This window comes from Lissotriton helveticus, chromosome 1_1, assembly GCF_964261635.1.
Source record: "Lissotriton helveticus chromosome 1_1, aLisHel1.1, whole genome shotgun sequence".
Taxonomy (NCBI): Eukaryota; Metazoa; Chordata; class Amphibia; order Caudata; family Salamandridae; genus Lissotriton; species Lissotriton helveticus.
This window is the reverse complement of record NC_136057.1, coordinates 593,520,531-593,592,619: the sequence shown is the minus strand read 5'-3', so window position 1 is coordinate 593,592,619 and position 72,089 is coordinate 593,520,531.

The following is a 72,089-nucleotide window of genomic DNA, read 5'->3' as shown; positions in this document are numbered from 1 at the left end:
GGTGGGCTACTTTTGAACTTTTAAAGTTGAATTTGTCGCCTTCAGCAGCAAACCCCAAAATGATGGTGCTCACCCTGGTCAAGTGATCCTGTAAATTATCATCCGTCATATAAATATCATCTACATAGGACAATGCTTCTTCATGCAAATTCTGAAGTAATTCTGTTACCCTAGCACGAACAACCCGGAGCTATTCTTATCCCCTTGGGGGAGTTGACAAAATTGAGGCTAGGAACCTAGCACTGAGAATGCTGTTAAATACCTGCTTTCAGGTGCTATATTTTGGCAGAAGAATCCATTTGAGATCCCTAGTGTTGTTTTGAACTTATTACACACAATGTTATTCGTTAATGCAGCACTGTATGAATTCTGTACTGCAAATGTTTTAGTGCATGTGTTCAGATGTTTATAGTCGAAAACTAGACAATATGAATTGTCAGGTTTCATTACGGGAAACAAAGGCTTATTTATTGCATAGGTGCAAGGTTCTATTACACCCTGGTATTCAAGTTGATCTAAGATCTCCCTGACCTGTTTTTTGGCTTCCTATTTTATCAGGTACTGTCTCTGTGGAGTTGGAGTAGTTTTTACTGGGATTATATGGTGTGGTGACTCAGCACCCCACCCAACATGGTTGCGATAAAGTGCTGGAGCAAGGGCTACCGCCCACTCCCGCGCGTATGTGTGTTTTAAGTAAATTGTAACTTGGTTGGAAAAAGCTGGTAAACTTACTGTTTCTCCCTTTGGGCAATCCATAAGAATTTCAGGCGGCCAATCTTTTTCAGCTAAAAGGATGTCATAGCTGTAAGTCAAGTTCTCCCAAAAGAGACCTTTAACTTTTCTGGGTTTGTCCTCTCCATTGGGAGTGTAATTCCATGTAACCTATGTGGGACACTCACCCTCGTATCAGGTGTTTTCACTGTGATGTGCTCATTCAACTGCACTGTCACCAGAAGTTCCATCAGGTTCTGGTGAGCTAGTCCTACTTCTGCCACACTGTCTAGCATCGTCAGAGCCCATTCCCCATTCAGAAGTTCAGTACTCAGAATTATGGGCATGTCTATCTTTGAGACCTTCTTCTCTTTAAATTGAGGTTGATATTGTTGCTTTTCTTCTTTTTTGGAAGGATAGCTTCAAGCGTGCTGTGTTTCTCTGGACTTTGTACACTCTTCTATTCTGTGTTCTGACCGTCCTTCTCTCTCAGAATTTCTTAGTGAAGGAACGAGAGGAACGTGTATTAGTATCCTGATACTTGTCAGGTTTGTTAATGTTATCCCTATTTCTAAGGTTGTATGGTCTTTCGGAGAGCTCCTGTTGAGGAGAGCTCCCGTTGAGGAGACACACTTTTAGATAGGGAGCTACTTTCTCTAATTTTCTTGTTTTATTATTATTATTATCCCTTTTCTTCTTGAAAGAATCAGGTGCTTGCATGGAGTTATCCTTTTCAGGACCACTCATGAGTTGAGGTTTTGTTGCTCTAGCTCACCAAACTATCTCTACCTAATTCAGCATAGGTGACTGTGATTATTTTAGGTAATTCACGTTCCTGTTGCAAAGGAGTGAAATTCCTCAGGAGTTGAGTATTGCCACTGCTGCTGCCTCCCCTTTTAAATTTTCTAATATTGTGGCTGATACCTGAGCAAAATTACCTAATAATGTCATCCCTAAGGTCCAGAGCAGGTTGAGCCCCATGCTCAGTCTGTATCTGTCCTAATTCGTCTGATATTACTGCTAATGATGGGATACCATGAGTTCTGATATATATGGCAGCGAAGACTGTACCCCCAAGTGGTACAATCCTCTATCTGGGGAGCTATCCCCATTGGCAAGCAGATTGTTAGCATTCTGTGTTTTTCTTGAGGGCTTGTGTGTGGAAATACTACCTTTAGCTGTGTTATGTTTTGAGTTATCCAGAATGGCATTTGCTCACATGTGGTGGGCATACAACCCATAACTGCGTATAGCCTTTGAACTGTAATTTTAGTTACAAAAGAATGAATTTGTACTGTTTGTTCAGCTCTTGTTGACTGAAGTCTGAGTGTTCGCATCACGAACTGTGTCAAGTTTCTGTAAAGATTTATTATTTCTTTATGAAGTAGATGTAAGTCTGCTACTGGCATTGTGTCAATCTCTGGATGCGGTGTGTAAGCTGCAAGGCCTGTCCAAGTGGCTCCATCTCTTCTGAGTGGACCTACTCTTGCTCAGTCTTTTGTATGGGAAAGGGCGCCTTTAAACCAGTGTATGTGCTCCTGGTAGGTGAGCAGAAATTCAAAACCCTAGTACGGACAGTATTCATCTGGTGTTTCATCTTCAGTGTAAGAATGAAATGTATTTGATTGTGGAAATTTAACTCTTGAATAGATTATCTCTGTTTTATATGGTTCATGAGCCTCGATCATGAAGGTTACTATCCCACCCCTGGCTGTGAATCTGGAATCTGTTAGCTTTTGAGTAAGGGCATACCTAACATTTTCTAAAATGTTTATTTTCCCTGTTTCTACCCATACTAAAATACGTTGTGCTGGCACAGCGTCGTCTTCTGTCATTGTGGAAAATGTAGAAAAAATTCAAGGAAGAGTTCCAAGGAAACTGAGATAAGGTTTTATGCACATTAGGAACTGTTTGTCCTTTAAGCTTGATAAACCTACAGCCAATAAATAGGAATTTTGCCTATTCAGCTGTGGCGGATCATTCCCTTCGCACTCCAGATGGTCTCTGGGTAAATGTGAGTAGGGGTCTCTGAGAAAAGCACAACTGAGCTACTCAGATTTGACTGTTAAATAAGTACCAAACCAACATTCGCGGCGCCATGTCGTGTAGTTCCCACAAATCTATGACAGATCTGTGCATTCAGACAACATATACTGTAGGATTGTAAGACTGATTCTTGACACCCTACCGAATATGATAGCCTGTACACCAGCTAGCTCTCAGTGCCGCTACAAACCCCTTTTACCAAGAAGAGAATGATTCTTGGCAACTTTCGAACATGTCAACTCTGTCCCATCAGGGACAGAGGAAACAGGGTACTTTTCGCTCAGTCACGAGGGCTCACTTTGTCCCACAGAGATACACAGAAAAATCGGTAGTGTAAAATAGCTATGCTGAAACAATCATTAGACAGTAACAGATATAAATGATAATAAGCACAAACAGAGTAAAAGGATGGTAGATTTCTACCATTGTGCTAAAACAATGAATACAGGCAAGTACATGAAATACATGGCAGCAAAATACGTACTCCTGCGAAGCATCCCTAACTAGATGTACATGAATGTATAAAGCCAAGAAATCCTCTAGGATAAAATCACTGATGCATTACCTCCCATTTAGTAAGGTACCAATGCATCAACTCCCCTGCATGGCAGTAAGGAACCGACGCATCACCTCCCCTGGAGTAAGGAACCAACACATTTACTTACCTGTGCATAAGGAATCGACGCATCACCTTCCCTGTGGCTGTTCTTGCTTTTGATTTTGACGCATCCAAGGTACTTAGTGTTGAAAGTGTTGCATCTGCAAATTGCTTTGAACAGAACTGTTTCTATCTTTTGAAGGTCATATTTTGTTATAACTTTGTAGATTACTTATTTCTCTAAACTGGTGTGGTGTCCATTTGAAGTGTTTTCACTGTATTACTGTATATGTGCACAAATGCTTTACATACTGCCTCTGAGATAAGCCTGTCTGCTTGTGCCAAGCTACCAAGGGGGTGAGCAGGGGATATTTTAGAAGTGTATCCCCTTACCCTGACTAGGAAGAAGGGCCCCTACTTGGACAACAGTACAAACCATTGCCAACTAGAGACCCCCATTTTTAACAGGTGCATTTTCTTGCTTCACTATTCTGTGTGCCTCTGCCTGCTTGTGGAATCAACGTCTGGTTCAGACTGACAGGGGCTGTTTGTGTATCACTCCAGACACTCACCCAAAGGGAGCTGTGGTGTGCCCTGCACATCCTGATGGGTCTTCCTGGGCTACAGTGGTGGGAGGAGTTGTCACTTACACCTGAATAGGGCTATGTCTTCCTTTCACAATGCTGTCTCCACCCCATAAAGTGTGGCTGGACCAGGGAGAACAGAACTGGTCTTAGTGAGTAAGAAATGCTTTCTTTGAAACCTGCACAGTAGTAAAAGTAGTGGGGCCCTGACCCCAAAACCTTTGAACACTTCTGGATTGAGAGGATGCTTCCAAGAAGAAAAGCTGAGGAGTTGCCAAGAGGAGTACTGCCCCTTTGCTGTGTGTCGCTTTGCTTGGTTGGCCTGCTGTTGCTGTTTCTGTCTGGGGGCAGTGGAAAGAACTGGACTTTTAGTTTGCTTTGGTATCCTGCTTAACAAGATTAGCCAAGGGCTTGATGTACAGCTTTCCTCCTGTTAAGAAGTCTCAGGGACACAAATACTTCACTGGCAGCATCCCTGAACTGCACTGTTTGGAGTTCTGGCCTGGCTTGTGGTTGCAACTCCAGTTCTGGGCCCTTGGTGTTTTTTTTGCTGCTCCTGTTGTTAAAAATCCAGGCATCGCCCTTCCAGTGGCATTCTTCCTGCTGCAAGCTGCCAGGCGATTGAAAAACACATGCATCACCACAGTGCAGCTAAAAATATCGGCGCACTGCCTGTCAGTGGCCGAAGAAACTGCTGATGTCGAGTTCCGAAGCCGAAGAAACTGCCGATGTCGAGTTCCGAGTCTCTGAAGTCTGAAACTCGCACTCCGACACAGGCCCTGCCATGCTCCGATAAAATTCGACGTATCATCTATCTGTGGCTGCAGAAATCAACACAGTGCCTGGATTGCCGCTGCATTGACCCGTAGTGCCTGGATTTTCTCACACATCACACCAGTGCGCCAAATCTACATTGAGGCTGGACTTTAAGTAAGAAACTGATGCATCACCTCCCCTGACAGCAAGAAACTGTTGCATCGCCTCCTCTGTAGTAAGGAACCGATGCATCACCTCCCGTGCATGGAAGTAAGGAACCAACGCATCACCTCCCCTGGAGCAAGGAACTGATGCATCACCTTTCCTGTGAGTAAGGAACCAATGCATCACCTACCCTGCACCTGTTTTCGTCCTGTAATTTTGAAGCATCCAGGGTACTTTGTGCTAAAGGTGATGCACCCATAGTTTTCTAATGACAGAACTGTTTTTACTTTTAGAAAGTCATAGTTTTATTTCTGTATGTTGGATTTTTGTCACTTTATTCTTGTTTTGATTAGATAAATATTTGCTATTTTTCTAAAATAATGTGGAGTCTTATGTGGTGTTTTCACTGTGTTACTGCAATGGTGCAGAAATGCTTTACACATTGCCTCTGTAGTTAAGCCTGGCTGCACTGTGCCAAGCTACCAGAGAGTGAGCACAGGCAAACTTAGGTGTGTAGTTTACTCATCCTGACTAAAAGGATCGGTCCCTACTTGGACAGGGTGTACAGCACTACCAAACAGAGATCCCCATTTCTAACAAGCCCATACACTGTTAGTGTACTCTATATGTTTTAGTAGTAGTCAATCAATCAATCAGGATTTGCAGAGTGTGCTGCATTCCCTGTGTGGGTCTTGAGGTGCCTGTTTTCCAATTGTTTGACCATCAAGGTGATAAGGTCCTTCAGTCAGTGCTGTCAACTCACCTCTTCACCGCTTTTACCCTTGCCCTGCTCTCCTCTTTTCCTCCTCTCTGGAGAAGCCAATTTAAAGGTAGCATATATGTCTGGTTTTGAAATTCCATCCACTGTATTAAGCAAGGTGACCCTTTTGTGTTTGGAGTAACATTTAAACAATCACCTTGGATAAGAACATGAGCAAAGCTGCATACATTGGCCAAAGAGATTGGCTTCTTTTCCATTCCTGAAATCTGGTTTCTTGTTCTGATCAAGAATCAGAAGGCCAGCAATAGCATCTGACTGAAAGATTATCTTACCCCATTACACAAATGTAGAGTAAAAATTCCCCTGTAACTTCATTGTCATAAATTTGCAGCACACCTGAAGGTAAAAAATACACAAGCAAATAGAGAGGCAACAATACAATTATTTTCATAGTGCTTCAATGCACTAGAAAGAAAGGATGTCCTTTGGTGATGTAAAAAAAGTGACTCTTTAATACATCCTTAATATGTCCTTCATTTGAGATGATCAGATATAACAGCCAACAGCCAACGCGTTTCACCCAGATAGGGCTCCCCCAGGGCTGCAAACACAACATGAGTGTAATCAAGATAAACATTCATACAAGTAGTGTATATCAGTATTAAATTAACACATGTCATCAGTACCATTTTAAAACATGCTCTAATCAAGAGTACATCTCGCTGAACGTTCTTGGAATTAATTTAAAAACAAAAACAAGAAGAATATTTGATTTAAGAGAAAACACAATGAATCAAAAAGAGAAGAGAACACCCAGTGTGAAAGATAATGATACAATGTGAAAATAAAGGATCATTAATAAAAGGAAAAGGAAGAAAGAGAAAAAGAAAAAAGAATTCAAAAAGTGTTCCAAATACTTTGACAAATATGCCAAGTATAATTGCAAAGACGTCTATTCCATTTAGGAAAACTCCTATAACAAAGGTTACTCCTCGCAGCCAAAAAACAGGAAAAATGTCTACAGTATGTGCAGAGTATATAGAAAAATACCCCATGCTGTCCAGGACAGAGTCACCTGGCCAGTCACCCAAAAGGATAGGTAACGTAAATCCAATCCTCACCGTGTATTCGAGACCACCGGCGATGCATTGCTTTCTATTGCAACAGAACAAGGATATAGGCTAAAAGAATAAAGCAACAATAATACTTATATTAGTTATCTAGATAACCCAATCTGTAGCTGCATCACCAAACATAGAGAAAAACTTAAAGTAAATTTTAAGACCACAAATACCTTCTTGTAGGGATATCCCATCCTCCAGAAAAGGGGTTGGGTAAAATATAGCACTGTTTACAACAGTCGACGTAAGGTTTCTGTAATGGAATATCAATCAACACTCAAATAGTGACTGTGATAAGAGAAACACACCTGGGCATTTAGACGACAGTTATTTGTTGAGACCAACTTTTTACCTTGTTAGTCTCCACGTAAAGTCAATGCCGACGTTTTGCTACTGCTGCTAGTGTACGCTATGATATACGACACTGAAAAAAGCTGTAATCAATTCAAATAATTTTTAAAAAGAATTAGATCTTGGTACGCCTGTATCTAATCATTATTTCCACAACATTATTCAAAGTATATAAAGACCACATACCTCATAGTCAGCATCTGGCCTCTATATTACAATTAGATTATTTAATATATATTCAGTAGGGTACACAAGTCCCATGAGGCCGTAAATAGGAGAAAGGGGGGTTGACACCGAGTCGTGTAATCAAGAAACCTCAAGAACGTCAACAACAGATCTAATAGAGTGCCGAAATATCTGACTTGTATCGTTTACTATTAAGGCAACATATTTCAAATGTAGTAGTAGATGACAATTAAGGTGGCAAGAGTATAGGCAAAACCCATAAAATCATCTTCGGGTATGTTTATTTTAAGACACCACATTAAACTAGCGTCTACTGGTAACATAATACATACTGCATTATAGTAGGAACATCGAGATGCTCCAAATATATGAGTAACGATATACTTAAATACCAAATCCATGTACTTGTAACCCTGACAATTCACCTACCATGTTGCGATAATTATGTCAAAACAGCCACTTTCAACGCATAAAGAATGCATATCGATCGAACTTGCGGTGTTAACTACCATAAGTGTATACCTTGCGTTTCTGTATATATATGCCAACATGTCCCGTTCCCATAAATTATCATGCGCATCTAAAACAATAACTAATTGCCAGTAAAAGGTCCAGACGAAATACATATGTCTGTGTACTTAGGAGGAAAGTTACTTAGAAATGCCCCCGTGGGACGTCAAGTCTCTTGACCTGCCAACAGTCCAGTTTAAAGTTCGCACGGCGAGACCAACGTAGGTCATGTCGTGTTTTATAACCAATAAAGACGTGGGATTCGACATAATCTCACCACATGTCTTTTTTCAACATCCAGACGTCACTGCGTGTCTTGTCATTTTTTTTGAAAGCCGTATTTGAATCCTGTTTGCTTTATTTAGTAGGCTACTCTAACACACAGCAATGTGCCTAAATAGACATGCATCTCAAAATTAGATGTTTTAAAACTATAGTTATCATTCTCAGCCAAAACGCACTTGTATTATAATGCGCACAGTGGCCGAGTATACAAATTTAAAAGTGTGAAAACAAAACGAGCAAAAGTCACAATATGTAACAAAGAAGAGGAGAAAAAATATATTAAGGAAAGTCAGTACCTCATAGCATCCTCGAACTCCCTAACCGGATGGAGTGGGAGTAACTGATATAACGTCTCACACCACCATCCTAGGCTGACAGACATCTAATAGCAGCACGTCACATATATGTAGACAACAACAGCTTGATACATGGCAGCTAAGACAACAAGTGTTTCAGGAAAAAGGAAAAACGTCGATGACTTCATTGACTTGCCAAATGAGTCAAGCATCAAGTTAAAAGTAGGTTAAGAGATTAGCGTGTCTATTAATATACGGAGTAAGTTAGACCAAGTACACAAAAAGGGGGGCCCCAAACAACACCATCAGTGTAAAGATTACATTGTAGTAATGAAACGCCTAAATGAACAGTCATAGCAAGTTCAAAATTAGATAAAGTTTGACCCATAATCAAATAATTGTCAATATAGTATGCAGCCTATACATTTTGCATTCTAAGATTAATAGATTGTCCTCATTTTTAATAAAATGAGTGTTGCACATACACTTATCAATTATTTTCACAAACGTCATTACATCTGGATACACCAAATTCTTACATCAACTTCAAAGCATCAAGAGAGAGAAAAAGACTTCAATAATTTCAGGAAAAATGTCCAATAACAGAGATACATGTATACTGAAGGAGGAAAATTCACTCCATCCTAATGTGTATCATATCCTCTGTTTTTTCATAAGTCACAATTTGCCACTACCCAAAGTTACAGATTTCAATGAACACAAATCCCCAAAATGACAGAAAAGCACATACTGAAAAGGAAAATAGTATTACACGATTATCACAATAATCAGAAGAGTTCCAGTTTTATATTACAAACATTTGTATAGGATTCCCCTCTCACCGCAAAAATTTGGGGAGGGTGACGGAAGGAAAGGGGGGTAAAGGAGTGGGAAATAATGGGCAGAGCGGGAAATACAGCAAAGGGATAAAAGGGCAAGACAATTAGTCACATTGTTTTACAAAAGGGACATATTCGCTGCCAACTGCCTAAATGGGGATTCACTAGGGGGTCAAGCACATTACAGGAAATAATGCATCTCATTGTCAGAATTCAGTCCACTTGTAGTGGCCCTTAATTTACAGATCCAAATAGCTTTCTGTTGACGTAGACGGAGCTCTCTATTCCCACTTTGTCTACCAGGAGGAACATGATCAATTGCATAGAATTTGAAATTGATCTTAGGTAATTCAGATTCACACATATGTGCCCCAAGATCATTAGTGCTATCATTTCTAGAGCAAGCCCTTCGATGTTCCTGAATGCGTACTCTTAACTACCGTACTGTACTCCCTTCATACATCTTAGTACATGTACATACATTCACATAAATCACATACGTTGATTGACAATTCAAAAAATATTTAACTTCATGTAAATAACCACAGTTGTATGTGAAACGTGAGCTTTTATTCAGGCCCAAATGACAGACATTGCAGTTAACAAATACAAAAAACCCTTTAGGGCGTTTAAGCCATGTCTCAGGATTTCTTGTTCTGGTAGCCGTGTAGCTAGGGCAGAGTGGTTCCCTCAGTGTCCCAGATCTTTTGTAAATGATGGAGGGCTTGGCACCAAGAAGGTATCCCACTCCTGGTGTCCCCATCCATACTTTCCAATGTCTCTGCAAGATTTTATACATTTCTTGATTTAGCTGTGAAAAAGTCATAATAAAGGTCAAACGATCACTATGCTGGGATATCTGTCGCTTTTTTGATTTAAGTGTATCCCCTCGACTTACATTCCTGACCTTATCAAAAGTACAATTAAGCACTTGATCCTTATAACCCCTTTTCTTAAATCGTTGTAACGATTCTATGGCATGTCCTTCAAAATGCGTGTCATCACTGCAATTGCGGCGAACACGAATCAACTCACCCAAGGGAATTGCATACTTTGTACTCATAGAGTGAGCACTATCAAAATGGAGTGTACTATTGACCGCAGTTTCCATCCTGTACAAGGAACACCTGCCCCTCCTCTCTACCTCCTTTTTTTTAGAGGAGGTACTCAATACCGCATTGGGAACAAACAAAAGAAACCCATAAACAAACAAGAAGGGGTGGGCACAGGAAAAATAAACAAAAAATCGGGTGTACTCACCAGAAATCAGAAGTAGAAATTAAACAACTAGATAATACCTTAAGAGCTGGATCTGTATTTTATTCTTCGAGTATTGATAATCTTGTGATTAATTTGTCTGATCGAGTGTTAAGTGTTCCTGAAATGTCTTTGTTCAATAAAGGACTAGGTTCCTGTACATTCTATAAAGGTGTGTTTTCTGACATACAAACAGACCTTTTTTAATTTTCCAGTAAAGCCAAAATCAAATGTCATTTCCATTTTAACCAATCACACGGAGTGTTACCCATGAAAGATAACAGGGATTCCATGAGTGTATCTGTTGACCATTTAAAACAAGTTTCCTTACTGCTCTCACTTGATGATAGTATGGAAGTACCGTTAGAAGGGCTAGCCCAAGAACTAGATGTCCATCAATATCTGACTCTGGATTCTCAGTTACGCCCTAGAAGTAAGTTCATACCCCAGGGACCACATGTTACCAGTATTGATGTGTTCCATAAATTGGTAACAGAAGACCAGTACAGACTGGAGGATAGTACTATCCAGGGCAATAGGACTAGAAGACCAGAAAATCTGACCAGTGCTGAACGCAAAGCCTTGTTTAGTCTCAAAAATGATCCCTCCCTCGTCATCCGTGAGGCTGACAAGGGAGGAAATGTGGTCATTATGAACAGGTCAGACTATGACCAGGAGGCTTTTAGACAATTGAACAATGAACAATGTTACAGAAAAGTTAGTGGTAATCCAGTTCCTGGTGCCATGTTGAATATAAATATTTGCCTAGCACATTGGAAAGAGGTAGGACTCTTGTCTGAGTCTGAATTTTAATATCTAAAAATCGTGTCTCCCAGATCAGCACGCTTATTTCTCCTACCCAAGGTCCATAAAAAAGAAAATTTCCTCCTGGCGGCCCAATAATATCGGGCAATGGCTCTCTGACTGAACACCTTTCAGAGTTTGTGGATCTTTTTCTTAAACCATTTGTGTTCCATTTTCTTTCATTTATTGAAGATACCAAGGATTTCTTGAACAAAATTGAAGATGTACAGTGGGATGACTCCATGTGGTTGGTAACCATGGATGTCGAATCTTTATATATCTGTATTAAGAAGGATTTTGGGAGGATGGCAATTTACTTTTTTCTTTCAACTAGAAATGCCACTTTACTTGAACATAATGGCATCCTTTTGGAAATGGTTGATATGATTTTATGTAACATTTTTTTCCTGTTCAATCACATGTGCTTCCATCTACAACAAGGTACAGCAATGGGCTCAAAATTTGCACCATCCTATGCAAATGTATTCATGGGATGGCTCGAAAGAGTCTATGTGTGGTCCCATAATGCGAGAAAGTGGACAGAAGGTGTCCATTTTTGGGGACTTTACATAGACGACGTTTTTATGGTCTGGACTGAGTCTGAAGACAACCCGGCACACTTCTTCAAATACCTCAATGAGAATTCTTTCAAAATACGGTTTACCATCAAGAGGTCCAAGATTAGTGTTCAATTTCTTGATGTGGAAGTATATGCAGAACAGGGAAAATTACAGACTTCCTTGTACAGGAAGGAAACTGCGGTCAATAGTACACTCCATTTTGATAGTGCTCACTCTGTGAGTACAAAGAATGCAATTCCCTTGGGTGAGTTGATTCGTGTTCGCCACAATTGTATTGATGACACGCATTTTGAAAGGCATGCCATAGAATCGTTACAACGATTTAAGAACAGGGGTTATAAGGATCAAGTACTTAATTGTGCTTTTGATAAGGTCAGGAATGTAAGTCGATGGAATACACTTAAATCAAAAAGGCGACAGATATTCCAGTATAGTGATCGTTTGACCTTTATTACGACTTTTTCACAGCTAAATCAGGAAATGTATAAAAAATTTCAGAGACATTGGAAAGTATTGATGGGGACACCAGGAGTGGGATCACTTCTTGTTGCCAAGCCTTCCATCATGTACAAAAGATCTGGGACACTGAGAGAAGAACTCTGCCCTAGCTACACGGCTATCAGAACAAGAAATCCTGAGACATGGCTTAAACGCCCTAGAGGGTTTTTTGTATGTGGTAACTGCAATGTCTGTCATTTCGGCCTGAATAAAATCTCACGGTTCACATAAAACAGTGGTTATTTACATGAATTTAAATACTTTTTGAATTGTCAATCAACGAATGTGATTCATGTGATTGTATGTACATGTACTCAGATCTATGTAGGGAGTACAGTACAACAGTTAAGAGTACGCATTCAGGTACATCGAAGGGCTTGCTCTAGAAATTATAGCACTAATGCTATTGGGGCACATATTTGTGAATCTGAAATACCTCAGATCAATTTCAAATTCCATGCGATCGATCATGTTCCTCCTGATAGACGAGGTGGGAATCAAGAGCTCTGTCTACGTCAACTGGAAGCTATTTGGATTTGTAAATTAATGGCCACTACATGTGGACTGAATTCTGACAATGAGATGCATTATTTCCTGTAATGTGCTTGACCCCCTAGTGAATCCCCATTTAGGCAGTTGGCAGCGAATATGTCCCTTTTGAAAAAGAATGTGACTAATTGTCTTGCCCTTTCATCCCTTTGCTGTATTTCCCGCTCTGCCCATTTTTTCCCACTCCTCTACCCCACTTTCCTTCCGTCACCCTCCCCAAATTTTTGCGGTGAGAGGGGAATCCTATACAAATGTTTGTAATATAAAACTGGGACTCTTCTGATTATTGTGATAATCGGGTAATACTATTTTCCCTTTCAGTATGTGTTTTTGTGTCATTTTTGTGATGTGTGTTCATTGAAATTTGTAACTTTGGGTAATGGCAAATTGTGACTTATGAACAAACAGAGGATATGATACACGTTAAGATGGAGTGATTTTTTCTCCTTCAGTATACATGTCTCTCTGTTATTAGACATTTTTCCTGAAATTATTGAAGTCTTTTTCTCTCTCATGATGCTTTGAAATTGATGTAAGAATTCGGTGTATCCAGATGTAATGACATTTGTGAAAATAATTGATAAGTGTATGTGCAACACTCATTTTATTAAAAATGAGGACAATGTATTAATCTTAGAAAACAAAATGTATAGGCGACATACTATATTGACAATTTGATTATGGTTAGAACTGTATCTAATTTTGAACTTGCTATGACTGTTCATTTAGGCGTTTCATTACTACAACTTAACCTTTACACTGATGGTGTTGTTTGGGCCCCCCTTTTTGTGTACTTGGTCTAACTCATTCCGAGTAATAATAGACACGCTAATCCCTTAACCTACTTTTAACTTGATGCTTGACTAATTTGGCTAGTCAATGAAATCAGTGACGTTTTTCCTTTTTCCTGAAACACTTGTTGTCTTAGTTGCTATGTATCGAGGCGTTGTTGTCTACATATATGTGACGTGCTGCTATTAGATGTCTGTCAGCCAAGGGTGGTGTGTGAGACGTTATATCGGTTACTCCCACTCCATATGGTTAGGGAGTTCGAGGACGCTATGAGATGCTGACTTCCCTTAACATATTTTTTCTCCTCTTCTTTGTTACATATTGTGACCTTTGCTCGTTTTGTTTCCACAATTTAAAATCTGTATACTCGGCCAGTACGCGCATTATAACACAAGTGAGTTTTGGCTGAGAAGGATGACTATAGTTTTAAGACATCTAATTTTGAGATGCATGTCTATTTAGGCACAATGCTGTGTGTAAGAGTAGCCTACTAAATAAAGCACACAGGATTCAAGTCAGTCAGTCAAAAACACTTCATTCGATGAATTAAAATCATAAAAGTACACAAAGACACACAATACAAAACACTACATTACGTAAAAAGAATCTAATTTTTTAAAGCGATATAGTTTATAAATGGGTGAAAGAATTTCATATAGTAATAAAAACAGCGAGAATACAGACAACAATTAATCATTAGGATATGTAAAATCAGGCAACATTAATAAGCAACGAACATCTCCTGCGTTTATAGCATATAGCAGCGACTAAAAAACTAGGAATGTAGAAAATATCCCTAGCGGAGTTAAGCATTTGCAAATACAAAAGGCTGGTTTAACTTGTAAAAAACCCTTGACCCTCAACAATGGATTCAAATACTGCTTTTGAAAAAAATGACAAGACACGCAGTGACGTCTGGATGTTAAATAAAGACATGTGGAGAGATTACGATGAATCCCGCGTCTTTATTGGTTATAAGACACCACATGACCTACGTCGGACTCGTCGCGCGAACTTTAAACTGGACTGTCTGCAGGTCGAGAGACTAGGCGTCCCACGGGGTATTTTCTAAGTAACTTTCCTCGTAAGTACACTGACATACGTATTTGGATGGACCTTTTACTGGCAATTAGTTACTGTTTTAGATGCGCTTGATAATTTATGGGAACGTGACATGTTGGCATATATATACAAAAGTGGCGGGTATACAATTATGGCAGTTAACAACGCAAGTTCGATCAACATGCATTCTTTATGCGTTGAAAGTGGTTTTTTTTACATAATTATCACAACATGGTAGGTGAATTGTCAGGGTTACAAGTACATGCATTTGGTATTTAAGCATATTCGTTACTCATATATTTGGAGCATCTCGATGTTCCTACTATAATGCTGTATGTATTTTGTTACCAGTAGACGGTATTGGGGTGTCTTAAACTAAACATACCTCAAAGATGATTCTACAGGTTTTGCCTATACTCTTGCCACCTTAATTGTCATCTACTACTACATTTGACATATGTTGCCTTAATAGTAAATAATACAAGTCAGATGTTTTGACACTCTATTAGATCTGTTGTTGATGTTCTTGAGGTTTCTTAATTACACGCCCTGTTGTGAACCTCCTATTTCTAGTATTTACCTCCTCATGGGACTTGTGTACCATACTGAATATATATTGAATAATCTAATTGTAATATAGAGGCCAGATGTTGACTATGAGATATGTGGTCTTTATATACTTTGAATAATGTTGTGTGAAATAATGATTAGGTATGGGCATACCATGATCTAATTCTTTTTTCAATTTATTTGAATTGATTACCTCTTTTTTCAGTGTCGCATATCATAGCGTACACTAGCACCGGTACCAGATTGTTGGCATTGAGTTTACGTGGAGCCTAACAAGGTAAAAAGTTGGTCTCAACAAATAACTATTGTCTAAATGCCCAGGTGTGTTTCTCTTATCACAGACACTATTTGAGTGTTGATTGATATTCCATTACAGAAACCATACGTCGACTGTTGCAAACAGTGCTATCTTTTACCCAACGTCCCTGTCTGGAGGACAGGATATCCCTACAAGAGGTATTTGAGGTCTTAAAACTAACTTTAAGTTTCTCTCTATGTTTGGTGATGCAGCTACAGATTGGGTTAGCTAGATCACTAATACACGTATTATGGTTGTTTTATTCTTTTAGCCTATATCCTTGTTCTGTTGCAAAAGAAAGCACCACTGCGCCGGTGGTCTTGAATATACAGTGAGGATTGGATCTACATTACCTATCCTTTTGGGTGACTGGCCAGGTGACTCTGTCCTGGACAGCATGGGGTATTTGTCTATAAACTCTGCACATACTGTAGACATTTTTCCTGTTTTGTGGCCACTAGGAGTAACCTTTGTTATAGGAGTTTTCCTAAATGGAATAGACGTCTTTGCAATTATACTTGGCATATTTGTCAAAGTATTTGGAACACTTTTTGAATAATTTTTTCTTTTTCTCTTTTTTCCTTTTCCTTTTATTAATGATCCTTTATTTTCACATTGTATCATTTTCTTTCACACTCGGTGTTCTCTTCTCTTTTTGATTCCTTGTGTTTTCTCTTAAATTATAAATTCTTCTTGGTTTTGGTTTTAAATTACTTCCAAGAGCGTTCAGTGAGATGTTCTCTTGATTAGAGTATGTTTTAAAATGGTACTGATAAGATGTGTTAATTTAATACTGATATACACTATTACTGATCATCTGAATGTTTGTTTTGATTACACTCATGTTGTGTTTGCAGCCCTGAGGAAGCCCTATCAGGGCAAAACGCGTTGGCTGTTGGCTGTTATATCTGATCATCTCACATGAAGAACATTTTAAGGATGTATTAAAGAGTCACTTTTTTCACATCACCGAAGTACATCCTTTCTTTCTAGTGCATTGAAGCACTATGAAAAAAATTGTATTGTTGCCTCTCTATTTGCTTTTTTTTTCGTTTGGCAGCAGTACATAGAGTGACAAAACAATACATAACAGAGCAAGTCAAAGAAAGCCTAGCAGAGTACTACTTATCTCAACACTTGTTCCTACAGTATCAGAAAATAGGTACTAAGACCTCTCACGTTCCAGTCCATTTTGCAATTGGAGACCATAATTTGCGACCGAATGTTTTCTTAGTGATACCTTTCATTTTATATAATGCAGCTTCTCAATAATACATTGATAATAGCTTAGTTCGCCACATAATGAAATTGGGTGGCTCTACATCAAGCCAGCCTGATGTTATGCAAAAACGGTATGCAGACATACAAACAAACATAAATCCTATGTCCGTATCGGAGATCACATTTGCCACATTTTCATCACATCCAAAAATTACCATTGATGCTGTTAGCTTGCCTTGGATAGACAGTTCAACTGCCAAAAAATGCTCTATCTCCGCAATAATCGCGCCAGTTTCGGGCAATCAAAGAACATGTGTACAGCATCAGCCCCATATACATTACAACGACTACAATTTGTCCCACGCCAAGCACTCCATTTTGCTAATTTCCCTGGTGTATAGTACAGCCCAAAGACGGACATATAATGCTGGCTGATGAGTGGTCCATTCAATAGAGCATTTTTGGCAATTACTAGACTTCTCTCTATATTTACACTTTGGGTGTTCAGTTTACTCTGCCATTTAGTCACTATGGCCTCCAGGTCATCCTCCCTTTGTTCCAGTATTAGATGATACAGAGGTCCTATTCTTTGTCGCTTTTTAATTGCTTCAAGAATATCAATACTCCCCCAAAAAATTAAAGAATTTGAGACTTTCTGTAAACAAAAACTGCGTACCAGAAGATATTTAAAAAAATCAACACGAGGTATATGATATATGTTCATTAAATGGTCAAACGAAACAAAATCGTTATCTATGAATAGATCTCCCAATTTTGTAATGCCTAGAGTGTTCCAGTTATACATTACCCCGTCATTGAATATCTCTAGGAGAATAGAACAGTTCTGTAAAGGAGTATACCGATTTAAGTTGGTGCTAAGCCGAAATTTCTTTTTAATAAATCGCCAAATCAAAAAAGCTGTTTCTACTGTCTTTAATTTAGTTTTTTTATAGTAACTTGGCTCTATTATCCGATTTAGACACTGCTTAGCCTCTGTACCCAGAAGCATTTCATAAATTGACGGAGATATAAATTCCTCTGTAAAGACTTCCGGTAATAAAAGAATATCCATATCTTGCATTATTGCCATCCAATGATACAATTGAAAGTTTGGAATACCCCAACCCCCTCTATCACGAGGTAATTTGCAACTTTTCAGTGCTCTCCTAGCACGGCGATACCCCCATAAAAATCTGGAGCACATTCTCTCTATACGTGCGAAGTACCCTGAGGATATTAACAGAGGTATAGCACGGAAAATATACAAAAACTTGGGAAAGATTAACATTTTAATCACGTTACTGCGGCCAAATAAAGACAGCTTCAGGTTATTAATTCTTTCTAAAATTCTATTTGAGGATATAATTACAGGATCCAAATTAATAGGAATAATATCCTCAAGGTTGGCTGTGATTTTAATACCGAGATACGTGGCCTCTTTAACTATTTTCATATTCTCAGGGCGCCCTATCACCGAATGTATAAGCTGAGTTTTATCGATATTCAGCTTATAACCTGATAGATGGCCAAATTCTTCCGCCGACTTTACAATAATAGGTAATGCCGTATTTAGTTCAGCTGTTACTACGGCAATATCGTCGGCGTAGGCGCAGACTTTTAACTCCCAGCTGTTTGGCTGTGCTGGTTTGATTGCAGCATTCTCTTCCAAGTTTCTTATGAATGGGTCAATATACATAGCGAATAGCAAGGGGGAGCAGGGGCAGCCCTGTCTCGTCCCCCTTGCTATTTGCACCGGCCCTGACAATGAACCAGAAATCTGAATGACCGCTGTCGGGTGAACATTAAGGGGCTCATTAGGATGGCGGACGGACTTGCGTCCGTCCGCCACCCTTGAGGAGGAGGGAACGTCCGCAGGGGCTGCGGCGTTCCCTCCGTGCTGATTAGGATGTGACCGCCAGGGTGGCGGTCACATCCTCTATTTTTAACATTGCGGCGGGTGCAGCTTCAAGCTGCACCCGCCGCAATGTTAAAAATGCATGTGTTACATTTACATGCACAAAGCTGCAGGCACCGCACGGTGCCTGCTGCTTTGTGTACGCAAATGCAGGGGGGTACCATAGGTACCCCCCATGTGCACCCCCCACACCCCATTCACCCAGGGGGCCCGCAACGGGCCCCCAAAGTGAATGTCCGTATGCTTTTCCATGGCGGAAAAGCCGCCGTGGAAAAGCATATTTACACCAACATCATAATATGGCGGACGGTGTCTCATAGACACCGCCTGCCATGTTATAGCTTTTCCGCCGCGGTCGGAAGCCGACCGCGGCGGAAAAGCGGCGGACGGAATTCCAGACCCACCAGCCATCCTAATTTGGCGGTGGGTCTTTGGAGTCTCCGCCGCGGTTTTTCCGCATCCTCTAGGCCGGCGGACACTTCCGCCGGCCCGGAGGATGCGGAAAAACCGCCATCCTAATGAGGCCCAAAGTGTTTGCGTTGCTTTAATAACCTCTACAGGAATCCCCATCTTTCCCAGCACAGACCACAGGAAGGGCCAATTGACCCTGTCGAACGCCTTTTCGGCATCCAACAGGGCCACCCCAACAGAGGAACCAGTCCCCTGCGCCCAATCCAGCAGGGATATTATTCGCCTAACGTGATCAGTAGTTCCTCTGCCATGTATGAAACCGTGTTGTCTTATGGAGACAAGCCCTGCCATTAAACCATTTAGCCGATTGGCGATCAACTTTGAATAAATTTTGCTGTCAGTATTCAGCAGAGAGATTGGCCTATAAGACCCCATCTGTTCTGGGTTTTTTCCCTTCTTTTTAAAGATGACAATTATAGCTTCTGCCCATGACCGTGGAGCCATCCCCGCGAAAGCCTGACTGCAAACATCCACCAGCTCTTTTTTTAGTTGGTTTCTAAATGTTCTGTAGAATTCCAACAGAATATTATCTGGCCCTGTGGCCTTACCCAGGGCTAGCCCTAATATCGCTGTCTCAATCTCTCCCCATTCTGAGGGTGCCGAGAGGATCCTTTGCTGAACATCAGATAGAGTTAATGGAATTATGTCCTTTAAATATTCATTTGGATCAGCGGGTTCCCCTTCCTCACTATAAAGTCGCTGATAAAACTCTTGAATGGCTATCAGGATCCCTTCTTTTGTTTCCTGTATGACCCCATTCAAATCCCTAATTTTTGTAATATCATTAAATACCTGCTTCTCCCTTGCTCTCTTTGCTAATATTCTTCCTGTTTTCTCCCCGTACTCATATGCTGTTTCCTTGTGTTGAGTATAGTTAGTTGCAATTATGTCAGCTATCTTAGAATAAACATTAGCTCTTTTGATTGAAAGATCATTTTGAGCCAATTTGCTCAAATCAGGATCACCACCTTGGCTTAACACTGCTGCTAACTTTTCCTCAGCTCTTATAATTTCATCAAAATCCTCTTGTTGCTTTCTTAAAAATTGCTTACACTTAGACCCAGAATAGCTAAGTGTCTCGCCACGGACCACCGCTCTGAACGTATCCCAAACCGTTTCCTGAGATGCCGTGCCTTTATTAATGGTGACAAATTTGCCTATTACTTTGGACATATGTATACAATACTGTGGGTCTAGTAACAGTTTGCGTTCAAAAGGCCAGCTTGGTGGTTCTATTTTGCCCCCGTGTCAATACTCAGTTCCAAAACAACAGGATTGTGATCCGATAACAATTTAGGATGAATCCGGATTTTAGCCTGTATCAAGAGAGCATGTGGGATGAAGAAGTAAACCAGGCGGACAAATTTTAGTTGTGGGGCAGAAAAAAAGGTAAACCCGGGGTCTTTCGGGTTCTTCTCATGCCAAACATCATAACGGCCTTGCTCCAGAAGTAGCCTCCGAAGGGCAGTGTACCCAAGTTTTTTCCTTCCAGTATAAACTTAGTTAGACCTGATATCTGCCCCTGCCTCCACATTAATATTACAATCTCCACACACTAAAACTGGGGTGCTCCATTGTGCCAATTCTACTTTAATAAAGTTAAACATTTCTGCATCGTCCAGATTTGGGCCGTATAAATTACAAAGTGTGAACCCTTGCTGCCCAACTTTCAGTTCCGCGATTACCCATCTTCCCCATTTATCTGCAGCAGACTTTACACACACCGCCAACCCCCTTTTTTTAAGTATAGCGACCCCTCTCTTTATTCCGGACTGCTTAGAGCACACTACCATATCCATCCCTATACTCCTTAAGTATTCTCTATTGGTCCAGGCGATATGGGTCTCCTGCAAGCAGAGTATATCTATACCTAGTATCTGTATAATTTTCGCTAACATTTGTCTTTTCCGAGGGTCATTTAAGCCATACACATTAAATGTACAGATCTTAATCTTTCTAGCCATTAAAGTTTACAGTTTTAATTTGAGCTTTAACTCCACACATCTCTTTTAAACCTCCTATCCGTGACTCTTTTTGGAATGTCTCCACATAGATTTTGTACCTTAACAGAAGCCTTAACGTAGAAATATTTAGAAACCCTACTGCTGCCATTTTCAACCCCCAACACCCAAGCCCATTGCCCCCCATCCACCCCCACCCCTACAAAGACTCCCCCCTCCCCACCTCCCCACCAAATGAGGCCCAAGGACCGTCAGTCCCTGCAGTAATGGAGTGCCGTGTCCCCCCCACGATTCCCCGAGACCAGAAACCTATCCTGCCTAAACAAAAAAGAAAAAACATAAGATAAGGAAGAAAGAAAAAAAGAAGACAAGAGCAAGAAAAGACCAAAAGAAAACATACAGACTAACCAATCTTTAAAGCTGTTTACATAGATAGTTAGGTTACATCACCCTTGTTGCTTTATCCTTCTTTTTTTACTTTAACCAGTTGTTACTAACAGTTACCGTCCACAGTCTACAATCTGCTATCTACAAGGATTCCAGAAACTCTTTCGCCTGAATCTCTGACTGGCAATACTTAGTTTGGCCTTTAAACTTGATCTTGAGATTTGCCGGGTTCTGCAGATAGACAATGGCCCCTTTCTTTTGAAAGTCTGGGATGAGTTGCCTTAAATGACACCTTTTAGAGACCGTTGCCTGGCAGAAGTCTGGCCTAACAAAAAAGTTACATCCCTTGCCCGTCGCTTTCTTATCCGGTCTAGCTCGGTCAAAGATGTCTTCTCGTGCTAGAAAGTTATTAAAGCACACTAATATCGCTCTAGGCAAATTCTCTTCGCCTTGACGAGATTTCCTTGCATTGAAGGGGAACCTATGGGCCCTCTGAACTTCTCTTTTCCAGTCCCATGTAGTCACATCCGGAAAAGCTTCCTCCAGAAGTTCAGCAATAAATTTACCGGGATTCCCCCCTTCCAATCCCTCAGGGACCCCAAGGAAGCGAAAATGTTGTCTCCGAGCGTGGTTTTCTAATTCACACAGCTTATTACTCAAATCATCACGATGCGCCTTGATACTCTCCAGCTCCTCTTTCTGCACCACAGCGCAGTCTTCTAGTGCAGATATCCTTGCTTTTGCATCAGTTACTCTGTCGGCAGTTTCTGCACCTAGTTTTATCGCCCTCCTTACTGCGTTTTTCACCTTACTACATGTAGCCTGGACCCGTGTTATTTCGGCTTTGCTCTCAGCCCTATGTCCCATTATAGTTTCATAGATGGTAGCAAGAGTAATTTCCTGCGGGGGTAGAGTCTCAGAGGGTCCTGGGTCTACTTTTCTCACCTCACTCATGCTTTGTCTCTCCTCTACTGTTTCTCCCGTAGGGAAGCCAGATACCTGAGAGTGATCTTGCATGCCTTCTGAATTTTCTTTTCTCCTCCTTATCCTCTTTATACTCTTTGTTATCTTCTTTATAGTAGAGGCACTACAATTAGGCGATAATCTACTTTCCCCAGTTGATTCATCACCACTACTGACTTCGCTTTCATCGTCTATCCAATCCTCATCTGACGACCTTTCAGACAGTGAGTAGTAGTTCTCCCCAGATTCTGGTACTGACAAAGTGCCCTGTGATCCAACCTCCTTCTGCAATAAATTAGAATGCATGGCTAAATCATCAACGTCTCTACTTAACCCATCTCCCAAAACGCTACTTTCGAGATTGCCCAGCTCTTGTTCCAGAGGTTCTTGAAGATCTCGAGATTCAGTATGTTTCATAGTCTGCGTTTTATCAGATTTATCCTGCATTCCAGGGTTATTTATAGGCTTGACTAATGTCCCCAGAGCGTTTGAGGTTGATGCTAAGGTAGTGACCAATGCCTCATTTTCTACCCTTCCCATTAGGCCATCATTACTCCTGGCGCTCTGCCGCTCAAACATGGCCGGGAGAGTCAAATTCTGTATTCATTTCTTGGGGGGTCATAAAGCTGCAGAGCCCCTTACTTTATCGCCTTTATCACCATTTTTTTCCGGGCTCTAGGAGTATTGGCTATATTCAAATTTGCAGTATTAGTAGTGCTGCTTCCAGTTAGTTCACTAGCTGACGCTGGTGTGCTCTCCGACTCCCTTACGCTCCCACTGCTAGGGCATTCAATGCTTCCCCCGTACCTGGTTCTTTATTCTTGCCGCTTCGTGTATTTACCATTATAGTCTCTTTTTCCTTTTCTGCATTCACCACATTTTTTGCTGGCATCTTCTTTCTATTCGGGGCGCCTCCTTTACCTCGAACAACCCGGCTTTGCAACCCACCAAACAGAAATAGGAAGGTAGACCTCCAGAGTGGTGCTCTGCACCTAAATGTTATTACATCGCTAAGCATCGTCCTAATTCCGTTTTGTGATAATGCTTACTCCGTACTTTTTGGCAACAATGTTAATCACACTGGTTGCTACTTTTTGACTCACCCTTTTCGCTCTTTTTAGTCTTTTCGCGAAGATGAGGGTGGTTTTCCCCCTCCTATCCTGTTTCAGTCGAGCCGCCTCTCAACGAATCAGCCCGCCTCCTTCTAGCCGGCTTGAGCCGTCTCCGAGCCACCTTGATTGAGCCGGCTCCAGCCCCTTATTCAGGCATAATCTCGGAGAAAAAATGTCCTGCAATGTCTCCAAGGCCCACTCTTTATTCCGTGGTGCTTTACGATATATCTGGGTCTAGAGACCGGCGTCTTCACCCGCAGCGTTTCCCAGCTCCAATCACCAGCGCCTCTCCCCAGCTACCGCTGCACCGCACCTCCAGACAGCCTCGCGGCCGGCTCCCTTCTCCTCAACAGCTGACCCAATGCAGCCAACTCGGTGCTCTCACTCAAGCCGACCCGACACCTGAATCCGCTTTTCCCGCAGACCGGTAAGTTGCAATCATGCTCTCGTTTTGTCCATCCTGTAAGTGCCAGCAAAATTTCCATCAGCAGTTTTAGTTTTGGGCTCCGGGGCGAGAGAGGGGGACGGAGCTGCTCACACAGCCCACGCCACGGACGCCATCTTGCCTCGCAATCACACCCCTCTCTATTTGCTTGTGTATTTTTGATCAAATGGTTATGGTACTTTGGTAGTGGACTAAAAGAGGTGAGCAACAGCTCTGAACAAACTACTTTAGTGTATAGGAAGGTGGTGCAGCTATTAATTCCCTTACTGCCAATCACCTGAAGGTAAGGAGCTTCATGGGATTTTATCACTCTTGAAATTGTAACCCACCTTTGACTCTGAGTGGCCAGATGATTAAAGGCTAACTGTACTGGATATAAATGTACCACTTTGGTTTAGGCATTGCTCACATTTTAGTTGGAAAAGCTCTACATTGCTGTCTGGAGGAAGGCTGGGACCTGTTCCATAGTGGCGTAGACAATATACCTCAGAGCAGGGAAAAAGCTGTGCTGCTGCAACCTAAGATAGAAAAGAAACAAAATGTAGAAGAAAACAGAGAAAGTTAAAGTCAGTGTTATCGAAGATTCAAGGAAGTTTTTCCATTGTGCCTAAATAGGATATAGGGATTGTGTAAATATGGTGTTTCTTCCAACTTGAAAATGGGGCAATCAAATGTTGCTTGTATTTTCAATGAGTACATTTGGGACTGACTATGGATTAAAATTTGTTTTAATAGTTCAGTTTAAGTGAAATTGAAAATTGAGAGAACATTCATATGAATAGGTCCTTGCAGCTTATTTTTAGCACGTTCGCATTAATTAATTGACTATTGGGGCATCAGAGAATGAGCATAAGAGCGCTGAAGGATATGTTTTATACTTTGTCACAATGTGTTCTGACAAGAGGTATTTATGGATGTTTGCTGGACTGTTTTTTTAATTTCAGGATTTGCAGACTTCTACTGCATTTTCAAAGCCAGAAAGTGAGTTTAGGCCTGATATACAAAGATTCCTAAAATGAAATCCTAAATTGCATCAAATGATGATTTGCAATTTGAAATTTCTTATAAAGAAACTAATGAAATGGATTCAGTAGAAGTGGGTGTAATCTGTACACAGACTAATTCCGAATGCATGGGTATTTTGTGAAACAACCTTTGTATTAATAGGGTGCTTCACAAAATACTGAATCGTAGTTGGACGCAGTTTGAACAGTAGCGGTCGGCAGTTGGTGTTTCTGTAGGGCGGTGACGTGGGCAGGGGGAGGGGCATGGTGGGGGGAAGTAATGTATGGATTACGGAGTTTTACAGGTAAGTAAACATTTAAATAAATAAAACAAATTTCATTGCCCGCACTGCATCACCAAATGTGATGCAGTGCGCGCAATGAAATTCGTTTTATTTTTTTAAATGTTTACTTACCCGTAAAACTCTGTAATCCATACATTACTACCCCCACCCTGCCCACCCCCTGCCCAAGTCACCGCCCTACAGAAACACCTACTGCCAACCGCTACTGAGTTTGAACTTCATCATTAATATACATGAGGTGGGTTGTGGATTGAGACTTCCTACGTTTGGTTAGAGTCACAAGCATGGTGCCCTGCTGAGGTCAGCAGACAACCATGTCTGTGATTGCTTTTAAATAAAGCCAACTTTATTTTTATTTTAATGCAATATATTTTTCAAAAAGAAAAAGGGAACACATTTAGAAAAGAAAATGACTAGTTTTACAAAACAAATTTAGGAGCTGCCAGTGGTCCTAGGGACCAATGCAAGCTTCTAAAAAATGTTTATCAACATTTCCAAGAGACCCCTTCTCTTTTGTAAATGGTTACCATCAATTTGGTTTTGGTTTGTAAAATATTAATGCTTTGCAACTAAATTTAGGTTGCAAAACATTAATACATAAGTTTCAGAATCGGTATTTGGAAGGTATTCTCTTTGCAGACCCTTTCGAAATACTAATTCGGTATTGATCCTGGAACCCGAATTGCTATTAGGTAATTTTTTTGCACATTTAAAAATGTTATTTTGTAGTCGTAACAGCTCAACTTTGACCTTTGGAACTGCAAAATAGCTTTGTGCATCAGGCTCCACGTCGCTGGCTGCTAAGAAATGCGCTAAACTTGACGATCACAAGTTTAAACCTGGCAATGAGTTTTAGTATTCCATCCTTCCAAGGTAGGTAAAATGTGTACCATTAAAATGCAACAAACGTTGTTTGCGGTGAGAAGTGCTATATAAAAAAATCGGGTTATCTCTCCGGTGTAATGAACACTGAATTTCTACACTCTCTTGTCCTTTTTAATGAAATGAAAACTGCATTTCTACACTCTCTTGTCCTTTTTAATGTGATACGATACAGCAGTAGTTGGTAAAACTGTTCTACCCCTAGTTGTATAAATTTAGTCTACAATGATTCAGTCACACGCCCTCGTGTAAGTGGTTAAGTGGTGATTCCGAATTCCATAATTTGTAATATATTTAATTATATTTTTTTAATTTAAAACAATAAATACAGCTTGGAAAAGAAATACTCCGTGCGGCGCTAGCCTTATGTATTGGTTCTGACACCATGAAATCTGGCAGCACATACTAAATTTAATACCCGTCTAAAAAATTAGGCTTTTAAAAGGCCGGCCTTTAAACTACTCTGCCTGGGCACTCACGCGCACTGTCCCGAGAGAAGGTGTTAACCCGTCGAGCGCTTTTGGCTGAAGGCATTCTAGTTGTTTTTAAAAATAGTGCTTTAAACTGGGAGAGCTTAAGTACAGTGACAGATAACAGCAGACACAATTGGACATGCTTTCTGCAGATTTGTTAAGGATTTGCTCTCACATTTGTAGCATTTAGTTGCCATGGCAATGACCTCCGTGGCAAGAGGAACAGCCTTTAGGATGGACCTCACATTTTCCTTTCAATCCCATTTAATTTGATTTGACTGTGAAATGTCACTTCCATTGCATTGATTAAGCTTCATTGCTGCCACCAGCCCTGTTAGCGGGGCTAAAGGGCGAGCCGGCGGCTGTCATTTTGCTTCTCCCGTTCTGATATCAATCCGGGCGAGCGTTTGAAATGAGAGCTCGTTTACTGCAGCAAGGCAGACCTGAAAGTCAGCAAAAAGAAATTATACCCTGACTTTTTATTACCAGAAACCATATTTTATTGAAAATAGCCCTTTGTGGAGTCCGATTCCTTAAACCTTGGGTTGGCGTGTGGGATGTAAGAGACCAGCCCGGCTCAGCAGCCGTCTATACTGCACTTTTTTGATTGCAAAAGCCTTCACAAACACATTTACACCAAAGGGCATTTTTCTACAACATTCTCTTGCATTTTACATGACCATTTACAATGGAGGTTTGCATATCCTCCATGCACAGTAGCTACAAGACTAACAGATGTTCTGCCTTGGTATTTAGATTTTGGATTAGAAAGAAATACCTCTGTATTTGATCTGCCCAGTGACTGCGATTGCTCACCCTCAAATTCCTGCATCCTTCATATAAGGAGTGGGTACTAGTGCCACAGAAATCGATTATTGCGAGTATTAGAGCCTGCATTGTTATCGAAACTTGCTTACAAATGAGTTGAACAGCATGGCTGGATCCAGTCGTGGAATGAGGATTTTCACATTTAATTTTCACGAGACCTTTTCCACACAGTGATTCTGAATAAGGTTCATTTGCGTATTCAATAATAATTGATTACATTGAAATCTGCTGTTGTGCGTTGTGCGACCTGAAAGATTGTCAGACGGCTTTGAAATGGAGAGCACAATAGGTTCTAGAGTCGATATTTGGGCTGGTGAAGTGAACCTGATCTTGTGAATGGCTTTATCTGTGAGACACATAAAAAAGAACATTTGGCATCTGAGTTCGTTCATTACAGGATGTATGCAATTTAAAAATGCTTAAAGATCTGTAAATTGTAAGGCATTTGAAGGTGGGGACCACTGAGAGGTTGAGGATGATTAGATTGCTCAGAATCATAGGGGCATATTTATAATGGAAGTGACCAATCGTGGCGATGGCCTTCTTGACTTAATGCCGCGCTCTGCCACTTCTGAAATGTAGGTCTGCACCATATTTACAACAATATGGTGCACCCCTGCATTTCGCCATGCGTTGGCGCTAAATTTAGCTGCCTAGTGCCAATGTAGGCACCCCTGCACTTGGTGCAAGGGTGTCTGCGTTGCAGGGGAAGATTGGTTATATATAGGAAGGTGGCCCTTCTTGCACATAAACAATCTTTAAACAGCGTTGTGTAACTTCTATGTGTACTGCTTAATGCAGCACAAATGGAAGTTTCAAAAAAATTTTTTTTAAATGAATGAATATGTGCAGGAAGGAACACCTTCCTGCACATAATCAATCAATGGTGTTTTGCAGTTTCCATGTGTGCTGCTCAACGCAGCACACATGGAAGCCTCAGAAACGAGGAGAAATGAGAAATTAAAAATTTCTCCCCGTTTTGCCATGTAAGACCAGTTTTTTCCCTGATCTTAATTTTGAAGCTGCCCCATATATTGCCACCCTTGTAATTATGGACATCATCAAAATTGATGGGTGTTGCGATGGAACACCCACCGCAACACCCACTGCCCTCCCCTTTCAGTATAGTCTGAAAGGGTGCCTAATTTACAAGGCGATACAAAAGGGGATGATGGACGGAGCGTTTGAACAAATCAAACACTCACCCCCAGTCAACTGATCTGGGTTTAATCCATCACCATTCTTTAGTTCACTCAGCCACCCCAGTTCAGACATGGCTATATGCAAATCAGTCTGACCCTGTGCCTTATGGGAATAGTCCAGCCCGAACTGCCAAGCCATGTCTTCTCTGGACCGGAAACAAGCATCCTGGGACCGGTTTCGGATTCATAATCCTCATCAGCCAGGCTATCTTGAATCCAGTGGCTTAACGCTGCCTTGTATATAAGGCAAAGCCCCTATCGCCACCACGACCTTCCTAAAAACTGATGTTGTGGTGGCGATATCGGCTTGTAAATATGCCCCATAGTTTCCTAAAGGATAGAGATGCAACGGCATCAGTAGCTTACAGTGCCCATTGGCAGTACACTACCCCCAATTCTGTGTGGGCTCACATATTAATATAGAATTTGCATTGCGAGCTTGCATTCTGTAGTATTTTAAATTGATTCAAATATTTTTACAGCACAGTAAGTATGTTTTCAGATTGTTTACAGCAGCTCTTCAGTAGTAACAGTAAGAGACTCTTGGCCTGATTTAAATATGGGCAGAGAGGGTACTCCTTCATAATGGTGATGGAAATCCCTCCCCACCATTATAGTTGTCTGCAGTGGTGGGTCCTCCATTAGGGCAGAGGAGCGTTTCCCCATCCCCCACCTGTTGCGTCCTAGGGGCAGGACCATCGCAGGGCAGTCAGAGAGGGAGTGGTGGGCCGCACTGCTATCAGTTTTCATCTGGGTTTCGCCGGCTGTCTCAGGCGAGCCAAACCCACATGCACACTGAGCTGTCTCCATCACAGGTGCATTGCTGGGTTGAAGAGAGAGTATGCAGAGGCTCCCTGTCTGCATGGGAGCACAAAGTCCCAGAGCTTAGGCCAATCCTGATGCTGCTTTTTAAAATGAAAGCAGTGTCAGGATTGGCCGCAGGGAACACTGGGAGCCTCTGCTGCAGCAAGGAGAGGACATGGAGAATAATTGTTTGATATCCTTTTCCCCTCCCTCCCCCACCTCCTGCACATCCATCGTCCCTCATAGCTCCTGCCCCGCCCTCCCCCCAGCTCTCACCCTGTCACTATGTCTGTACAGCAGCCACTCCTGGTGCTCAGTCCACCAAATTTAATGGTAGGCGGACCTTAACTTTGGCCATGGCAGAGACTACTGTGTCTCTGCAATGGCTAAACATTCCCAATGGCCCCGGGGAGTAAGGACTGTTGGAGAAATGGCTACATGTCCACCCACCCAATTTAGAAGGGTGGACATGAGGTATTTTTTGCTGTTTCGTACAGCCTGGTAAAACCTGGCGGTAAGTAACAGTAAAACCATTATAATTCTCTCCCCACCATGGGACACCATGGGAGCAGTCTCCCATGGCAAGAGGAGCATTACTTTTTTCTTTTCAAACAGAAAATCCAATTTCAGGATTTTCTTTTAAAAAGAAAAAAGCATGCTCTTTGCTACAGGGCAGGTCCATCTGATGCAGCCCTGTAGCATATTGTAAAATGCATTGACAGGAACTGCTGTGATGGCATTTCCTGACAATCCTTTATAAATGATGGTCTTCTTGGTGTCATTTATAAATTAGGTGGGTGACCGCTCCACCATGGGGTCAGAATAATCTACTTCATCTCCATGGCGGACTCAGAGGCCGTTCTCTGATATTTAAATTACGCCGTCTGTCTCTTCCGAATGAGTAAGAGAAAAATATACACATTGTTTATTATATACAACAAAAGGTATACTGGTCTATGAAAGCCACCAGTTAATGAGGGAGAAGCTAAAGACGCGTACCAAGCCACATTCTCTGTAGAAGTGGCAATTTTCACATTATTATGTGGTCAGATAAACCCCTACTGCACCAGGGGTCCTGCCAAATACCTCTGGATGACATAAAGGTTGGCCCTTGGTGGTCCATGCACTAATTAGGGTGAGACAAGACCGTGTTTCCTAATTTGGTGGAAGGTCCTGGGACATCCAGAAAAACACCCCATTTGAACCATTTCCCATATGGCACTGAACAACAAGTGAAGGGAGCAAGCCTGGCCCTTGGTTGGAGGGGGAGTTGCACAAGTTGTATTTTAAACTTACATTCTCAAGAATTTGTCCTTAAAATAAAAGTCTAGATTATAATTTATGAAATAATCATATTCATCAAAGGCTGCCTACCGTGGCCTACCTTCGTCAGAGATGTTGATGGAGTCCATTCTTCAAATTCATTTTTTTCTAAATTGAGCCAGGATGTACATTAGCCTAGAAACTATGAATTCTACAGTTATTTGCCCTCTTCTTTCTCCCTTTTGTGCCCTTTTCCCATATTTCTAATATTTCTTCTCTTTATTGTTGTCTTTTGTATCCATTCATCCTTCTATTTTACATACTTGTATTCACCTAGCCATCCATCCTTCCTTCTTTCATCCATCTTTCAATCTTTCCATCCATTTAATCTTTTTCCATCGATTTTTCTCTTCTTGTTCCCCGTGTTTCTTGTCACTGTCCATTCTTTCTTCTTTCTGTTATGCATCTTTACTTTCTACCTCATCTATCCTTCTTTTATCCATCCTTACATTCCACCATTCATACTTCTCTCCATCCTTTTCCACACCTATCTTTTTCCCATTCAGCCATTGTTCTGCCCCTTTACACCCATCATTCCATCTACCAATACTCCAGTTCATCCATCCAACAGCTCCTCTCTACATCTATTGATCATCAATCCTTCTCCCCAGCCATCCACTCTTCTATCCAGTCCTCCATCCTGCTATCATACATTTATCCAATTTATCCATCCAAACTTCTGTCCAGACATTCGCCCATCCTTCTATCATGCTTCCTTTCTGCTCTCAATGTATCCCTTGATTCTCCTCAACATCCACTCAACCCTTCATCTATCCACTCTGAATCTATCCTTCCATACCCCTCTTCCTCCATCCATCCCTTCATCTATCCAGTCTTCTATGTATCTACCCGCCCATCCTTCAATACATCCTTTTTTCTGTGCATCTATCCTTCTGTCCATCCTTACATCACTCATTCATCCTCAACTCCATCCTCTGTCCATCCATCTCTTTATCAATAACCCCTTCCTCATGCCTTTCTGTTCATGTTCCCTTCTTTTATCTGTTCTCACAACCCACAGCTCCCTCATACTACTCCTAGGAAGGCACAGTGTTGAAATACCCCTAGTGCTCAAGTTATCCACAAACCTTTTTAAGGCAGCAATAGTCTTGATCTGCCTTCGTTTGCTATCACTGCTGCACATAATACCACCATACCATGAAAAAGGGTGTTATTGTCTACATTTGGATGCTACTACCTAGATGTCCTTTGATTAAGGAGTCATACCTAGTGAATGAGGAGACACAAACTCATGTCCTTTGCTTGTCTTCTACTGTAGCATTGAAATGCACAATGAAGTGACAGTCATACATTGGTCAATGGATTTACATTACATAACTACATTTTCAATTACATATCAAAGGGACATGAATTCCAGAAATTCCCTATACATAGTACATTTCAGACTTCCTAAGTGAACTGCAACACAACGTCAATGTTAGAAATGGGGGTCTCCAGTTGGCAGTGGTATACACCTTGTCCAAGTAGGGATCCTTCCCTCTAGTCAGGATAAGGGGATTACACACCCAAGATAACCCCTGCTCACACCCTTGGAAGCTTGGCACGAGTAGTCAAGCCTATCTCCGAGGCAACGTGTAAAGCATTTGTACATAACACATACAGTAACATAGTGTAAACACTACAAATAGACACCACACCATTTTAGAAAAATAAAATATCTTTATCTAAACGACACAAGACAAAAATGATAAAAATCCAACATACACAAATCAAAATATAACTTTGAAAAGGTTTCAAGCAATTCTATCAATAGGAAACTATGAGTGCATGATTTTTACTAAAAGTATTTATCACAATCCACAAAGCAAAACAGCCTCAGAGGAGGGAAGCGTTGGAAAACCCAGCTATGCATCAGTTCCTGAGTCCTTGCTGGGCAATGCAACAGTTCTGCAAGCAGGAGAAGTGAGGCATTGAATCTTGACTCTGGACTGTAGGGGAAGTGAAGCATCAATTAAAAGACGGTTCTGCTCTGCCGGTGCTGCAACAGAAGAACTTCAAAACACACAAGATGACGGACGGAATGTTGCACAATGGCAAAACATTCACCCCCAGTCACAGATCTGGGTTTAATCCATCGTTATTTTGCTCACCAAGCCACCCCAGTTCAGACATGACCATATGCAAATCAGTCTCGGCCCTGTGCCTCATGGGATCAGTCCAGCCGGAACTGCCAAGCCATGTCTTCCCTGAACCGGAATAAAGCATCCTAGGACCGGTTTCTGGCTATCAGCCGTCTTCAGCCAGGATAGCTTGACTCCAGTGGCGTAGTGAGCAAGGGACTCACGTCTGAGCATTCCCGTCCCACTCGGGGTTACAAATGCAAAAACAACAGTTGATGGACAGAATGCAGAACAATGTCATACATTCACCCCAGTACAGAGATCTGGGCCTAAATCCATCGTTTTTTTGCTCAGGGTCAAGGCTGATTTGCATATGGCCATGTCTGAACTGGGTTGGTGAGCAAAAAAACGATGGATTTAGGCCCAGATCTCTGTACTGGGGTGAATATATGACATTGTTCTGCATTCTGTCCATCAACTGTTGTTTTTGCATGCATCAGAAAAACTTGGCACACAGATGAGATGGGTGAAAATCCAGGCATGCTGGAGATCGTTGCGGTGCTGCAGGCAGGCTCTGCATCGGTGTCTACAGCCACGTTCCCACATTGCGTCGATCTTGGCAGTTGCACAGCAGGGCCTGCGTTGAAGTCGGCCCAGTGGTCTCAGTCTTCAGAGACAGTGTGCTGGATTATGCGTGCAATGGTCTTTCACGCTGCAGGTAGGCACTGCGTAAACGGCAGTGGGGCGGGTATATTCATCTTGCACGGCAGTGCTGCATCGGAAAAACTGGTGATGCAAGGGTGATGCGTGGCTTTTGATGGCTTCTTAATGCTTTGTGCAGCAGGAAAAACCTTCAATGGCCCAGAACTGGACTTCTGTGACCATCAATTTGCATACTTTTTGTTGGGCCTAGGATTCACTTTATGGCCTAAGCCAGTTTTCAAAAGATCAACACGATACTCTACTTCATTTTTCCAGTGGTGTCTATCTTACCTAAAGGTCGACATGGACATGTTTCATGCTTATGAAGCAATTCGTCAGGACCTACAATTAAAAATAACGTCGGGGTCAGAGAGGCTTCTCTCTGACCCCGACATTGTGGGTAGGTGTAACAGCGCGTTCCGTACTACGGACAGGTACCAACTACTGGTGCCATATTTGCCAGAGAAGACCGGAGATGCCATTGTTGGTCTCAATAGGGTCCCATTTGGACTGAGCCGGACCATCTGGCCTGTAGTCCTACTATTTTTAATTGTAGGTCCTGACGAATTGCTTCATTAGTATGAAACATGTCCATGTCGACCTTTAGGTAAGATAGACACCACTGGATCTTCGCACCAGCATGCTCTGTCACCTCAATGTTTTATCAAGGTAGTGTACCACACCAATAAAAATTGTCGTGGACTCACCAACCTTTTTTTTTACATTTTCACCACTTCACGTCTACACTCCACCTAAAGCCCTCATACCCACACGCACCAACTGGCAGGAACAAAAGATCGGGTGCCCGTCAGACATTGCAGCGCCAGTCTGACGAGGAGCAGAACCCAGATGATGAAGCATGACACCTAGCTTGCTGGGTGTGTGAGGGTTTTAGTTCCGAAGGGGGCATTCCCCCTTCCCCCTCCTACCCTATCTTTTCCGCTTGGTTACGCCGATTTATTTTTTTATTTTCTTATTTATTGAAGTTTTGTATAGCGCTAGCTGGACCCGAGGGTATCAGAGCGCTTCACAGCAAATACAGATATGCAGCAAATGAGAATAAGCAAAACAGGAATCAAGAACAACAAGTAGGAAATAGAGTCTGTACAACAGTAATTTACGGACTTCGACCGTCAGGCGTGGGGTTCTCCTTAGGCACCAGAGTCTTCAAGGAAGAGGGCTTTGAGTAGCGATTTGAATTGCGGGAAGGAGGCGGTCATTCTGATGTGGGGGGATGGAGTTCCAGATCCTGGGGGCATTCCCCACAAAGGATTTATTTGAGGTTTTGCGTTTCTGCGATTTCAGAGGGATGAGTAGGAATGTGTTGGAGCTTCTGAGGTTCCTTGACTGACCCGCCCTTTTGAGTTTGGAGGCCAGGTATTCCGGTTTGCCTGTATGCAGGGCTTTATGTGTGTGGCAAGCTGTGCGGAAGTTGGCTTGTTGGTCAATCGGGAGCCATTTCAGTTCTTTAAGTGCTGGAGAGATGTGGTCAAATTTCTTAGTTCCTGTGACCATTCTTGCTGCTGCGTTGAGGGTGGAGGTGAGAGGTCCTAGGTGCGCCTTGGCAGTTCCAGTCAGCACTGCGATGCCATAGTCAATTCTGGAGAGCACAAGTGCCTGCGTGGCCTGTTTCAGGTCTTTGGGGGGGAGGAAGGGTTTGATTTTGTATAGAAGTTTCAGGTTCAGGAACGCGCTTTTGGCGGTTTTAGAGATGTGTTTGTTCATGTCCAGTTTGGGATCGAGAGTGATTCCTAGGGATTTTGCGGAATCCGTTGGCGTTAGAGAGACGTTGAGGGCATTTAAGGCTTTGAGCCATTCCACTATTTGTGCGTTTTCATCTTTGTTCGAAATTAGGAGAACTTCTGTTTTTTCTTCATTCAGTTTGAGGTGATTGGCTGCGAGCCACTGTTGGACCTCCATGAGTGTCGCATTAAGTCTGTGAATGTCTGCGATCGAAGTGGTTTTCAAATAGAGTTGTGTGTCATCCGCGTAAAGGTGGAAGGGGATGTTGGAGTTCCTTAGAAGTGAGGTGAGGGGTTCCATGTAGATGTTGAAGAGTTGTGGAGAGAGTACTGACCCTTGAGGGACTCCTCTAATGATGGGGAGGGGGTCAGATTCGAAGCTGTTGATCTTTATTTTTTGAGTGCGGTTGTTAAGAAAAGAGGAGAACCATTTTAAGACTGTCTTTTCGATGCCCGCTCTCTATCGGAGGGCGTTGAGTAGGAGGGTATGATCCACTGTGTCGAACGCAGCCGAGAGGTCAAGGAGGATGAGAAGGCTACATTGGTTGGAGTCGAGTGACATGTGCAGATCATCTAGGACATTTAGGATTGCGGTTTCAGTACTGCAGCCTTTCCTGAACCCTGACTGGTGTGGGTCCAATAGATTAGAATCCTCAAGATGTTGGGTTAATTGTGAAAGCACACATCTTTCAAGAATTTTGGCTAGGAACGGAAGGTTCGAGACCGGTCTAAAGTTGTTCAAGTCCATGAGATCAAGGCCAGGTTTTTTCAGAAGTGGTGTGACTTGACCTAGTTTAAGGCAGTTGGGGATGAAGCCCTCGTTCAAGGAGCTGTTGATGATCATGGCCCAGATAGGGCTAGAGTGCGCTTCAAATCCTTTGTCAGTCTCGAGGGAAGTTGATCGAGGGAGTGAGACGAGGGTTTAGCGGCGGCGATAAGATTGCTTATCATTTCTTCCTTAATCAGTTGGAAGGATGCCCAGAGGATAGACGGGGTTACTGGGGGGTTGTGGTTGGGTGCAAGGCTTGTGCTGAATGTGCGATCAATTTTGGCGATTTTTTCATTGAAAAAGATTGTAAAGTTTTCGCATTGGGTCTTGGATGCTATTAGGTTGGCTGCCTTAGGGATGGAAGTTTGGTTCCTAATGATGTTGAAGAGTTCTTTGGGGTGGTTTTTGGCATTGTCTAGGGCGGAGCAGAAGAAGGATTACTTTTTGCTCTTGATGTGGGTATAATAGTTTTTGCGTGCTGTCTTGAGTTGGTCTCGATGGAGGGCGGTGGGGTTGGTCCTCCAGGTTCTTCCACGGCTCTTAGATGTCTTCTTTCCTCATTGATGTAAGAAGAGAACCAAGACCTAGAGGGGATGCTTCTGGATTTTTTTAGTTTCAGAGGTGCCAGCTGATCCAGGGCGAGCTCCAAGTTGGAATGGTAGAGCGAGGTGAGATCCGAGGTTGAGAGGGACTCCGTCATGATCGGGAGGAGTGTGCTGAGGCCTTCTTCTAGCTTGTCTCGGGGGATTCTGGAAGTGTTCCTAACCCAATTAGGGGGGGCTTGGGTGGGTGGTAGGGATAGGGCAGGCTGAAGGATATGAAACAGAATGATGTGGTGGTCTGACCAGTCCACCGGGATGATGTGATCAATCGAGATTGCATTTTTGTTCGCAATGATGGCATCCAGGGTCGCTCCTCTGTAATGCGTTTCCTCTGAGCAGTGTTGGATCAAATCATTGTCTTGAAGAAGGGTGTTGAGAGATTGAATCAGCAAGTTATTGGATTCATTCCATCTTAGGTAAGGTCGCCTAGAATTAAACTGTTGTTGCTGTTACGTGCTGATTGGGTGATGAGGTCCGAGAGCTGAGCTCTAAATTCGTTGGAATTGCCTGGGGGATGGTAAAGGAGATGGCATTGCCGTGAGCTCTGACAGTGAGATTTGATGTTGACCGACAGGCATTCAAAGGAACTGTATAGGCAGGAGGGAGCTTCGGAGATGGAGAGGTCATTTTTGTGGATAATTGCTATGCCCCAACCTTTGTGTAAGGGCTTGTCTTTGTGGATAATTGAGAAGCCGGGTGGCACCAGCATGTCCAGAATGGGGAGGGATAGGGTGTTTAGCCATGTTTCCGTGATGAAGGCTACATCCAGGTCATGAGAGAGGATGGCTTCTGCTATTTCCGTAGCATGTTTGACTGCGGACCGGATGTTAATACGCATACAGTTCATGGGGGGGTCTTCTTTCGCTTTTAACTTGTCAGGCTTGGCTCTGGATTTGGAGGAAAGAAACAGTGGAGGTCTAGTGGCTCTACGGGGGGGGAGGTCTCTACCCACTCCGGTGATGACTTGTATCGAAGAGGTGAGATTCGAGTTCGTGAGCGGATCCTGGGCTGACTGGTTCGGGGGGAGTTTGTGCGAGGCGATGGGAGCGCTCACTGCCTGGGGGGAGAGGGAGGTTATAGTTCTTCTGGCATTGACTGTTTGCGGTTCCGTCTGGCCTTTAGTGCGTGGAGGCAGGGAGCCTGGGTGCGGATGAGCCCGGTTGGTAGTGGGATAGTCATTCCTAGGGGGAGGGGGAGGGATGTGGAGTGGTGGGAATGGAGGGAAGGGCAACTGGAGATTCCCTAGAGCAGATAGGGTTCCCTTCAGGCCAATGATCAGGGTCACAATCTGAGCATCAATAAGATCGAGGCTATGTGACAGCTCGGGTGAGGGGGAGAGAAGGGGAGGATCTCTGTGGGGGAGGATCTCTCAGGGGGGAGGTTGAGAGCTAGTGGTGCATCGGGAACTGGGAAGGGGGGTGGGGGTCCTTTGGGGATGAGTGGGGGGCTGACTACTGGGAGTTTGGGAGTGATGTGAGGAGGACGGGGATGGAGGGAGAGGGGGAGCTGGGGTGGGAGAGGACGTCGGATTAACAGAGTGGAAGAGCAAGGAAGGGTGGGGATATTGGGGTGGATCTCTAATGGCGGAGGATAGGTAGCTAGGGGTGCTTAAGGAGGTGGGGGAGAGGAGTTGGAGGTCCTCTGGGGATGAGAGGGTGGCTGAATAGTGGGAGGTTGCGGGTGGGAGGTGGAGGACGGGAGTTGAGTAATAGGGGGAGCTAGGGCTGAAGGTGTCGTCTGATTGGCAGAGTGACTAAGTAGAGTAGAAAGGGGACGTTGGGGGTGGCGGGGACATCAGAGGGCTGGGAATTTGTAATGAGCTAATAGGTGGGGAGGGGGTGGTTTTGTGGGGGTAATGGATAGTAGCCCTCTTAATTGTGGGGAAGAGAGAGTCGAAGAACTCTAGGTTCTCGTCTTTCGCCTGAATTAGAATGGTGCCATTCTCATAGATGGTGATGGAGATGTCTCCGGTCAGAGACTGTTGGGTCAGAGGGGCGATAGTTAGTTTGCGATTATGTTCTGTGAAGGTGGTTTTGAAGACGGGGAGGGATGAGTAAAAGATCGTTGTCCAAACGTCAGGTCTGTTGGTGTGGAAAATGAAGTCCATTTTCCTCTGACCTCTAGTTGTGCAGTGGTAGGTGTCAACAACTAGCATTTCGGGGTGTAGCCTAATTATATTCTGTTTGAAGCTTTTTTTGCTTTGAAGGAGAGGCTGCGTGGGAATTTTGTAGCGAAGGTGTTTTGCCCTTGGGGAGATAGGTGGTTAGAGGAGGGGCAAAGATGCGTGTCCAATTGTGTGGTCGGGGGCATCTTAGCTGGGCTGAGGGGGAGGCGAGACCTCCGGGTCAGGTAAGGGGGGAGAGTAGGGTGGAGGGTTAATAGAATCACTGTAGAGGTAGAATCGGTGTGGAGGTAGCAGGTAAGCGCTAGGGGAATAGTGGATCGGGGAAGGTTGCGAGGGGTGGGTTGGTGTTCACGAGGGGGGTAGGGGAGGGCTGTCTAGTGATGTATGGAGTTAGCGCCGGGGTCCTGGGGACATTAGGAGTTAGATGCAGTCTGCTCTGGCAAGAACGGTGGTCAGCGTGTTACGGGGCGAGCTCTGGCATCGAAAGTCGGGCGAGGTGTTGAGTGAGGAGGGGGACAGGTGTCCCTTGGAGAGAGAAGCCAGGTGAGGGTTGTAGGTGAGTGGTCTGCTGCGGGTTCTGGTCTTGTCCTTTCTGGGCAACAGTGTATCTTTTTTGTTTGTAGCTACGGTCCAAGGGCTGATACACTGGACCCCGTAAAATATTGCCCGTCTAACTCCCTCTTGTTGTTGATACGTAAAAGTAAAGTGTGCCATACTGCGATTGCTACAATAGTTAATTGTGGATGCGTTAACAATTGATGTGTGCACTGATGGCTGGTGGTGTGTGTGCCTGAAGAAATTGTGCACTGATTGCTGGTGGTGTGTGTGCCTGGTGGAAGTGTGCCCTGCCGGCTGGTGGTGTGTGTGCCTGGTGGAAGCAGGCACTGACGGCTGGTGGTGTGTGTGCCTTGTGAAAGCATGCACTGATGGCTGGTGGTGTGTGCCTGGTGAAAGTGAGCACTGACGGTGTGGTTGTGTGTGTGGTTGTGTGTGTGTGGTTGTGATTGTGTATGTGGTTGTATGTGTGGTTGTGGTTGTGTGTGTGGTTGTGGTTTTGGGTGTGGTTGTGGTTGTGTGGGTGGTTGCGGTTGTGTGTGTGGTTGTGTGTGTAGTTGTGTGTGTGGATGTGTGTGTGGTTGTGTGTGTGGTTGTGTGTGTGGTTGTGTGTGGGTGGTTTTGTGGGTGGCTGTGTGTGTGGTTGTGTTTGTGTGTGTGGTTCTGTGGTTGTGTGTGTGTTTGTGTGTGTGGATGTGTGTGTTGTGTTTGTGGTTGTGTGTGTGGTTGTGTGTGTGTGGTTGTGTATGTGTGCGCTTATGGCTGTGTGTGATTGTGTGTGTGTGTGTGTGTGTGGTTGTGTGTGGTTGTGGTTGTGTGCGTGTGTGGTTGTGGTTTTGTGTGTGTGGTTGTGTTTGTGGTTGTGTGTGTGTGGTTGTGTGTGTGGCTGTGTGTGTTTATGTGTGTGTGGGTGTGTGTGTGATTGTGTGTGTGGTTGTGTGTGTTTATGTGTGCGTGGTTGTGTGTGTGGTTGTGGTTGTGTGTGTGGTTGTGTGGTTGTGTGTAGTTATGTGTGGTTGCGTGTGTGGTTGCGTGTGGTTGTGTGTGTGGGTGTGTGTGTGGTTGTGTGTGTGGTTGTGTAAAACGCCCTATCGCATGGCATGTGTAAATGCATATTGTTGCGCACCGTTCTGGTAAACTCCAGTTTAAATGAAGTCCCTGTATGGATCTAGTGGCGCAGCCAGGAGTACAGGGACTGTGCTGGGACTTTTGTTTGCTTTAGTAAGGTGAATATTTTTGCAAAAAGTTAAATAAGCCAATAATAAACAACGGAAGCGTTTTTAAAGGCAAGTATTTTCTCGGTGAACCCAAACAACACATATGCATTTTAAACGCACCATACGAGACGAGGCCTTGGTTACAAACACCTTGTCTGACTGCCTAGAAAAAGTCTAAGGCGAGTGGGGGAGGTGGAGGGACGGAGGGGGGTCTGTGGTAAAACTAAGTATCGTCCGCCCTGGAGCCATTCCACAGCCTTATCTGTTGTTGTAACACGTCTGCAGACTAGGGACATGTGTTCAGGAGCAACAAGCTGTAGCCAGCGCAGTGCATGCTAGACACTGAACAGTAAAGGATGTAATATACCAACGGAACGCTGATGTAAGGCATTAAAACGTAATATGCGCAATGTTTTCATGATCGGTTTTCTTGAAAAAATTGTTTTATAAAAGAAAGCAAAAATTACAACATATTAAAACAAACAGGCTCATTCCAGCCAAAGCAAACATCCGGTCTCCTAGAAGAAACATCCGAGTTTTCACAAACCGTGTACAGCAGGCCAATCTTTGCAGAGTTTACTAGCACAGCTAGCAGAAACGCAATGCGTGGAATTCGCCGAGGAATGCACTGTAAGCAAACTGAACAAGTTTATCATGAGTTTTGATTTTACTCATCATGTAATAACCTGTTCATTTTTTAGAACTTTTTTTTGTGCCACTGATGACGTTTTACAGTGACCGGTGACAAGAATCAGGCTTGGTCATTTCTGCACATCTTAAAACGTTATTAAAGCTGCTTAGACGAATGAGAAAGGCTCTGCATAATGACCACGTTGTAAAGTGCAAGTGTGGGTCATTCCATAGGGTGGTCTCCCTGCTCATAAAGGATACCCGGGTAGAATGCACAGCCTTTACTGCTGCAACTGCAATATATTTACCGGTAGCAGAAAGGTGCCTCGCAATACGTTAAAAGTCAAAGAAGTTTTGTAATCCTTAAAGGGGCGTGAGGAAGAGGGTAGAGGAGGGGGGGCGAGTTGGAGCGGCCCTTAAAACGCAGCTCACTGAGAGGAGAACATCAAAGCGTCCGAAAGGGGAGAAAGGAGGGGTGAGTGCATGCCAGGGTGACAAGAAGGACTGGGTGAGAAGGGGGGGGGAATGCCATTAGAGAAAGTGATCGCGGGGGAAGTACGTGAGTGGTGCGTGGGCGCCCACTCACATGCACTGCAAGATGTAGCCAGCGCAGTGCATGCTAGACACTGAACAGTAAAGTATGTAATATGCCAACGGAACGCTGATGTAAGGCATTAAAACGTAATATGTGCGATGTTGTCATGATCGGTTTTCTTGAAAAAATAGTTTTATAAAAGAAAGCAAAAAGTACAACATATTAAAACAACCAGGCTCATTCCAGCCAAAGCAAACATCCGGTCTCCTAGAAGAAACATCCAAGTTTCAACAAACCGTGTACAGCAGGCCAATCTTTGCAGAGTTTACTAGCACAGGCAGCAGAAACGTAATGCGTGGAATTCGCCGAGGAATGCACTGTAAGCAAACTGAACAAGTTTATCACGAGTTTTGATTTTAGTCACCATGTAATAAGCTGTTCATTTTTTAGAACTTTTTTTGTGCCACTGATGATCTTTTACAATGACCGGTGACAAAAATCGGGCTTGGTAATTTCTGCACATCTTAAAACGTTATTAAAGCTGCTTTGACAAACGAGAAAGGCTCTGCATAATGACCAGGTTGTAAAATGCAAGTGTGGGTCATTCTTCAAGGTGGTCTCCCTGCTCATAACGGACACCCACGTAGAACGCACAGCCTTTACTGCTGCAACTGCAATATATTTACCGGTGGCAGAAAGGTGCCTCACAACACGTTAAAATTAAAAGAATTTTTGTAATCCTTCGAGGGGCGCGAGGAAGAGGGGAGAGGGAGGGGGCGGGTTGGAGCGGCCCTAAAAACGTGGCTCACTGAGACGAGAACATCAAAGCGGCCGAAAGGGGAGAAAGGAGGGGTGAGTGCACCCTGAGGTGACAAGAAGGACTGGGCGAGAAGGGAGGGAGAATGCCTGCAGTTAAAATGATTGCGGGGGGGGGAGCACGCGAGTGGTGCGTGCGCGCCCGCTCACAGGAACTGCAAGCTGTAGCCAGCGCATTTTTGGGATAGTATTTCTTCTTACTTAGGGTCTGGCCAGACCATCGCAAGTGATGGGTCAGGTGAGACCTAAAAAGGGAAGGCTAGGGCCTGGCAAGTGGATGATCTTGCTAGGTCGACATGGCAGTTAAAAACTGCATGTGCAGACATTTCAGTGGCAGGTCTGAGACACATTTGAAAGACTACTTGTGTGGGTGGCACAATCAGTGATGCAGGCCCAAAGTAGGATTTGATATACAGGTCCTGGACACACATATTGCACTTTACTAGGGGCTTACTAGTAAATCAAACATGCCAATCATGGGGAACCAATCTGAAATACAATATACACAGGGATCAATTGCACTTTAGCACTGATCAGCAGTGGTAAAGTGCTCAGAGTATCTAAACCAGCAAAAAAGAAGTCCATCAAATGGTCAAAAATTCAGAACGTAGAGGCAAAAGGACAGGGGAAACCACGCCAAGGATGCCAGGTGGTCTAACAGTGAAAATGTGTTTCTCTGACCTTTCTTTGCCATTTTTCTTCTATTTCAATATTTTCTTTTAATCTAAGCCTAGTGACTATTTAACATATTCTGACAAAGTATCTCAAAGCATTTGCAGTAGCGGTGTACAAAATTCACAAAACTTGCTTTTGGTAATTGCACAAAATTCTGGGAAAATTACACGAAATCACGTGTAATTCCACAAAATGTGAAACAGCCATGTATCACTATAATTTAGAGTAAGAAACAGTATTGCCATGCACAGCATCGGCCCACACTCTGATTGTTTATGCTGTTCCGACACTACAATTTTATGGAAAACGTTGGTGTAATATGCTCTGTCACATAATGGCTTAATAGTAGGAATTTCACACAATGGATATACAAACATGTATCCAAAATTAAGAAAATTACATTTGCATAATTGAAATTTTCTCCAAGCAAAACCTGTGCAGGTATATTTGTAACTAAGGAGGAATTTATAGGATGCTTTTGACATGATCACTTCATCGCTGTCAACAGCTGTTGACAGAAAATCTTCCAAAAGTTTTGATTTTCTGAGTTTACAGGAGATCCAGCATAGAATGTTTTGTGGAGAAGATATACTTGTTGATTCTTGATGCAGTCATTGGCTTTGTCCCAAACATTTGTTGCGTAACATCTTGCAGGACACTGCATATGACTTGCTTCCTCACAGGGACACGGAAATGTTTGGTGTGCTGCAGCAATTCAAGTTGAGTAGCTTTATCGTAACTGCTTGGTATTTAATTCCAGAAAATACATTTTCTGTCAAATTTAGTGCCCAAGATCACTACATAAGTGTTTTTTAAAAGGGGAGCATACAATGTAGCTTTCAACAGGTGAACATAGGTTTCCAGAAAAGGAATATTTTGGGTAATTCCAAACAGTTGTCCTATAACCCAAATTGACCAAAGATCAGTAGGAGGAGGGATAATGATTAATGTTTGGCTGAATTAGGTTTCTGTCTGAAGAGGATAGTAATGCAGTATGAATTTTACAATACATCTAGCTATGTAACTCTCCTGTGTAGCTCCATAAATGCATATTTACTTACTGTTGTGTTTACTGGATGAATTTGTTCTTTTGGTAGGGTTACATTTAGTTGGCATGATGGGGTTTACTAGTCTAAAAAGAGAAAGGTGGCTTTTGAGGTTAGATTATTTATTTCTAATTGTTGTTAATTGTACAATCATATCACCAAACCAGACATTTGCTACTGTTTTATAAGTTTTCAATCTAATGGTCAGAATGCTAGTAAAATTCCTCTATGGGTGATGAAGTTTAAGCGAAGTGAGATATGTCAGTGAGCATCTTTGCCTAAAAATGACTATAACGGTAACGGCCAATTACCGACCCATAAGCCTCATTGATGCAGTACAAAAAATTGTGGCCCGCCTTCTCCTGGGCAGGATTTCCGATTATGATGTTTTAAGCCCTTTGCAGGCGGGTTTTCGGCAACACATGGGGACCCTGGAGCAAGTTTTTAGGTTTATGTTAGTATATTGGAAGGTGGTCCTTCTTGGGGGAGGTTTGTTGTTTGCGGCATTTGTGGACCTCAGGTCAGCTTTCGATCTTGTACCTAGGTCTAAGCTATGGGAAGTTCTGTTGGATCTTGGAATGCCCAATGAGCTGGTGGTGTTGTTGATTAATTTGCATACAAATACCTATGCCAAAGTAAGATGGGGTGGCCCAGGTGAAGTTACCGACAGCTTTAAAGTTGCTAAGGGGGTCCGACAAGGGTGTGTGTTGGCCCCGACCCTGTTCTCTTTGTTTATTAATGGGGTGACTAAGTATTTCACAAATTTTCCAGCGGATGCGCCCACACTTGCAGCAAGGAAAATCCCTCTACTCATGTTCGCGGACGATACTCTGATTATTTCGAAGACGAGGCAGCGACTGCAGTCCGCCCTGGCTCGGTTTGAGTGTTTTTGCAGCGACCATGAGTCAAAGGTGAATGTTAATAAGACCAAGTTTATGTTTCTACGTGGCCCCAAGCCTGTGAAGGCCAAGGTGTCAATGTGTGGTACCACCCTGGACCAAACTGAGGTCTTCACATACCTGGGTGTCACACTAAGTGAGAATCTGAGCTGGAAACCACAGATGGATCTTATGACCCTGAAACATGGGCAACTTGGGGGAGCCTTATTGAAGGAGTATGCCAAATCCCTCACTAAACCCATGGCACCGCTTATTAAAATATATGGTTCCAAGGTACTTCCTGCAACCACCTATGGGGCCGAGCTGTGGGGGTATAGTGATCTTTCCTCCTTGAAGGTGGCTCAGAATAGGTTTCTGAGAATGGCATGTGGTCTCCCTCAATCGACACCTTGTTTACCCCTGCAGTTAGACCTAGGTGTCAAGCCTATTGAAGATGTGGTACGGTTTAGACCACTGGCGTTTTGGCGGCGCCTGTGGACTACACCGGAATTATCCTTGTTTGCTGAAGCCATCGAAGATGTGAGGGGTCTTGATGGGTCCCATAGGGTGCCTTGGTTCTGCCACCTCAGGTTACTCTTGAAAAACTTAAACCTAGAGGCACTATGGGTAGATCCAGCAAGTGCGACTTTTCCTTCTAAAAAGGCACTTAAGGACATTTACTGGCACTGGATCATGGAGAGGAGATCTGTTATGTCCATTGGTCCGACCATGACATTGGAGTTTTTGGTTGCAAAAGATGTTCCCAAATACGAAGCCTATTGGGACTTAATCACCAAGCCACATGATCGTAAACTGTACCATCAACTACGTGTGGGCTCGCTTCCCGTGCGGGGGCTCATGCACTCTTGGTCAGCTGGTGGCAGCGATAAATGTCCCTTCTGTGTAACAGCAGTAGAGAATATCGAACATCTCCTTTTCTGTTGCCCTATGTATTCGTTACCCAGGAAAGTGTGGCTTATACCAGTTTGTCGGTTATTAGGGACCAGATCTGCTGTGGAAGCGTTTAGAATTCTCAAAAATGATACCTCCCCTTCCATTGTTATCGTTGTAGCAAAATTTGTGAGTTGGGCATGGTCAATCCGAACCCGCAACCTTGGCAAATGAATTTTATGTTGTACTGTGTTTTTTTAAAGCAAGATGTTTTTAAGTAGCAAGGGGTCTCTTCGTCTATCATTGACATAAATTTAATATTTTCTTATCACGATTTTAAATTGTTATGTATTTATTATCTTATATGCAAAATGCTATTTTTATGTATATGTGAATGTCTTTTATGATGTAAATCGAATAAAGACCTCTTGACTGACTGACTGACTATAGATCACACATGAAATGTTTGTGGTTTGACAGGTTCAGCCAGCAAGGGTAGGAAGGTTATTGCCTTCCTAAGGTGCAAAAGAATTACAATTATAATGCTGTAGCAGCCCAGCTTACATGATGAAAGCATGCATTGTCTATAAGTTTCAACCCTGCTTTACTGCCAGTTCTAGGGTTCTCTGCAGACTAGTTCATAATTCACTTACATGAAGTCCAACATCTACTTGTGTCAATAGCTTGCTTGGGTTCAAGGAGGAATTGTTTGTTAACTTACAACAGTTTCCACCCAAGACATCTCAAACAAAATCTCCCGTTTGGACAGTTCTTACGATTGAGAAGAAACTGTACAAGCAAAGAAGATTATCATTCACAAGCAGCAGAGCTGAGTAAGAAACTAAAAGAAAGGAACTACCCCAAGAAGCTTATAAGAGATGCCAACAAAAGGGCGAGTAATAACAACAGGGAAGCCCTTCTGGAACCCAAAATAAAGAATACACTGACCAATGAGAGACCCATTTGTATCACCACTTTTGACAAGACATCTGATCAAATCACGAAAATAGTGAAGAAACATTGGGCCATACTGAACAGTGGCGAATTAAACATACCTACACCAATGTTCAGTCATCGCAGAGGAATGAATCTGAAAAATTATTTGGTGCATACTCGCGTAAAAACCACAGGAATCACCAACAGGTTGCAGCCACTACCAAACGGCCACTACCCTTGCAACAACTGTAGCGTCTGCCATCTAACATCAGTTACTAAATCAGTGACTTTCAACGATAACACTACATGGCAACTAAGGCACTAGTCAAACTGCAACACAAGTGGGGTAGTTTATCTCATCACCTGCACCGGTAATTTGCACTACGTGGGCATGACCACAAGAAAGGTCAGTACCCGCATTGTGGAGCACAGAAGCAATATCCGGTGTAAGAGAGCCACAACACGCATGACCAACCACTTCATTGAAAGAAACCACACACCAAATGATCTTAAATGGGTGGTCTTAGAGAGCGTAAGAAATGAAGAGAATCTGGAGAGGACCCTTCATGAGCATGAACAACGTTGGGTTTTTAAGCTCAGAACTGACACACATGGGCTTAACGACGATATACCTTGGGGTGCGTTCACCCACTAGGATTGAACTCCGAGAAAGCAACAAGTACTGTTATGATTCCCCACCGCTATTCAAATTTTTCTAGATAAACCTGTGCGTACTTGCTAAGACCAAAAGGTTCAGCAAGAACCCATTAGAGTTACGAACAATTTGACCAAACCCCAACTTTTAATTTTTAATTTTTAATTTTTAATTTTTCAATTTTTCTTTTATTAATTAATTTTTTTAATAAAAATTTCTTTTGAAAAACACTCCAATTGAACCCCACAAAACGTTGATCTCCCACAAATTTTCAATTATAGAATTTTTCTAATTATAGGATTTTTAATTGTAGAATTATTGATGAATTAATTTCTCTTCACTCGGGTTCTTTCTGAAACCCTAAGATTGCTTTATCTTATTATAAGCAGACAATCTGCTCGTATCCCCCACATTGAATATATAGCAATCACTCCCCCCAATTGACCTCGGACTTGTTTCCAAACCGGATTTTCCATTGCCTACCCTTATTTTTGCTAAGCCCCCTGTTTCATCATCTAACAATTCTTTATTGAATTCATTGAATTTATAATGTTCACCAGTCGATCTGAAAACTTTATCAACATGGAAGCCTTTAATATTGTAAAATATTCTCCTAAAATGGCTGCCGTGATTTCAGGTACAGTGTTTCCATTCCGACAAACCCGGAAACGAGGGGAACTTTAACAAGTCCCCCCGCCGATCGCACTCCGAGATGCGGTCCGACGGGGAAGAAGCTAGGTAATGACTCACGGTGTGGCTATTCAGGAAGTAAGTCTACCACTCCCTTTTTCGGTTGAATGAGCGAACTTTCAGTAATTTTACTCGCTCGGCAAGACCAATGTTTTCCTTTGATAACTAAATGGTTTTTTTCACGAATCCCGATTTTTTCAGCAATGCTTCCATAGAAGCGACACCGCCCCCATCTGAGACCATGATGTGCGTTTAGGCACCTGCAAATGTAAATATCGAGATTTCTTTCCTATTCTGTACGTGTTATTTGTAGTGTCTGTCTGTCACAGTAAGTCGCGTGTTTTGTATGTTTGTAATTTCACGCCACTACCACTTTGTGTGTATTTTAATGACCATGCACCAAATTTGAGAGCCTGCACGCACCAATATGGCGCAATTTGCACCAATATACGTTTTTCTAAGGTGCGGCATGAAGGATTTTTGTACCCGATCTCTTTTGAGAAAGGGCAAGATGCATTTAATTCTGTAATTTTCTTTACAGGTTCGCCATTGAGCAAAACATACGTCAATAAGCATAAGTGTATGTATTCTGTACCACGCATGTTTATAATTTGAACTGCGGTCGCGAGTGCATTATTTCTGTATCACTTAACCCCTTCGACGCTCATGACAAGCTGGGCTCGTCATGAGGTAGCCTCCTCGCACGCTCATGACGAGCCCAGCTCGTCATGAATAAAGGGAATATACAATTCTCAGCACAGGAGGGGAATACCATAAGCATTCATGTGGTTAATAGTCACGTAACCTTGATTTCAGGTTTTTAGGAGTGGCAATACAGGGCTAGACCCTGTATGGTCCTGAAGAAACGCCAGGGGTGGCGTGAAACATGTTGACCATATACTGACCCTACCTTCATAGCTGGTTTGAATTCAGTATAAACCCCATTTTTAAACATACCAACCTAGGAGCAGAATAAACTATTGAGGCCCACTAGCACGGTATTTTTAACTCTCATTCACCACTCCACTTCACTTTTTTTCTTTTTGCACTACACATAGTCCTTCACAATTAAGTGCTCCTACGTAATTCGCCAGTCGCAGCACGCCCCTTTTCGTAGAGAACTGGGATGGCCCCAATGATGAAGCATGTCACCGTGAGGAAACTTCGGTGAGTGAGGGGACTCAAGAAAGAAACATTTTTTTCTTTCTTTATAATTTTTTGTGGCTCACTCTTTACTTTTAGAAGAGCCCTAACACAAGACAGGTCTCAAAACCCAGGAAGGTGGGTTTACATATTTTGATAGACGTCCTGGAGGACGACCTGTTCTTCAGTACCTCCTTTTCCCTTTGGTTGTTTATGATGTACCTACACATACATAATTGCAGGATATTTACAAGGCACCAACTGTAAGTTGACAAACAATCAAATTAAATGTCTTTAATCAGCTATATATATGGGTCCCAGCAAGGCAGATAGACCGATGTTTCCACATTTTAGTCAGGATGGGCAGTTTAGGGGAATTCCATGGATATTGTAATTAAAATACTGGATAAACCTGATTAAACAATACTTGTGAGAGTTTCGCTGAAGTTGTCAAGTTCAAGTAACTCAAACAGCTCTGTTTGTTTGCATGCACTCAGACTGCACTAATATGTTTATAATTGTAACATCAAAACTCCAGTTACCAGATTGTAAAGAATGAAACAATTATTTCAAGAGTGGAAATGATACGAAAGCTACACATAGAACAACTTGGGAGCAGACATATTCAGGCGTGCTCCAGTTGCAAAAAGGTAACGTAACATTCTCTTCATGTGCAATGCTTCTGTCGCTCCTGCACTGTCTACCTTTCTACAACTGTGCCTTATGTATGTGCAGTAAGTATAGTTCTCCTATTACATTAGATCATCTCTGTGGCAGAATAATGTGCTTTCCATCTCCACATGTAGCATAATATTCAAGCAGAGGCATTTAGTATGTAAAACTGGGGAGACTACAATGGATGCATGTAACAATCAACGTAACATAATTTACTCCTCTGTCTTCAATAATGTATTTAATGACTTTAATGAGAGGAAATTATGAAATATAATTGTGCAGCGTGAACAGTGGGTGTGCTAAGTGAGGAATAAAATAACAAATTCTAGTGGGCCAGTATTCGTTGTTTGGTCTATTCCTTAGCAGGTGTTGATGATCTGTTACCACTAGTGCTTTAAGTGGGATGAAATCTAGGGAGGGGGGGAGGGGGAGTGGTCTCATAAGAGACATCGCCTAACTGCATAAGGGCATGGCTTAAGGGAACACTAAAAATCCCTGCTTCTCATAGTGTGCAGCACAACTGCTATATTGCTTCTTCTCTGTGATGTCTATTATTGCACCCAGATATATAACATAACAACTGGCATACACCTAAAACAAGCCAGGACTGTTCACTTGCCAGCGGTTGCTATCTCTATAAGATACCTGAGCAGCGATAATGATTTTGTAAATAGTATTGCAAATTTTTAAATTCTGAAATTATTAGACTGTGAATTAAACATTGCTCTCCACATCTTTCTTAAACACTCCATCTGCATATCTTACACTTCCTTACTTACCTCTTCCATGCCGTCTTTTCACCCTCCCCTGTATGTACTGCCTCGCATCGCCTTCACTTCCTGACACCCTACACACGCACATAAAGTACACCCACTCACAACTAAGCAGTGCATTTTGTTTTACTTATATCAATATTTTGACTACTGTCTATATCTTTCACATGCATTTGCATAAAACCACAGCTGCATCCATGGACTCTGCAGTGAGGCCAAGGATGATCATGTATTCTGAACACCTTTTTGACCAATGTGACATCCACACTAAGAAACTCACACTTCAGCTTCAACTCTAAAACTCTCAACCGTAGTGAACAAGATCATTGGTGCTACTCAGTTCAAACTATTCACTATAACAGAATAATATGCACACTTAGGGAATGGAAGATTAAGTATAACATGTGAAACATAAATAGGAATAAAGTCAATGACTAGGATTACCTTAACGTGTTTTACATTAATTGTTCAGAAATCGAGCAGTGTGTTTTTTCACATATATTTAAGGACATGCTGATAGGGTGAAACAAAGGCGTGCTTCAAAGTTAGCTTGTATTTAGCATCGTGCCTGAGACCTGGAGGGACCCAGCCCACTTAAAGCCCATTTTTACACAACTGCTTTCATTGCTGGAAAAAAATGTATTAAAAAATGTAGCGAGAGAGATTGCAACAGGTTTATGTTGATAGAGCAAGATTTCGCATCGCGACTTGCTCGATTCATGAACCTCGAAACCGTTGTAACCTCGTAACGAATTGTATGTTTTACTAATATCTTTTATTTCCGATATATATGTATGATAGAGAAGCTTGCCTATGTGTTTTACTAATACGATTAATCCGTGTTTTAAAATGGCCGCTGCTTGACTTTCCTCTTCTGCGCATGCGTCAGTCACACTCACGTGACTTCGTGTAGAGATAGTTTTGAAGGGAAAGGGTGCGCATGCGTAATTAGCAATAAGATGGCTATAACGTGGTGAAGCTTTGTGCTGCTGCTCTTGTGAAATTGTTTGTTGCACTCACCAATAATGCATAGTATATTTTTATAATGATGAAGCTAAAGTACGACATCATGACATGTAATACATTCATTTATTTTTATGTACTAATTTGTTTTCGCTTACTTTTCATGTATCACTGGAAATGGGGGTCCGAATGGGTCGTGAGCCATTTTGAAGGTCCTTTCTGCGCATGCTCAAAATGCGAGGCCAAAGACAACCTTGGACCGTGGAACTCAGCCAGCTGGCAGCCACAGTCAAGATGCTCCTGGGAGAATTACCTCTGACTCACGAGGATGGAGCAAATGTCCCTATATTGTAACAAATGTATAAGTTTCATTGTATTCCGTGCGACTTCTCGTGGGAACCCAATCTTGCTAGGCGGCACCTTAGGATGCAAATTAGGCCTTAGAATAGTCTGTTCTGATTGGTGTGTTCACCAAAGCCTACCTTAGGACCAATCCAAATTGGGGATTCTGACACTTTGCAACATTTGGGGGGTGGTACCCTGTCCCAAAACAATATAACTAGCCTAGGTTTAGCTAGAGAATTTGTCCGACTTGTCTGAATAGCTGACCTGTCACTGACCCAACGCACTCAATAGGTGACTTGATACAGAGGTGCTGCGGAGCTCTCTGTCCGAAATCTGACCATAGACTCTGAAGGTTTTACTGAATTTTAAGTGCTGGCGGAGCACTTTTTCTGGGAATTCGCTGACCCAATCGGGGTCCTGACTGATAGCTGCAGAGAGGGTGGAGCGCAGGCGTTGCTTCCGAACTGCGGGTGCTGGTCGTATCCTGGTGGTCCTGTCCTGATCCGAATCTGGGTTTCCTGTCCTGTCCTGGGGTGTCCATTCTGCACCTGCTGTCCCACTGAGGGTTATCCTTCCTTGAGGGTTTTCCTGTCCTTAACTGACCCGTGGCCAGGGTTGGTTTTCACACCAGTCTAGGTAAATATTGCTCTGAAATTCTTAAAACTGCACCTTTCTATTTTTCTGTCTTTGCTTCAATAAAGACATACCTTTGCACGTGATAATTTTCCATGCTTTCTCCTGCAACCATTGCATTTCATAAAGTCATTTGCATTTGATTTCATAGCGTGTTCCTATGTTACCCTACCTTTTAGAAATCATTTTCTGTATTGCAGTTTGCAACTTCCTGATATGGTCTTGGGTTTTCTCTCGAAAACTGACTAAGTAACTCAGATTTATAGCGTGTTCATCTTGCCCCTTATCTTAGTTTTCCTCTCACTTAGCGGGTTCCCTGTCGCACTAGCAGTCTTTTGATAACGCTGTATGACTGCCCTTTACTTGAATTTAAGATAAACTTTCAAAAACTTCCAGTTGTCCGTGGTCATTTCATAAAATAAAGTATAAAAGTTGGGTTTGTATTTTGCTGCCTTTCCTTTTACAGCTAGCTCCCTGACCCATCGTGGTCATAGGTACCCATAACGGTGGATGGTAAGTTGGGTACACTGAAAATAAATCGAAAAGGAACTCACAATTATTGGTAGTAGATTGTGTGGTCATCTGATCAATGTATATGATAAAGTAAAGTATATGGGCCCGAAGCCAGAAGTGGCAAAATTATTGGTCGGGTGACCCGCGATCTCTAGCAGTAATTTTCTGGTAGCAGAGTGATGGTTAGGGACTAGTTAAAGGATAGGTAGGACTAGTTAGTCTAGCCAAGTCGGATGCTGCTATAAGAGTAGGGAAATTGATCACTCACTTGAAAATCGTTTACTTTGAAAAAATTATGAAATGTTTTAAAATTGTTATTCTTCTTATCATACTGTTATATGTATTAATCCATTCGTACGTAAAACGTCTTGCATGTTGTTAAGAATCCCCGGGGAATTGAATAGCGAGTGGTGAATAGAATCCACTTGCTTTGAGGTCACTGGCCCAAGGAAAGTTGGTGCAGGTTAGGCAGAACTGGAAGCACTAACTAGGGTTTTTCTGAATGTATGATTGAATAAATGTTAGTGACGAGGTTCATTGGCAAAATTCCTACTGTGGCATAACCTAGTGAGGGTCGCACCGGAAGAGTAGCAGGTTCATCGGAGCTCGAGTGAAAGCAAAGGGGTTCGCTAGGGAAACTTTAGGCTCGGATATATCCCGGAAAGGTGGATGAGTCTAGGGGAGTAACAGGTTCTCCAATGCTAGTGTGAAGGGTAGGCAGAAGAGATCTACCCGTAGTGAGTGAAAAGTAAATGGAAGTAGTTTACTTGCAGTAAAACAAATCTTTCTTGTCTAGACACTTGAGCACAGTGGCGAATGTGTATTCGTTGTAAAATAACCAAGCACTAAGCACTTTAGAAAGAAAGAAAGTTTCCGTTACTTTGTGAAGGAGGGAGTCAGTCGCGAAGCTGCTCTGACGTCACTCCGTGCCGCGCTGGGATTGGTAGACGCAGCGGGCTGCTAGCGTAGCTGGAATTGTAAAGGAGGGGCGAGCGCCGGAGCGTGGGAACTGTCTCACGAAAGGGCCGCGCACCCATTGGTCGAGATTATTTGAACTCGTGCATTTCATTGGTCGCACGAAAATAATAGACGCACTCGGATTGGAAGTGATTTTGTAAACAAAATCACTCGTAAAATCGTATGTGGCATTCGTATAGACCGCATACCAGACCTGATCCACGTTATATGGGATTTGAGAACGATCAGTGGAAAGGAGTTAAAAACGACATTATGTACGGAACTAAGAGAAAAGTATCTCTTGTAAATAAGGTGAAGAATTATTTCAAAAAGGACAAGCCGATTAAAACTAGAGAAGGTGTTGTCATACCGCAACCCAACACTCCCGCATCTTTCATGATGTTCAATAAAGGGTACAACACATGTGTATGGTTGGAGAATTGGGTGAAATACACGAAAGATGACGGAGTATTGGCTTTTCCGTTAGATGGAACATTTAACAGCCGAATTCTATCTAATTTGAGAACCCGAATGAATGATTTACATCCCAGACCTAGATTAACGCAGTATGAAGCGCTAGAGGAATGGGAAATCAAGGCTTTCGAAAGAGATAAGCCACGGATGGACAAAGGATTAACTAAATTTTATCCAAAATTGAAACAGGAAGCACGAGCTAAAAAGATGAAACAGTGGAGGCAGAATATGATAGTGGAGGGATTGTTTCCCATGATGCCAGCAGATGATCCTTCTGGGGGACAGAAACGGTTGGAAAAATGTAAACATTGGGTACCCATCGGAGAGTCAGATGATGAATTGTTAGATGACCTATGTACAAGAAGTCCGCCTCCTTATAATGAGGGACATCGACCTTCCAGTGCAGGAGATATTTCCCGAAGACTTCCTCCTCAGGAAGAAGTTAGGTCCGCAAGTGTAGGAGGGGGTTACCACATTCCTCCCTATACCGAAAGTCTAGGACCAGTGGATACCAGAAACATTTACCCCAGGATGTCAGCTAGTGGGGAGACAGGATATTCCCGTGAAGGAGATTTTTGTTCTCGACCTCCCTATGAAGGCGAGATGAGACCCTCAAGTTCAGGAATGCCGTTATTACAGTCACAGTATGAGGAAGAAAGAAGATCCCTAGGTACAGGAAGTTTATTCCCAAGACCAAATTATGGTGAAGGACCTAGTGAGACTCATCCCACTGCCCCAAGTTATGCTCCCACACTAACCCCGCAGGTGTTACATGACAAATCTATAGAGAGATTACTGGAAGAAAAGGAGCGGGAGGTTCTAGCAAAACAGAGAGCTGAGATCATTCAGAAAATGACCCAGTTAAATACCAGTCCTGAAGCATTGACAATCCCAGTAACAATCGGACCCGTGGTTTCATTGTACGGGGATCGGCATGAAAGTCCAAAACCTCCAGTCATTACTCCCGTCATAGCACAGCCCAGACCAGAACCCTTAATTGTAGATGAACAGACGAGTGAGTGTGAGTCTGAAGTCTCACTGCTAGATCTGCCCATTAGAAATACAGGAAAAAGAATGCAGAAAAGACATAATCCTTTCAATGCGAGGGAGATTCAAATGGAATCGACTTCGGGTACTAGAAGTGTCACCTTGGTCACACCTGAGGAAATTGAAAGATGGAGTCAAGAATTAGAGAAACAAACTTCGCAAACGAAACCTTTAGACCTCTACAAACTGAGAGTAGAAATAGAAGAATTAATGGCAGGAAACGTAGGATTAGATAGATTAAATACCTACTCTGAAGAAGAACTGTTGTTTATGTGCAAAAGTCTTACCCGCAATGTCCGAGTACTTCATGAAAAATTGACAGATACTGCTGCTAGTATGGGAATAGACATTTCAAAATCGAAACCCTTGCAGAAACCCTACCGAGCAGAATTTTCAGACAAAGATTTGGAAAACCTGAATGTGTCAGGGAAAAAGGCACAGGTCAAGGAACTATTGACAGTATTGCAGAAATGGGGAGACGTGGAAAAATGGAAAGCCTGATGGGCTAGGAAGAAAGATGAGGCCAGGTCTAGGCAGGTAACTCCCGAATTCGCTCTAAGAGAAGCTGAGAAACCAGAACAGTTATGCCCTATGCGTGAAGTACCAGGGGGAAAATATGTACATGTCCCATGGTCTCGACAGGATATTGTGTCCTTCCCAAATGACTTCCCAAAATTACGCGAAAAACCAGTCGATTGGTACCGGCAGGTAGAAAGATTCGTAAAAGTGCAGAAATGTCTATGGAAAGACCTGGATGGGTTCTTCGACATAGTGGTCCCTGTAGATCTGTGGACTGAGTGTAAAATAGCCATTGCCTGGCCTAGTGAGGAATACCCGAGAGATGACAAAACAGGGGAACCATCAAAGGAAGTGATGAGGAAGTATGAACAGGTAATTCAACATTTGAAAATAAAAGTACCTGCAAAGGAAACTGATTGGACCAAAATAGATAGAACCACGCAGGAAAGGGACGAGACAGTGCACTCGTTTTATGAAAGGCTGTTGCAGGTGTTCAAAACATACAGTGGTATAGATAACATCGAGATGAAGGACATGACCCACTTCATTTACAGGTTTGTAAACGGTTTAAGACCCGAAATTTGTCAGTGGATAAAGGATAATAAAATCTGTTGACATACCAAAAAGATAGATGAGGTCCTACGGTACGCAAAGTACTGTGAGGACGAAATGGCAGAAAAGAAAAAGGCCCTGAAGGAGAAAGTGATGTGGGCTCAAGTAAAGCTCGCAGAACAACAGGAAAAGCAGCTGAGTAAATTAAATAAAGTGGCTCAGAACCAAGGTCCTGGGGGAGGGAATGGAGGAAAGCCCCGACCTAAAATGAGTAGAGAGGAAGCCAAAAAGAAATTTCCTTGCCATCAGTGCGGAGAAATTGGACATTGGCGAGACGAGTGTCCGTATTTACAAGTTGATAATGCCCAAACACCTGATTTAATTCCACAGACGCAGAATGAAAAGCAAAGAAAGACCCAGCAACAGGTAAAAACGATGCAAGTGCCTCGAGCGCCAAAGCCTATATTTAAAGGGAAGTCACCACAGGGTGATGATGTAGAAGTCTGGGGAGGCAATGAGGATAGAAATACAGCAACTTCGCAGTATTTGTTGAGCGACACCTTTTTCTGTGATGACCAATACTGACGGGGCCTGAGAGGGGAGGACGAGGAGTGCGTACTTGGCGCCTCTTTGCCGGTAGACCAGTCAGGGCCATACATTGAAGGAAAGGTTGATGGAAATGATGTCACCTTTCTATTGGACACTGGTGCTACCCGTTCTACTGTGAGAACAGTGGACGTTCCAAACCTACCCCTCTCGGGAGAAGCAATCCAAGTAGTAGGAGTATCTAATCAATTGATTAGTACACCTGTTACCGAACCCATGGAGATCTCAATTGGAAACTTTAAACAAATGCACAGATTTGTTGTCTGTGATACCAGTCCGGTAAATTTACTGGGACGTGATTTGCTGTGCAAAATGAATTGTACCATCTTTTGCACACCAAAGGGCGTCGAAATTCAAACACCAGATGAAGACGGTATCTACAAGCTAATGTTAATTAGACCTGACTCAGAAATAAAACGAATGACTATACAGGACTTACCTGAAGAACTCCAGCAGACAGTGAAGTCAGAAGTGTGGGATTTTACTGGAAAGGATGTAGGGTTAATGAAAAACGTAGATCCCATACAGATAACAATGAAGGAAAATGCAGTTTACCCTAACACTAAGCCTTACAAAATGAGTGCCGAAGTGAGAGCAGGTGTTGCCATTGAAGTACAAAAATTGCTAGAAGCAAACATCATACAGGAAGTAATGAGTAGCCCGTGTAAGTCACCCATTATGGGCATCAAAAAGCCCAATGGCAAGTACAGAGTAGTGCAGGACCTGAGAAAGGTAAACAAGATAGTGGTCCCTTGCTGCCCTATTGTCCCGAATCCAGCAGTGATTCTGTATCAGATCCCCTGGGATGCTGAATGGTTCACTGTGATAGACCTATGTCAGGCTTTCTTTTCGATCCCATTGCATCCAGATAGCAAATTTCTTTTCTCATTTGCTTTCAACAGTAACGTGTATGTCTAGAACAGGGTCCCCCAGGGGTACACAGAAAGCCCCTCTATCTTTAATCAGATCTTGAAAAAATGCCTTGAAACTTTAGTCTTACCTGGAAAATCTGTTTTGGTACAGTACATAGACGACCTATTGGTGGCGTCTAAAAGCCATAGGGATTGCGTGGTTGACACCATTGCCCTACTGAATCACCTGAGTGAAAAGGGACATAAAGTGGCCCCTGAGAAATTAAAGTTCTGTTCGAAATCAGTGAAATATCTGGGACACCAGATAGAAAAAGGTATCAGAAAAGTCACCTCAGAGAGAGTCAGAATAATTCAAAATATGCAGTTACCCCGTACTCAGAAAGAAATCAGAATGTTCCTCGGAGTTGTAGGTTATTGCAGGCAATGGATTGTAGGATTTGCAGTTCTTGCAAAACCTTTGATACAAATGACAAAGAAAGGAGCAAAGGACCCAGTTGAATGGAATGACGAGAGCCTAACAGCTTTCACACAGTTGCGAAATTGCCTGTGTACAGCCCCTGCTCTGGGAATGCCTGACTACTCCAAGGAGTTTGGCTTATTCTGTGACACTCGTGACAATTGTGCATTGTCAGTCCTGACTCAGGAGCATGGGTTGACCAGAAGGCCTGTGGCATATTTTTCTGCCACTTTGGATCCAGTGGCTGCTGGATTACCTGGATGTCTGAAAGCAGTAGCTGCAACTTGCACTAGTTTAGAACAAAGTGAGTCTATCCTTATGGGACATCCTGTAACTGTATATGTTCCACATGCAGTTGTGATCCTATTGACTCGTACAAAAACTCAGTATCTCACCCCTAGTCGGCTGACTAAATATGAGAGGATTCTCATGGGTGCTGCAAATATCGTTATTACCCGATGTAACATTTTAAACCCTGCCACTCTACTCCCTGACTCAATGGTAATGGAAGATAAGGGAGATAATGAGCATGACTGCATTAACCTGACAGAGTTCAGTACCAAACCTCGCCCAGACATTAAAGAAACTCCTTTGCCTGTGCATGATGTGGAATGGTTCGTGGATGGTTCCTGCCTAAGACATGAACTAGGAGGCCTAAGTGCTGCTTACGCTGTGGTCACTTTATGCAAAATTGAGGAAGCATCTTATCTATTTGGAGTAAAGTCTGCACAAGTAGCCAAATTGATCGCCCTGATAAGAGCTTGCAAATTGGGAAAAGATAAAAAAGTAACAGTGTATACTGATAGTCAGTACTGTTACGGGGTTGTGCATGACTTTGGCCAATTATGGCTACAAAGAGAATTCCTGACTTCCTCAGGTACCCCCATTCGGAATGGAAAAGTTGTCCAAGACCTTTTAGAGGCAATCCAATTACCAAAAGAATTGGCAGTGGTCAAATGTGTTGCTCATAAGAAGGGCCTTGACCCTGTGTCATTGGGAAATGATTTCGCTGATCGGGTGGCAAAACAATGTGCTATGGATCGACTGAGAATAAATCCCAATCGGGGTGGGGTTGGAAACAGCTGCCAACTTAGAATGTTTGAAGAAGTGCCTACTTGGGATGAAGTGAGAGAATGGCAGCATGTGACGCCCTGGGAAGAGAAAGAGAAATGGAAAGAACAAGGTTGTAAACCGAGACGTGAGGATGGTGTCATGGTGGGCCCAAATGGTATGCCTGTGTTACCAAGACACCTGCTTGCCCCAATGGCTCGATTGATACATGAGGGATCACACATTGGGAGGGACGCCATGGTTCTGGTATTTCAACAGACTTGGTACAACAAGAAATTCAGGAAGGTAGCAGAGTCCCTTTGCCAGAGGTGCTTGACATGCCAGCAGTTCAACGCTGGCAAGAAAACAGAATTTGAACTGATGAAAATTGGGAGATCAGGGGGTCCCTTTGTGAGAATACAAATTGATTTCATTACCATGCCACGATGTGAGGGAAAAAGATATGTCCTTGTCATTGTCTGCTTATTTTCAAAATGGGTGGAAGCTTACCCTGCCATACAGAATGACGCCATAACAGTAGCTAAGCTCCTACTAAAAGAGTTGATACCTAGATTCGGGGTTCCAGTATTTATTGACTCAGATAGAGGTACTCATTTTCAGAATGAAATTTTGGCCCAGCTTTGTACAGCATTTGGCATCACACAAAAGCTGCACTGTGCATATCATCCAGAGGCTTCTGGAGTGGTAGAACAAATAAATGGCACTATAAAAAATAGATTGGCAAAAATATGTGATTCTACCGGCTTGAACTGGATAAAAGCCTTGCCTCTTGTTCTGATGGGACTCAGAAGCATTCCAGATCGAAGAACAGGCCTGAGCCCCCATGAAATATTGATGGGAAGAGTGATGAGACAAGCATGGGTACCAGGATACAAACTGTTAAGCATTTCTGATGATTTGGTACTTGAATACTGCAAGCAACTGGGTGACCAAGTGCGTTCTATCTCTCGCCAAATTGGGGCAGACGCCGTCGCCAACCCAACAACTCCAGTTCACAAATTGGTTCCTGGTGACTGGGTTAAGATAAAGAAGCATACTCGTTCAAGTTGCCTTGCGCCAAGGTGGGGGAAAAAGCGCCAAGTAATCCTGGTAACGACGACAGCAGTGAAGTGTGCAGGCGTTCCCAAGTGGATCCATGCCAGCCATACCCAGAAGGTAATACCAGACGAGGAGCCTGGAGCTGAAGGTCGTCCCGCTGAGGGGTCTACAGACGTTGGTCCTGAAGTAGCTGATATCAGACGGCCGAGCACCAGTCCCATTGAGGGTCCTTTAGGCGTTGGTCCAGAGGCAGCCGATGACGTATGGCCAAGCACCAGTACTGCCAAGGAGCCCACAGACGTTGGTCCGAAAGTAGCTGATGACGAGCTGCAGAGGATTTGGCCAGAAGATTGGATACCCATAGTCGATCTTACTGGAGATCCACTGAGAACAAGAGAGCGAATAAGGGAAGACAGAGAGTGGAATAGAGAGGACAAGCAAGGCACAGGCGAAGACCCTCAGATCATTGAGATTCACATCAAAACTGAGGACGAAGAAGAAGGTCAGACAGGGACAGAACAAGTGATCGATACTCCTCCACAGACTCCTGATATCGAAAAGGGACAGACTAGACATAGTGTAATAGTTCGAGCAGAAGAAAATCAAGGGATCGAAGTGCTCGAGCAGGATCAGGCAGAACTAGAAGAACGTGTTCAGGACACGGAAACAGAGACATTCGAAAGCAAAAATCAAAACTCACCTGAACAAGGCCAGCTTAGCAACCAGGCAGAAGAAATAGATACAAGACCTGGGACTAGTCAGACAGAAAGGGAGAAGACTGAAATTGAAGTGCCACAAACAAGTGAAAATAAAAGAACATTAGAGGAAAGCCAAATAACAGTACCAGCTAAAAGACTCAAGAAAAAGAAGCACATTGAGCCAAGGTATATTAAGAGACTAAGATTAAGAATAAAAACAGTCCAAGAGAAACTTGCAGACATAAGAAAAAGTCCCCGAATTGCAGAAATACCTGAAGATAACGCCAAGAGAAGGAGTGAAAGAATAAAAAGACAAAACAAAAAATACAAAGATCCAGAGTGGACCTACTTAATCTTGGAAAACTTTGAGGATCTTGATATTACTGACGAAAGCGACGGAGAACGGATTACTGATTACTCTGAAGAGGAAGAGGAAGAACCTCCGTGAAATTGCTCAGCAATAAAATTACCTGGGAAGAGCTGCAAAGAGGGGTTAAAATTTCCTTCTGAGCCAAAATGTCTGATACAAACGTGAGTGGTAGACCTAGCCGCAGTTGTTGCAAAACATGCTGCAAAGTGTGTATATGTAGTATAGTTATAGTAATATTAATTTGTATAGGATTAACAGTTTTCATTCCCTTTATGGTTAGCAAAAATACTAATATTGACCCTACTCAGATTACCGACACTGAAGAACTGACAACACGAAGTGTAGAAAGACGTGAGAAAGCACTCAGACAGACAAAACGTGACTTAGAAGCATCAGATGAGGAAGGACTACATTACCACGGAGTTAGAAACAAGACACACTTAAATGTTTTCGCAAATTTGTTAGTGCATTACGTAGAAACTATGGAAATAGAAGATTGTTATGTCTGCATGAAGCTGCCTACTTCTGTGGCTGAAGGCATGACATATCATCATCTACCTCTGACCTATGGAATTTCCTGTAGTATTTTAGCAAGCTTATTTTACAAAAGAGGACCGTTACAGTACTATTACTCTAACAATGACGTGATCTTTTCTGAACTTCCCATTCGTGGAAATCTGAATCCTGTACATACCAAAAGTGACGTAATACGATATATGGGAGACTATTTTCTGACTATAGGCAATATACACATAGCTGAAGCACACAGAGATAACTTGACCTGTACATTACATGAACAAGAAAAGATATTTTTAAACATGGCAGAGAAAAGAAGGGAGAGTTTCCAAAGAAAGGCTAATGACAAAAGGCAGAAAACACCTAAATGGGCTGAAAACATGGAAAGCACCTCAAATGGCGGGGCAGGGCCTGCTTTGTTGCTGGATTTCGAGAAGAAAGGGAAACTCTGTCTTCATCGCGAGAAGACTAGTTATTATAATAACATTTTCATTGGTTCCAGTCAATGTGAACATAATTACAAGGTAATTGGAGGTTGGGGATTCAAAAATGGGTCAGAGCCTGTGTTTCCTGGAATTTATTATATATGTGGAGACAAGGCTTATTTCAAATTGCCGGATCACTGGTATGGAAGCTGCTATTTTGGCATTGTTTTCCAGAGAATATACCATGTGAATGAAATTGCTGGAAGCAGTGAAAACACTAATGGCTTAGTGCGTAGCAAAAGAGAAAGCGTAGGTGAAATAATGGGTAGTATTTTTAGTGCACTGATACCTGGAGTGGGAGTGGTTTTGAACACTCACAGAATTTGCAAATTATCCACTATAGTGGATGTGCTGTCTACTGACACAGCTCATGGATTTCTGCTGGTCAATACTGAAACGGTTGCGATCAAATCAATGGTTTTGCAAAACAGACTTGCTCTTGACACCTTATTAGCAAAAGAGGGCGGAGTCTGCCAGATGTTGAAGGCGCAACATTGTTGCACTTACATTCCGGACAAAAGCGTACAGCTCAAAAGATATGTGAAAAACATTACTAATTTGGAAAAGGAACTCAAACCACTCGAGGTTGACAGTGCCTGGAAGAGACTGGTTGATGGTCTCTCCAATATAGGTCATTGGTTTGCTAGTTTAGGTAAAAGCTTATTGTTAAAGGTACTGATGCCAATTGGAGTGATAGGTCTTATCCTATTTCTCATATTCGTCTGTTGCAAATGTCGCAAACACCGAAAGAAATATCAAGTGAATGCGAGAGGAGTGAAACGAAGTGCGGATGAACTTGAATTGGAAGAAATGAATAATCAGATTTATAAAAAGGTGAAAAATTCTCACCCTACCAAGACTGAGAAAGAGAAGCTGAATCGCTTGTTGGAAGAGATAGAAATGTACAAGGTGTGAAAGAAAGTTGGCATCTGGTTCCATTTTTTGTGATGATAGTAAATATCATCAAAGAGGGGATTGATAGAGCAAGATTTCGCATCGCGACTTGCTCGATTCATGAACCTCGAAACCGTTGTAACCTCGTAACGAATTGTATGTTTTACTAATATCTTTTATTTCCGATATATATGTATGATAGAGAAGCTTGCCTATGTGTTTTACTAATACGATTAATCCGTGTTTTAAAATGGCCGCTGCTTGACTTTCCTCTTCTGCGCATGCGTCAGTCACACTCACGTGACTTCGTGTAGAGATAGTTTTGGAGGGAAAGGGTGCGCATGCGTAATAAGCAATAAGATGGCTATAACGTGGTGAAGCTTTGTGCTGCTGCTCTTGTGAAATTGTTTGTTGCACTCACCAATAATGCATAGTATATTTTTATAATGATGAAGCTAAAGTACGACATCATGACATGTAATACATTCATTTATTTTTATGTACTAATTTGTTTTCGCTTACTTTTCATGTATCACAGGAAATGGGGGTCCGAATGGGTCGTGAGCCATTTTGAAGGTCCTTTCCGCGCATGCTCAAAATGCGAGGCCAAAGACAACCTTGGACCGTGGAACTCAGCCAGCTGGCAGCCACAGTCAAGATGCTCCTGGGAGAATTACCTCTGGCTCAGGAGGATGGAGCAAATGTCCCTATATTGTAACAAATGTATAAGTTTCATTGTATTCCGTGCGACTTCTCGTGGGAACCCAATCTTGCTAGGCGGCACCTTAGGATGCAAATTAGGCCTTAGAATAGTCTGTTCTGATTGGTGTGTTAACCAAAGCCTACCTTAGGACCAATCCAAATTGGGGATTCTGACACTTTGCAACATTTGGGGGGTGGTACCCTGTCCCAAAACAGTATAACTAGCCTAGGTTTAGCTAGAGAATTTGTCTGACTTGTCTGAATAGCTGACCTGTCACTGACCCAACGCACTCAATAGGTGACTTGATACAGAGGTGCTGCGGATCTCTCTGTCCGAAATCTGACCATAGACTCTGAAGGTTTTACTGAACCTTAAGTGCTGGCGGAGCACTTTTTCTGGGAATTCGCTGACCCAATCGGGGTCCTGACTGATAGCTGCAGAGAGGGTGGAGCGCAGGCGTTGCTTCCGAACTGCGGGTGCTGGTCGTATCCTGGTGGTCCTGTCCTGATCCGAATCTGGGTTTCCTGTCCTGTCCTGGGGTGTCCATTCTGCACCTGCTGTCCCACTGAGGGTTATCCTTCCTTAAGGGTTTTCCTGTCCTTAACTGACCCGTGGCCAGGGTTGGTTTTCACACCAGTCTAGGTAAATATTGCTCTGAAATTCTTAAAACTGCACCTTTCTATTTTTCTGTCTTTGCTTCAATAAAGACATACCTTTGCACGTGATAATTTTCCATGCTTTCTCCTGCAACCATTGCATTTCATAAAGTCATTTGCATTTGATTTCATAGCGTGTTCCTATGTTACCCTACCTTTTAGAAATCATTTTCTGTATTGCAGTTTGCAACTTCCTGATATGGTCTTGGGTTTTCTCTCGAAAACTGACTAAGTAACTCAGATTTATAGCGTGTTCATCTTGCCCCTTATCTTAGTTTTCCTCTCACTTAGCGGGCTCCCTGTCGCACTAGCAGTCTTTTGATAACGCTGTATGACTGCCCTTTACTTGAATTTAAGATAAACTTTCAAAAACTTCCAGTTGTCCGTGGTCATTTCATAAAATAAAGTATAAAAGTTGGGTTTGTATTTTGCTGCCTTTCCTTTTACAGCTAGCTCCCTGACCCATCGTGGTCATAGGTACCCATAACGGTGGATGGTAAGTTGGGTACACTGAAAATAAATCGAAAAGGAACTCACAATTATTGGTAGTAGATTGTGTGGTCATCTGATCAATGTATATGATAAAGTAAAGTATATGGGCCCGAAGCCAGAAGTGGCGAAATTATTGGTCGGGTGACCCGCGATCTCTAGCAATGTCAAAGCTGAAGGATAACACATCTATCCAAAACGTGAAGCCAGTTAAACCAAATTAGCCGCTGGCTAAGGGGCATGTCCAAAAGCTCCTTGCTCTATGTGGATGTGTCTGTATGGTGGGTGACGTGGTGACAATAAGTCTGGAAACAATCAACTAAATGTGTCTGCAGCGATACCTAAAAAAGAGCTTCAATATAGACCTAACTTTGAAAGTATGCAATACTTTGATTTTTAAAAGCTGCTTGTTTTGATGCATTGTGGGTACATGCACTTACCTTTCACTCAAAACACTCACTCTTACTTCAATAATTGGCTGCTTGGGAATAATGAGCCTTATGATCAGGTCTTCATCACATTCCTAATTTGTTTGCAGGAATTCGTGCACCGCTGGGGTTCTTGCTGTATTGTATGTGCATTGAGGATAAACTGGTTGCAGTTTGCGTTTGGTATGAAGCATGTTACATGTTGTCCTGTCCATGCAGTTAGCAGTGTCACGCTCTGCGAACGAGGACAGCAGCTGTAGACCTACTTTAGAGTGTATGTGTTGAAGAACGCCCCCAAATATGACAACGAAGAAAATGGCTGCATTCTCAAATTAAAGGAAAAATATAATACTATGTGAACAATTTCCTTTTCTAAAGGCAACATCAGGGATCGAATTTGGAACTTGAAGATAACTAGGCTAGAGACAAACACCCTTAACCGAGCTAGCTATATAAAATTAAACATCAATCTGCTAGTGGCGCTGTACTATTCATTTTTTTGCATCCTTAACAATGGACCTTAGCTGTGTGAGACAGTTCTCAAGTCTGAGTTTTCTCTGAGCCCATTTGAGTCCATGTCCTCAGAGGTGAAAAGAGCACAGTAGCTTTGAATGCAGCTGTAACATTACATGCAGGGTCAGAAAGGTCTGGGTTCAACATTGACTTTTGCCGTACCTGCAAGGAACTCTGTAGTGAAGACAGGATCCAGTTGCTGAGGTAAGAAGACTTTATTGAACATAAAAGTTGTAATCCCAGACAGCCTTCAGCTGTGCATGCAAGCACAGTGCAAACCTCTCCTGACAGTTAGAATCCAACAGTCACGTCATTGAGGCAAGCGTGAGCCAAGGGGCAGCGCGAGCGATGACATCATAGAATGTATCCGCACGGTCAGCACGCGAGGACAGTATACTACTTATCTCTTTTCCTTAGTAAAAGGACCTGGGGGAAATTACAGGCGGAGAGGGGAAAAAGGAGGAAAGAAGAAGAAAGTGAAAGAAGGAGAAAAATAAGGAAAAAGTGAGCAAAGGAGGGTGGAAATTACCTGAACCTGGCTGGCAGTCTGATATTCCTGCCACTCCTCCTGGAGAGACCAAGAGGACTGTCATCAACATCAGATTTACCACATCTTACACCGGTGGAATGCATGGTATCATCATCAGTACTCTGTAAAGGTTTATAAAGTATCTTGTCATTGACCTTAACAACTTTGTTCATATTCCACCAGTTACATTGATTGACACGAACAGCACTGCCACAAATGTTGTCAATGCGTACAGGTTCACTGAACGTGGAGTCACCTTTTCTTACAAAACCTGCTTTCTTTAACTTCACTAAGTCATCCACAACAAGATTCGTAGTAGAGGCATTTTTTCTTGTGTCAAAATATGTTTTTTGTTTGGATTGTGTGTCTTTAGCTTTATTTCTGACCATAGCGTCAAACTCCTGAGCAGTGACCCTGTGTTTGAACCACTTCGACATCCATGCTGGTCTGAATACTGAGCAGGACTTCCTGCCTTTAAGCAATTCAAAATGGGAGACACCTGTGGATAAGTGTGGTGTGGTTCTGTTCTGTAGAACGACAGCATGGTCCTAGGTATGACTTTGGTATGCGAAATAGCCCACCGTATGCAATCCCCCATAACTCTGTTGAACCTTTCCACTAATCCATTTGTTTGTGGATGATAGAGTGAGATTTGAAGGTGGTTAATGACGATTCCTTGAGAAACAGTTCAACATCAGCAGATATAAATTGAACCCCATTGTCGGAGACTAAGGTTTTGGGAAAACCCTCCCACATTAAAACCTCTTTCATGAAATCTAGGATTTCTTTCGAGTCTGCCTTAGGTACAAATTTGACTTCAGGCCACTTCAAATTGTAGTCAACTAAGATTATAGCAAAGCAGGTCTGATGATGTAAAGCATGGAAAGGAGCCAGTACATCAATACCCAGTTTTTCCCAGGGATTGTCAGGAAGGGGAATGGGTGTAAGAGGAGGATTGGAGATGAGTAAGGTTGTGTCAGGACTTGAACACATTGGTTAATCATGGATCATGGCGTCAATGTCTCGGTCCATTTGGGGCTACCAGAAATATTCACGTACTATAAGTTTTGTGAGAGAGTAGCGCCCAGATGTCCTTCATGGGCTTTAGACAAGAGGGTATTCCTGAGGTCACATGGAGGAATTATTTTTTCTAGCCTGATGACAAGGTCATCTTCTACAGATAATTCGTCACAAATTTTCACCTATAGTTGGAAGTCAACATTTACATTTTTCCCTCTGGGCCTGTCATATAGATGTGCTTTGCCTTCACACTGTGTTAAGTTAGCATGAGCATATTAGGAGTTTAAACACCATTTTACCTTTCTGCTGCTTCTGCACACGACACATAATTGTTACTTTAGCTTTGAGCCTAGTATAATGTTTTACTTCACACAAGAATAATATGTTATTGCTCTGATATCAGCTTTGCTTGGTGAGCTGTGCCTGTACAGTGAGTGCTGAAGCCTTCAAGGATAACTTGACACAGTGGTTGTTGTGAGGTCTGATCTTCGCACGTTCCTAGACATAACATACATGCAGCTGCGGCCAAATTCTGGCTTTGGGCGCGTTTTTATATTGCATTGCACAGAGCATACACACACACTTGATGGTGCTTCGCATGCAGAGAGCTGGTGGAAGATGATGTGATCCCTTACCACTAGGATCTGAGGTATGGGGCCGCCCTGCTAAAACCCAAAGAGACCTTCTTAGATATAATATAATATACTAGCAAGGGAGGGTAAGAATTAGGTGACCTTTAGCATTCTTCCCTCTAGCATTTTAACATGCTTTCACCCTTTGTATTCTATGGACTAGTAACTATGCTGATTACTTTGTTTCTTATAATATGTTTGCTTGTATTAGCTAAGATACTGCGCTTGAGAACACTGCATTAGAAAATAAACATTTCAAATGTGCACGCGTCCTCATTTACTTCTTGTTCTGGATTTAAATGATTGTATAACGAAAGAGTGTTCATGTGTTCCACGTTACCTGAGGTGTTCTAAGTCCATGTTCTGGTTTGTCTAAACATTGGGAGTTTGTAATAACCAATGAGACACTGTAGCTAGTCTGGTAGGGGATTTTGGGTACTAAGGTGAGTTTTGGCACACCCTAATTCACTGAGGTTCCAAGTCTCTATGCACAGTTCTGTATGAGAACGGAATCCCTGCGACAGGCCAACCTTCAAGAATGTATTTCTTGACATATTTCAATGTTTTATCATTTTGCATAGCAATTTTCCGATCACTTTCACATATTGAACAGATTTGATGTACCTCTATGGCGGCAACTAAACAATCTTCAAGTTAGTCATCGCTGTTAGATCTGCCATAACAATCTGATTTGTTTGAAACTACAGGCAAACGAGAAAGTGCAACAGCTCTGACATTTTTCCCACGAGGAATGTGCATTAGATTGGAATTGGAGGAGTTTGGAAGCAAGTCTTGGTATGCGTGGTGTACTGTTGCGGTAATTAGTGTTTCCTAGAATGGCTACTAAGGGTTAGTAGTCGGTCTATAGGGTGAATTTCCTACCCCATAGGTAAAATTTGAATTTTTAAATGGCCCACCAACATGCCAATAATTCTTTTTCGATGATGAAGTGGTGTGTTTCAATGTCTCTTAGTATTCTGGATGCAAATCCAATGGTGTGTTCTTGAGTGCCTTTGTGCTGCGTTAAGACTGCACCCAGACCATAACAACTGGCATCAACAGTTATTATGCAACGTCCTGCTGGATCAAATGGTTTCCAAACCTGAACCTCACTAAGTTGTGTTTTTAACCATTCAAATGCATTCTTACATTCATCATTCCATGCAAAAACAGTTTCATGCTGTAGCAAGTTGGAAATGGGATGTAAGTTCATGGCGTATTCAGGGATAAAGTGTGAATAGAATTTGCTTGAACCTAGGCAGGATTTAACACCAGTTTTGTCAGTGGGTAGAGGTGCATCTAAGATGGCTTGTCCCAACCCTATTCTCGGTGTGACACCTACCCTATAGATAGTGTGACTCAGGTATTCCACAAATTTTTTTGAGAACTCATATTTTTCATGTTTGAGAACAATGTGAAGCTTTTGGAAAATAGATAGTACTTTGTGTAAGATTTCATCATGTGTAGTTTTGTCAATGGCATGTATGAGAACGTCATCTTGAAAAATGGCAACATTTTGAATGCCTTTGAGTAGGTTCACCATGAGACGCTGAAAGACCAATGTCACCGATGCTAGTCCAAATGGCATGCGATAGAACTGGAAAATGCCGGATGGAGAACTAAACGTGGTGAGATGGCGTGAATTCTCTCAAGCTTCACCTGATGATATGCAGAAGCGAGTTCAGGTTTGGTGAAGAACTTTGCCCCTGGAACCATGGCCAACATTTCTGTGATGTTGAGTAGTGGATTTGAGTCGACCCATATTTCTTTATTGAGGCTGTGCAAGTCTATGCAAATTCCGAGTTTGTTGTTCTTCTTGCGTGCTACGACCAGTGGAGATAATCAGTCGGATGATTCAACTGGTTCGATTACACCTCAGTTGCACAATGCTGTTAGTTATTTCTCATTGTCTTCTCTGACGCTGAAGGGCACACTCCTTAACTTGTGTTTAACAGGTATTGCACCCTCTTTGACTTTTATCTTGTGCTTGAAGCCGTTAATTTTTCCAAGTTCACCTGAGCAGACTTTAGGATAGTTATTCAAGAGCTCCGCAACTTGGGAAGAATCATGTATGGCTAAACCTGGTCTTTGGCCTCTGGACACAGCATCATATCAAACAAACCTTGGTGAAACCACCCTAGTATATTCAATCCTTGGATGGCTCCGTAACTTTTCCTTTGAATGCGTCTGCCTTTGAATTCCATGACATCCTCAAAATATCCGAGGATATCGATTTTACGCCCTTCGTAGGACACAGGTCTGCAATCAGGAGGCAATAACTGTCTTCACCCCAATTGATGATAAACAGTGATTGCGTTATCATGGTGATGCATGCACCAGAGTCCACGAGAAGTCATACCTTCTTTTCCCCTACCTGTATGTTGGCATAGGGTTCTCCGCAATCAGAGGGATCACCATTTCTAATTTCACTCTCACTGATGACTAGTACCATGTCTTTCATCTCTGACAAAAGGTCTTCAGTATCTCTGTCACTAGTGTCTTTGACATACCCTACTCTGACATTTTCCCTGACATACCTTAGCGAAATGGCCCACTTTGCCACAAGACCTGCAGTCTACGTTTTTTGCGGGGCACTGTCTGCTGTTTTTGTTGTTTGTAGAATTACCGCAGCGAAAACAGATGTCATACCTCTTAAAAAACTATTTTGAAAGGTTTCCCTCTTTTTTTTAGATTGCTAATGCGTACTGGAGTTACAACTTCCAATGTTTTGTTTTCCGATTCTTTCACAGAGATCTTGAGCAGTTTCAATGCTCTTAGCAATGAGTATAGACTCTTCAAGAGTTAGATTACGTAAAGACAATAGTTTTTGTTGGATATCTCTATGAGTTCAATGGCTTATAATTTGGTCACGTACCAATTGCTCACTAAAATGTTCAAATTCGCAATCAGCTATCAATTTTCTGAGAGCACTAATATATGTGTCAAAATCTTCATCATTTTTAGTACTCTTTTGAAGAATTTGTGTCTTACAACAAAAATACTTGGCTACATATCATATCTACAAGCTAGTTTCTTAAATGCTTTTTGATATTCATCAAGATCTTCCTCATTACCACCCAGGGGATCAGGTAGGTGT